Here is a 69632-nt window from a genome sequence, read left to right as displayed (position 1 = left end):
GCTTCTGGCAAGTGTTTGTGCGTTAGTTATTTAAAAAACGAGGATGTGAATATTTGTGTTTGTCTATGGTGCCCACTCCCTATATTGTTTTATGCATTCTTTCATGTAATGTGAAAAATCATAATAATTATATATAAAAAAAAATCACAATAATTGATTTACATATCAACTATTATAATTTTAATAATAAAATTTTGAAATATAAAATAGGAAATAATCATCTTAATTACTGATAATTTGTTTATTAATATATGACCTAGACTTTATGAGAGATCATCCCTATCCCTTATACTTTTTATTTTCTATTTTTGTCGGTTACAAACGCAAAGTACCTCCCTCCTGCTTAAAGCTTACATTTAAAAAGTCAAACAAGAAAATTTGACACTGCCACATGAAGTTTGACACCTCATTCTCAATCATTGTGAAGCACATGAACTTTATGGTTTCACGAGCCAACTAAAATGAAGTAGTCGAGCATATAGTATTTCGATTATTCCTAATTTTTTTGGAAATATAAGTATGAAACTTTTTATGAGCGAAGACCTATTATAATTCGAGCAAATTAGTGTCTTAAAAACGAGTGAAAACCAACATAACCATCCAAAAATGATGAATTACTAGCTTTTAGAGGTTATTTCTCTTCAAAACTAAAACTCGAGCTTAAGTGGGGTCAAACATTGACTAAGTTATCAATATCATGGCCGCGCCTATACATGTTGATTTCAATTATCACGAGAAAAATTTAAAAGGAGCGCCACCTAGTGTGTTTTGATTATCAAATTAGGTAGATTTTGAATTTTTAATGTCCATTTGCAAGGCTTTCCACCAAACATGATGTGGACTTGAAAAGCACGAAGAAGCCAATTAAGAGAACAGCGTGTACCAAGAGTGTTGTTTGGCCTATTTCATTGTACCCTGCGATGGCGTTCAAATTCGAAAAAGACAACTCAATGTGCCACATGCATATTTTTATTTTGCTTTCGAAGTACTTCAGTTCAATCTCAATTTACCCTTTGACAAATTCAATTATTTTGCGGAGAAAGCAATAAAGGGAAACTAATTGCTGGGATATTAAAGTGTGTTAAATCTCACGTTACTTAGTAACAAGTTAAGTCAAGTGTACATAATGCCTTAACATTTTGGGTTATGATATGGTGTAAGATTCACTTGGTGTGGTTGGTCTAATTCAGTCAATTGGTGGTAATCTCTCGCCACATGCTCCTCCTGGACCCGCGATCTACATGCCTAATAGTAACAAGTGGATTCGATACCATGTCTCAACCTAAGGCCTTAATGTCTCAACCCAAAATCTTAGCATTGGGTTGAGTCGGGTTGGGCTTAGACTAGTCAGATGTTTGGCAAGGAACCGGGTTGAGTACTTTGATCTTGGGTACTTGGGTTATTCAATTGGGATGAGTCCCACATTTGTTGAAATGAGCTAAGTGAAGTAGATATAAGTGGATAGATCAATGAACCCAACACCTTAAGGTCTTGGGTTGAGATATGGTGTAGGACCCACTTGTTACAGTTGGTGTAGCTTAGCTCATTGGTTGTGGTCCCCCGCTACGGGCTCCTCATGAACCCGCCTGACAGTGGGTATCGGAGTCAGGTTGGGCTCGAACTAGCCATGTGTTTGGGTAAAGGGTGGGTTGAGTACTTCGAGCCTGGGTACTCGGTTGAGGGAAAACATATCAATGTAAGATTTCACACTTGAGGGGAAGATTGTTGGGTTATTCAAGTGTAATAAGTCCTACATTGATTGGTAATTAGCTAAGTGAAGTAGATATAAGTGGATGGATCCATAAACTCAATGCTTTAAGATTTTGGGTTGTGACATAGTGTCGACTCACTTGGTATGGTTGGTATAGCTTAGCTCATTGGTGGTGATCCCCCGCCATGGGCTCCCCGACGACATTGTTAGCTCTTACTGAAAGCATTCTTTTATCCTTTCAATTTTATGTTTTATCTTTATATATGAGTTTTATAAATATAATGTTGCATGACCCAAGAAAACATACACAACAAAAAGGAGAGAGAAAGTGGAAATACGAAATAATGAAAGAAAAAAAAATATATGGATCACACATCTTTGATGTATGTGTAGGAAATTTTTTTTGAATCATTCTAACATTGTAACGTTAAACCCTTATCATATAGGAAGAAACATATTTTACCTTACATTAAGGGTACTTACTAATGAATTATACAAAAAAATGTTATATCATTAAGAGTTGTCGAATTGGGTTTGCGAGTCCGATTGTACATATGCCGGAGCTCGTATAGGTTACGGCGACAAAAAGTCTATAACACCAAATGACTCATAATTATAAAGGCATGTATGGGTGAAAAGCCCAACGAGTTAGGGTTAACTCGCTGGTCATGATTTTATAAATAATTAGAATTTTTATGAAGAAAATTTTTTAGCCCATGGATAAGCCTCAACCTTATGCGCTACCATAAAATATGTTTAGTGGATTAGGATCAAATGTAAAGTTTTTAAGCTTACCCGTGGCCTACAACCCATTTTAGCATCTTTGTTTATATTGTTGAAATGTCATAAGCTCAAAATATCATGGTTATCCATTAAACTCTTTTGTGGCCCGTGGCCTATAGTCCATTTTAACATCTCTAACGTAAAACAAGTGAAAATTTTAATATTAGAAGATAAGAGGATCGCGGATTCGCGATCAACCACACAAATGAATTTCGTTCATTACCTTTTACATTGTATTTGATTTGTATATGGTATGTGTTTTTTTTCTCTTCATTGTTTTAATTATGTATGATGATATTTTAATGGGCAATACTTCTCTCATTTAATATGAGATAAGTTTTTTTAACGCTAACAAAAAATGTGAAACCCACGAGTTAAAGAAAAATAAAAAAGAAAAGAAAATGCAGACACATATTTTATGTTAATGTAACATATGATTATTATCTCCTACAGCTGGAGAAAACAATTTTCCTATTTTAATATAGGTTCGTCGGATGTTCTGTTGCAAGATATCCTGTAATCATTTTTAACTATGTACTAATTAAGGGTAATACATGATTATAATATTATAGTTACTTTTTCTCTCTTCTCCACATCAGTAACTTTAATATTTTAACTATGTACTACTCTTAGTACATAGTTAAAAAACAGTTGCATTTGTTTTAACTTTATAATTGTTTATCTAATACAATTTTAAAATTTGTATTATCTCTGTTGTTAATTAAAATAAATTAAAAAAAAAAAATATTTTCGACGGACCACAAATTCTTTGAAAATACCAACACAAATGTTGTTTTAGACAATTGATCACTATTTTCGTCGAAACTTATGACAATAGTTTTGATGAAATTTTATTGGAAATTTCGTCAAAAACTATGCATCAGTTTTCACATAATATGTTTCGAATGTAGTGTATTCCGTTGAAAATTTTGATAAGAATTTTCTATTATTATTATTATCTTCTTGGTAGTAAGCATAATTTTTATTTTTATTTTGTAATATCCGAGGTTGAAATTGCATTCCTCGATTGAGAGAAAGTGTCCTGTCTTTTTTTTATATATAACAAAAGAGGGCTAAGCCTAAAATAAAGGAAACCAAACAGCCAAATAAAAACAAGACCGAGACGAAACCATCTCAAAATAAAATCCTTATGCCTGGAGACTCTTAGTGCATCAGCCTGCAGGAGCAAGCCAAGTGTCGTAGGCGGTCTCAGGAAGTGCCAAACGCCATCCAACTCCGAGTGGTCCAAGAGGTAATTAGCCAACCAGTCCGCACAACAGTTCGCTTCCTGGAATACATGCACCAAACGAAGGTGTCAGTTGTAACACCTCGTATATATCCGGTTTGTTATCATATCATCGTATTAAACGACTCTTAATTTAAAATGCGGAATATCTTTTTCTTTTCAATTATGACGTCATTATTCATTACCAACTTGATTACTTAAATCATTTTCCAAAACATCGCTTGTATGTAAATTGCAAAAGGCAGCTAACTGAAATACCTCATAGAATAAATAACATAATTATGTCTCTAGTCACGGAACTACAACACGTAGACCGGACAACTCTGATAGTTTATACAACTCAAGCTAAAAGGTACTAACATCAAAGCGGCATGGACAAACCCCATGCTCACCAAACAAGGCAACAAGTCCAAAAAGAGTCTCAACTTAAATATCAATATAAAGACAGAAAACATAAACAGCATCCAATATCCAGTCATGTCAGCATACAACATATATAATCAGCTAAGCTCCGACCTCCTGCCGCCAGAGGCATCAGCCTCCAAATTACCTGAACCTGAAATAAGCGTCCCCAAGCGTGGGGTGAGATCTCTAAACAAGAAATCTCAGTAAGGCAAGGGGTCCTCAAGGATCTTCCACCGCAAGCTCACTTACATGTGCAATATAAGTTCCAAAAACAGTTCAATAGTACAAGTTACAAAATAGTGCAATGCAACAGATAATCATGTCATGTGTGTTATAGCTAATCTACTGGCCCGAGAGATGCAGGAATACATCTATTATCCACACTAATGCAATACGCCACTTGCACCCACCCACAGTGTCACCGTCTTGTATAACGCCACATACTCAGGCTAACCGTCTAAGTGGAACAACACATACATATTATAAGCAATTGCACATAAAGCTCAACAACATTTTCAATTATCAAAGCATGTAAACACAGCATGCGTATAAACCATTCCCCATGGGGTATGGTGGAACCACACAATGGCTAAACTGAGGACATGAAAGCTTACTTCTTAAGAAATCAATCCACGCCAAGTCCACACAAGCTCAAATGTCCAAATACAGCATAATCACAATCTGTTTCGGACCAATAACAATATCAATATTCATACTCAACAAGCATACGGTATAAAGACAACGCCTTTCCTTTGCGTTCCAAGTCTTAAGGCTTCTCACAAAGCCACAAGCCCTTAAATCCCTTGATTCTGACTTAGTTCAATTATTACAGAGGTTCAACTTAACCAATCTAGGGTCCACAAACCCCAAACATCATTCTGTATGAACAGTGCAGCTACTGTTCTTCGAAAATCCAGAATATCCGGATATTCGTCGGGGGCATATCCGGATATTAATATCTGGATATCTGACTGGCAATATCCGGATATCAATATCCGGATATTTAGAACCCCATATTCGGATATCAATATCCGGATATTCATATCCGGATATCAATATCCGAATATTCATATCCGGATATCAATATCCAGATATTTCTAACCCAGTATCCAGATATTTCGTGACAGTACTCAGATTTTGCATTTCGCGAGATATCAATCCAAAGGTTCCATTTTTACTAATTACATAAGCTTAAACATGCATTTCTAGGTGTGTTTAACCTTACCCAACCTTAAGTTATGATCTTTAGCTTGTTACATGCATCAAGGTTCCACTTTTTACTAAGAAAATTCAAGAATAAGAGTGATGATCATACCACAAGCTCAAACAGAGGTGGATGATGCTCTTGGAGCTCTCACAACAGCTCCACGGATCAGACCTCCAATGAACACGAAAATGGTGATCAAGGTTGGTCCTTTCACCACCAAGATGGCTCCTTCAAGCCCAAAATGCTAAGACCAAAGCTCCCTCCAAGAGAACCAAGAACTCAGCCAACACAACCCCTCAAACTCAGAACATAAACCCAGAAATGGAGTCTCCTAGTCACTCCCAAGGCAAGTCCTCACCCACTCAAGGTGTTTTGGAGAAGGGAAAGGTAGAAGAATGGCACCTTAGGCTCACAAAATGAAGAAGAATGCAATGGAACAGTGCACAAAGGCTGGTCAGCTACCTCAAGGTCACGTAGCAAAAGGAAATGCCTAGGGTTTTGTGCAAAAGTTGTATTTATAGCCGGTTAAGCTTAATCGCACTATATTAGCGCTAATTGCTACGCTTAGCATTTTAATCCCAAACTTAGGATTCTGAACCTACTCATTTTTCTAAGATTTATCATATTTTTATTTTATTTTTCGCAGCACCTTTCCGGTACGCGCTTTTCCATAGCCAATATTATTTCTGGCACCAATTCTCATTATTTTAACTTGAAACTTGTTTTACAAGTCCTATATATTATTCTAGTGACATATACACATTTTTTATAATTTTCCGGGATACTTCATCGGTACGCATTTATACCGAGTAGCAGAACTGGTATCTGCGCTTTTCGTCAGAAAAGCGACTTTCAGCATTATTAATTACTTACCATAATTATTAAAGCCTTATAATAATTATTAGGGTCAATTATGGAATTATTTCCTAATTTCACATAATTAATTAATTAACTTCTTTAATTAACGGTGCGAGTTCTTACATCAGTCATGATCCAACCATTCCCATATTCGAGTAAGCAAATGAGACTCACAAACATCATCACCAAGCTTGGTGAGCAAGTAAATAACCGTTACCGTATCACATTCAACAATTAGATTCCTCTGCCCCACATTCCAGGCATACTCCAACCCCTCCAAAGTTCTGTTAGTAGCGTTGAACATTGCCCTACCCTATAGGAAAATCCACGTAGCCAACTTCCTTACGAATCCTACAACAGACCACCACAAGCTGAAATCCCTGGATTACCTCTTGCGGCACCATTTGAGTTAAGTTTCACCACATCACCTTCTGGTGGTTGCCAACATATCACCCTATTCAAGACTTTTCCTCTTAAAATCCTTCTATTTACCACTTACAAGACATTATGAATCTCAATGGCCTTGTCTCCTACCGTCTGTGCAAAAATGCCAGGCAAAACTTGCCTATTGCCATGAACCCTTTCATTCGTCCACCCCCAGATCATCCAACAAGTTATCATAAATGTAAAATACCAAGGAATATCATTGCCAACCAGTCTCTGACATTGTAAGTTCGCAGCCAACCAATCTTTAGTAGAGGTGGAGAAGAAATCACCCCCAAGTATCGAGCCAAAGGTCTTTCTAGATTTGCTGACAGAGATAGCAGTCACGTAAAGCAATGTTGTTAAAATCGAAATCTTAAGTAAAATCGGAAGATGAATAAAAAATCGTAAAATGTAAAATCGTAACGTAAAAAAATCGTAATGTAAAAAAATCGTAAAAATTCATAAAAACGTAAAAGCGTTTGGAATATTAGTAAAATCGTTTTGATGAAAAAAAAAAATCGTAAAAACGTAAAATTGTAGTGATAAATCGAGTTTTTAACAACAATGATGTAAAGCATGCAACAATGTTTTGTTCTCCAATGCGCAAATAGGAAAAATAGGGTTGTCATGACCTCATTCCGTTGTTCTTGTCTTCGTCGGGATATGCTCATGCATCACCTTCCACATGAACAATTTAATTTTTTGCAGCCCCTTCCACTTCCAAATCAAATTCCAAACTTTCCCTTCCACCCTCGAAGCCACAACCTCCCTATCGGCTGTAAAAGAGAGATACAAAGCTTTAATTGAAACATGAGAACCACCCTCTAAAAGTTAGAATTTCCTATCCAGCCCATCTCCCGCCCTTGGAGGAAGAATACTTTGGAGGCGTTGGATAACCTCTTTAGGGAGAACATCTCTCAACAGGTTTAATTGCCAATTTCCATTACCATCCACAAACCTATCAAGTCTATCATCAAGAGTATCTACAGGAATCGAACATATAGAAAGCTGAATAAGAGGCGATAAATTGCCTATCCAACAGTCTAACCAAAAAGATATAGATCTCCCATCTCCTATTTTCCACACTAAATTGTCCTCCAACTTGCGCCACACCTTACATAAAGCTGCCCAAAATCGAGAATAACCCGTTTTTATAGGAAAAAGGTCAATATCGCTAATCAAGCCTCCGTACTTACCCATTAGCACTTGAGCCCAAAGGCTCTCTTTTTCATGATGTAGTCTCCGTGTTGCTTCTGCTAGGAAAGCAAAATTCATCTCTACCACTCTTTTGATACCCAGACCACCAACTTCCTTTGGAAAAGTCAATGTATCCCATCCAATTGTGTGCCATCTCCGCTGCCCTTCTTTGTTACCCCAAATAAACTTACGTTGAATCTGCTCAATTTCGGCACACATCGTAAGAGGGATCTGACCATGGTGCATGTGGAAGAATGGAATAGACGAAATAACAGATTGTGCAAGAGTAATTCGACCAGCTTGAGAGAGGCACTGCTCTTGCCAACCAGATAACTTATCTCAGACTCTATCAATGATGGCCACGTAAATAGAGAGAATATTATATTTATAATTTTTTTCGTTTACAACTTCTTACAATCAAATCTTAGCAGTTGATTTCTGTTAATTTGACGGTTATAATTTATTGAGTCACACTTATTAATTAATTACTGATTTTCAATAATTTATAACCGTCAAATTAACGAAAATCAACAGTTAAGATTTGATTGTAAGTAAAAAGAGATTATAAATATAGCCTTCCTCTATATAGTATATTAAAATTATCTCTTCAAAGATTTCTAAATCAAATGTTAGGTTTGTTTATGCGACTTTTTTTGAATTTTTTTTCCAATTATCTAATTTGTTAGATGGTAGTGTGGCTCTTTTTCGCGGAATGTTAGGTGTAATATCACATTATTTTAAGCTCGTTCAAGTCATCAAATATAAAGGGAGTAAATCGTTTTGTCCAAAGATTTTATGTTTATTTCTCTAAAAATTATTTTGGTGAGATTCTATAAAAAAAAGTATTAATATTTATGAAGAATGAAATAGATACAAAAATTTAACATCACAGGAAAAATTTCAAAGTACTCTATAATTATTACTTAACACGTATGGTTATGCAATCCAAACGTTATGATTTTATTGCACCAATAGCAGTACTTTCAAAATACATAAGAACTTCTCCAAGTGTGACAAAGTCTCCTTGAAATGAATTTAAAGTTTTACTGGAGAATGAATTTCTGGTATTCACTTAGTGATTTATATTTATATAAAAAAGAGGATGATAACATAACATCACAAGGGTGCATAATCATGGAAGGTTAATCGATAAAACAAAACCACAGGCCAAAAGCATTGCACAGCATGAAAAATATGAAAATAAATTTTAAAAATAGTTTCCTCAAAAAAAAAAAAAATTAGAGAAATGTTATATTGACAAACTTTTTTTTTTTTTTTACAAACTATACTATGTCTTATCTATAAGACTTCACTCAAGAATATCTTACCGGAAAGACATAATGTAGTTTGTAAACAAAAAATTTGTAAATATAACCTTAAAAAAAAAAATCTGTAAATTGAATATGTAAACTACCTATCACTATAAAAATAGTCGTAAGTTCTATTACAATAATTAACTACAAATATTATTATAAAGACGCTAAGTAATGTAAGTGCAACGAGTTTATAGAAAAGGCTTACCAAAAAAAAAACGAGTTTATAGAAAGGAATTATAGTTTGAGTGCTAACCTAAGCCAAAACCTTACAAAAACCAACCAATAAGCCAGGTGGAAGATTGAGAGGAATTTACAAGAAAAGGAAGCAAAATTCCTAATGGGTATCTTATTGGCGAGGGATCAGGGGTCGTACAAATTCTCAAATAAACATCAAATGTGGACAGATAAAAACCAGCTTTATATATATGGCAATATGCATGCAAAAGAAGACGATTAAAGGAGAAACTTTGATAGATTAACCTGTTTTCATGAAGGTGTCAATATCTCTTCAGGAAAATATGGACAAAAACTACACATTTTCGTCATTCTATTTCTAAAACTTCGTTCATGATGCGGTTGTTTTAGCTTTTTCATCCTCCGATAGCTTTTTTATTTTATTTTTTCATACAAAAGTGACACTGAAATTCAAACCTATGGTCTCATACAAATTACTCAAACCCCTTATTGATACTAGACCAATCCAAGTAGCTTATAGCTTTTATTAGTTCACAAGACAATAGCCACATAAACCTATTTGTTCTAGACCCGTAATTAGGACCCATCTTAGACCGGGTCATCACGACTTTCTTTGATCATCTAGTAGGGCTGCTCCTTAATGCCCATTTCAGGCCCAATACGTTGATCCATTCCCTACGGATTACATGTCCTCGTGAGCACATGGCATTTGATAGAGAATCATGGACTCCTAACGACTCAAGTAGAATCGTTACTCATAAGGATTTCTGAGAAGAAGGAACCATTTTTTCTTATCCTTTAGTTCCCTATATAAGTCACCTCGATCTTCAACAAGAGATCAAAGGATCTCCAATCTCCATACAACCTTGCTATCATTCTACCTTTCCATAACCACAAACACACACATTCCCCTCAGAATTCACTTATTTACTAGGTTTAAACACACTCAGATCTCATTGAAGTTCTAGTTTATTAATACCTTGATTCCATATTGAACCACTATTATATTGAAGTACGATTCCCCACGTGAGAACATATATTACCTACGCATCATACCCTCTTAATACCTTAACAGATCACTACTTGATTTTGTAAAATTGAGAAACTGACGGGAACCTATCCAATGCTCCAAAAGAACAAGCAGATTCCAAGAATTCATTAGGAACAAACACTCAGTCATCTCAATATCTTTCTGCAACTTACAAAATATAGATAAGTGAGAAGATGATAGCCAGGTTCCATTCTTATGGTCGAATAAATCTTTGGTGCATTTGTTGTACCTAGATTCAGTACATCCCACCAATGGGAGCATTACATATCAGAGGAGAGAGAGAGAAAATTTAACAGAAAAAAAAAAAAATTTAACTGACATGTAATGTTTTCATTGATAGGATGTATTGAATCTTTGGTGCAACAGTAGCACCAAAGATTTATTCCTTATGGTCAAAACAAATGAAGCTACTCAAAGATGGAACTGGTAAAACTCTTACAACACTAAGTGTTATTGGATCTTGAGCAGCATAAGATTTGAAAGTTTTTAATGGATATAAGAGTATTAGTTGAAAGAAAGGAGAGATAAGAAATCCTCCTAATAAGAAAATAGCAAGCCACCGTTGCTAAAAAATGCAACAAAACTCCTTTTATCTAAAAAAGAAGCAAGAAAGCTATCCAATCTTGTTGCACTTCAGTAATAAATTCCCTTGAGATGATAGTGAGTATAATACCAAAGAGAGGCCACAAACACAATCCTATCCCATACCAATTAGCAAACACAAGGTAATGAGACAACCTTGAAAATATGGACTATCCTCTCCAACCAGATACACCCTTGAAATCAACTCAAATACTCCACATCCATAAACGATACCCGATAGACAGCAGCATCTTCCTTAACTTCTTCAATAATCCGCTTGGAAATTGGAGTAAGAAAAATTCAATTTGAGGCCTTAAATGACTTATCATATTCACTAAAAGTAATATTACCATATAATGTTATGAGTACTGTTATCGTTAGCTCAAAAATATTGACTGTTTGTTAGTTTAAGCTTTAATGAATGCATGTTGGTGAAAGGTATGAGGTATCAGGTATGAGGTTAATCTCCCTTAATACAGAAATTCTCAAAAGCATACTGTTATAAGGTTATCGTTAGCTTGCTCTTTCTCTTTCTTCCATTCTCTTTGTATTTTAACTTTGTACCAGCTCTTTATAAATTAGGGCTAGTTAAAATTTCCGATTTACAACATTGATCGACTTAATGGCCTAACCATTGTTTAGCATCGCTGGACGTACACTAGAGGATTTAATTCGGCTAGTTTATGTTATGATTATTTAATGATCAAGCAATTGTTTTTTATTTTTTTTCTTCTTAGGGTGTAAAAAAGAATATTAACATCAATTTAAGACCGAATTACTAATATGTTATAAGTCTTTTTTATTAAGTTTATATTAAATGACTAAACCAATAAATTTCAACAATTAAAAATTAAAATCAATCCTCCGCTCAAATCCATTCAATTATGATTACATTTCTCTATTTGTAGACAGCTAAAATAAACGGTCAAATTAATTCCTATTTTATAACTTTTCTAACAAAAAATTTATTTATAAATCAAATCAATTTCTCAAAACATGCATGATTCCAAATCAATTCCTTCGCTTGCCTTCCATTTTTTCTAATTCCTACTCTCCCAAAGTTCCAGAAATTAATCTCATATGAAATTAATTCACATCCTTTTTTTATAAAAAAATATTTCCGTAAATCATCAAGTAATAACTTGATCTCACTCAAGATTTTCTGAATGAATCAAATTACTTCCAGCCTTCGGTTCAAACTAGATAAAAAAAAAAAAAAAAAAAATTATTATTCCAAATGAAAACATTACCCACTTCATATCAGTAAATGTGACTCATATATACATGATTACTGATTCTAAACATATCGATCATAAAACAACAAACACCAACAGCACAGACATAACTTGCAGGTTCTACAAGACTCATACGAAGGCTTGAATTCAAAAAGTCCAATACATATCACAAGGCAGTTTGTAATATATTGATGAAGGGTACATCAATGAACCCTTCTATATATGTAGAAGTACCATCTGCTTCAAAGACGAATGCATCCAGGGCCTATTTCATTGCTAGGTATTAAGTTGTTCACGTTATGGAACAATAACAAATCTTCTGGGGATGGCTCATTTGGTAGCCCGAGATTGTTCCACAAATCGAGAAATTGTTTTTGAATCCTTTCTATTCGTGAGATTTGCGGTGAACGTTTCTTTGAAGGAATTTTAGGGTTCCATATAACTGGATTTTTCTTGCCTAAGAAAAGCTACTAACTGTTAGAATTTAGAAATATAAGAAACAATAAGTGTAAATTTTTTTTTTTAAGAAAAAGATAAGTTATTACTACTAGTACCATTACCTGAATTTGGATCAGAGCTTGAAGGTTTGTCCTTAACATCGAGCTTTGGATCACGACACTTTGGAAGATAGTTGTCAAGGGTTCCCCGTTGCCTGTATCTTGATCCACATGCGTTGCACAAAACTGGCTTGTTTTTTGGTCCAATACGCCACTGTGGAGTAGCTGCTTGAACCATGTTAGTGTGACACATTACATCGTTGTCTGTTAATTTTGCTTATATAACTTTTTCTACAGACACAATGGTTTGTAAGCGCTATGTCTATTCAAATGAAAAAACATGAGTACATGATTGTTTAGGACAGTACTTATTAATTTTAAATAAATAGACATGTTTATACATATGGTTTTTAATGATTGTGTCTATACATTTAAAATGAACAAATATATGCATGTATGCAATAAAGACATGTGCCTACTAATATGTGTCTTTCCATATAGACACAAATTCTTGAGAAATATGTCTATTTTGTATCTTATCCTGTTTAATTCGGATTGAGATATGTTAGATTCATATTGGGACTTTCCCAACACAGTTTTTTTCATTTTAAATCTCGAAACCTTAAATTAAAGGTGACGAAATCCTTGTCCCTTTGGTAATATGTCTATTTATTTGAGAGATGTATTTCAAATGGGAGTGGATCCTCTCATGTGAAAAAGTGGTCATGTGGTCATGTTATTTGATCAAAATCACTCATTGGTGATGAGATAAGAGAGAGAAAAGTGTATAATTTTTAAATGAGTGGTTGTGATCAAATAACATGATCACATGACCACTATTTCACATGAGAGGATCTATTCCCATTTCAAATACACCTTATTCACATCACTTATTGTGAATCATAAATAGTAGTGGTGCAGAATTTGGGAAACCCAAAATTCCTGTCCTCCGTAACTATGATCAAACAGTTCTTTAACAGAGATCTATGAAAATTGCTGGTTATAGGTGATTACGGAAATTCTAAAGGTGTATTTGCAGTACTCGCTAGCAAGTAATTAAGGCAATTGCCTTAAAAGCACAATATTTGTGCACATTATAAATATTAAGGGTGTTTCAAAATGAATCAATCCAATAAAAAATAAAAAATAAAAATAAAAAATTAAAAACAAAATAATTAGAAAAAATGAAAAAACAATAATTAAAATAGTTTACTTTTAATTCATATTTAAAATTGATTCAATATATATATATGGGGAATGATCCGTTTACAAACTTTTTTTACAAATTTTTACAAATTACACTATCTTCTCCCGGGAGAACATAGTGAAACCTAGTGTTCTCCCGGGAGAAGATAGTGTAGTTTGTAAACAAAAAAGTTTGTAAATATAACATGCCCTTATATATATATATATATAATATTTTCTCCAGAACAATTCTAACACCTCTATTAAAGATAAATTTTTTAAATTTTATGTTCTTCTGCCTTATTATTTTTCTAGTAATAATCACATTCTAAGCATACAATTATTCAGATCCACTTTCTTCTACCCTACTATTTATTTAAGGAAAAAATGTGTATCATTTTAAAGGACGTAAAGTTGTGTCATTTTAAGTGAGAAAAAGAGATAGATCATGGAGGGAGAGAGTGGACAAAAAAAAAAGGTGTGGATCTCACTGTGAGAGTGAAATGACACAAGTTTGTGGTTTAAAAGAACAAATACTTTTTCCTTTATTTAATAGAAGAAATAGATACAAACTTGCGTGAAACTTCGAAATTCTTCGTAACTTCTTTTAAATTTTTAAGAAAAACTTATAATTGGTTGGAATTGGTGAGCATTCTTCGGAAATGGATTCTCTCTTGTGCAAAAAAAATGATATGGTCATGTGAAAAAATCACAAAGGTGAATTAACGGTTATGATTTTATAGTTATCTATTTCAATCTTTTTCTCTCTTTTTTTATTACCATTGATCCACCTTTAAATAATTATGATTCTCCACATGATCATGTTATATTTTTTTGAACACGAGAGAATCCAGATCCACATTCTTCGCAACATATCTAAATTATACATGAAAGATGAAAATTAAGATTTTATATTGAAAAAATTGCAAAATAACTTCAGTTAGAAAATAAAAATTGAGCGCTTTGTGTGAATTAATCATAAAATATTATATAAAGTAGGTTGATTGATCATTTTGCCTTTATGTTTTAAAAAAATTATCACTTTTATTCATTCTAATCTCATGGATGTCACTCCATTTTTTTAGTGAAACTAGAATTTAAGATGTCTTAATTAAAATTTATGTCATATAATTATCCAAACTTAAAAATTCATTAAATCAAACAATTAATATTGATTCAATTCACTTAGAAAGGGGAAGAAACACAAGGGCACGACGAAGAAAAAAAAATCAAACAAAAGTTCCAACCACAAGAAAGGGACTTACCATTAATTCCGCAATGCCAGCACGGACCGGTTCTCGTCATTTCCGTCAAATTCCTTTTCTCCGAGTTGCTGTTATAAATTTTAATTATTAGAAAACCAGCTTCAAGAAAACCTTGAAATGAAAATCACAACTTGCAGGGATAGTGGGATAAAAAAAAATTAAAAGGTCAGTCAAATAATTACATAAATGCAGAAAATTCCAAAATTTTATTGCCTTTCTGTTCTGCTTGTTTTCCTTGTGAGCCTTTCTCACTTTTGCAATTTGTTGAGTTCTTTTCTCTCTTCAAGTTTTGCTTGTGTGCATTTGATCCATGCCCATTTAAGTTATATAAATTCTTAATGTAGGTACAAAAAGTTTCTGCCGTTACCTTCTAGAACTTAATAAAATTTATTAGGAGATTAAAAAAAATTATAATATAAAGGAGAGAAGAACGAAGGTGGAGCAGAGGATAAAGAGAGTGATGTGTAAATCTCCTATAAGTTGTCAAACCATATAAACTCACTAATTTTATATTTTTTTATACAAGTGGGAATTGAACACATAACCTAATATAACCTACTAAAATTTCTCATCACTAGACCAATCTTTGTGGCTTAAACTCACACTAATTTTTTTTATCACCAATAAAAATGTTGTACCAATTGAGAGATTGCTCTTCATATTCAATTCTACGGTCAACCAAGACAATAAAAATTATTAATAACAATGACTAGTTCGGCTCTACATTTGGTATCTAATTAATTGTTTTCCTTTAGCCGTTACTCATTGAATACTTATGGTCTTCCCAGAACTGCAGTAATATATATGAGTAAAATAAGTTGTTTCTAGATTACCAAAAAAGAAGAAGAAGTTGTTTTTATGATATAATAATAATTATACATACTTTCTATTACAAAAAGAAATAAATAATTAATAATTAGTCAACGGGGTTAATTCAGTTCATATGGATTGAAATGGTTTCTCTTTGTAATGCTTAGGTTCAATTTCCATATACCAAACAGTCACACACCCACAAAAAACCAAATTTTTGATGCCACTAAAATTATTGTTTTTAATTTTTGGGTAAAAATTTATAGTTTTTCTTCCAACACATATTTGTAAATAGATGGCTATGATTTAAGACAAAACAAGATCATATCAAATTTTAACATCAGAGGTTCGTATTTCATCTCTTTCACAAAACATTAGAGCTCCAAATAACAAGTACTAATGTGAATTCATGAATGTGAACCAAGTGTCACGAGAAATGACAAGCGCAAAACCCAGCCCATTATGGCTGGTTACGATCAGTTTCCCTATTTCCTTATTTATATATATATATATATATATATATATATATATATATATATATATATATATATATATATATATATATATATAAATAAAGAGGGGCTAAGCCCCATTTCCTTATATATTTTGTATTACCAAGACCCAATTAATTGTATTACCAAGAACCATAGCATCAAGATCAGTAACTGAAATCCAGGAGAAACAATTCTTTCCTTAAAGGAAAGAACCACAAATTCAAGTTTAGGGTCCATTTGATATGTTATATAAGGCATGATGGAATAAATTAATACAATAGTTATGACTTTATTTGTTATTTATTGTGAACATTGTATTGTATTAACTTATCCATCAAAAGTTTACCAAAAAAAAAAAAAAAACTTATCCGTCAAACTCTTTTCTTACATTAAAATAATGAATTGAATAATTTAATCATGCCTTAGGGTCTAGGGATGAGATTAGACTTGACTAGATTTTGATATATAAGTGTATGTAAAGACTTTTTCATATGGTAGATGGATCTAGAAATAAGCTTTGAGGGAATTGTATTAAAAAAAAAAATATTTAAATATTTTTTATTTCAAAAATTAAATGTATTGTAATTTAATTTTATCAAGAGTAAGCATGATATTTTTTCATAGTATAATATTTATTACAAATTGAATTAGTGTCAAAGTTTTTAATGATATTCTGTTTTAAAATTAATCAAAATATACATATAAATAATAAAAAACACAAGAATAGAATTAAATTCTAGTACTTAAATGTAATACATAGATAGTAAAAAAAATGCGTGTTATGCAACTATTAGATCTGTTTCTATTTAGAATTTTATTATGTTTGGTTGCGGACCTGTTTTTTTTTTTTTTTAAATGAAAAATGCTATGACTATGAGTACATTTCTGTATTTGTAATAGTCAACTAAAATAAAACGTCAAATAAATTTTCATTTTATAACTTACCAAACAAAAATATATATTAATAAACCAAATCAATTTCTCAAAATGCGATTCCAATTCAATTCCTTCCCGGGCCTTTTATTTTCTCCTAATTCCTACTCTCCCAAATCCCAAACATTAACCTCATATGAATTTAGTTCACATCCATTTTAATATATATTTTTTCTCTAAATCATTAAATAATAACTTCATCACACTCAAGATTTTCTGAATGACTCAAATTACTTCCAGCCTTGGGTTCAAACTAGATAAAAAAACAATTATTATTTCAAATGAAATCACTACCCACTTCATATCAGTAACTCGATGATTCATACATGACTAATTATAATAATCTCATAAAACACAAAACACTACAGACATAATTAGCAGCTCCTACAAGACTCACACGAAGGCTTGAATTCAGAAAGTCCAATATATATCACAAGGCAGTTTGTAATATATTGATGAAGGGTAATGAACCCTTCTATGTAGAAGTACCATCTGGTTCAAGACGAATGCATCCATGGCCTATTTCATTGCTAGGTATGAAGTTATTCACGTTATGGAACGATAAATCATCTTCTGGGGATGACTCATTTTGTTTCCAGTGATATCTCCACAAATTGAGAAGTTGTTTTTGAAACATTTCCATTTGTGTCATCTGCTTGTACACCACCCGTGAACGTTTCTTAGTAGGGATTTTAAAGTTCCATAAACTTGGATTTTTCTTACCTAAGAAAAGCTACTAACTGTTAGAAATATAAGAAGCACACAGCACAATTTTTATTTTTTGATGAAAAAGTTAACTTACTATTAGTAGTAGTACCATTACCTGAATCTGGAACATAGCTTAAAGGTTTGTCCTTAATATCGAGATTGCTTCTACCCTTAAAATTTGTAAGGTTATTGTGGCACTTTGATTTAAAACACTTGGGGCGATAGTTCTCAAGGCTGCCCCATTTCTTATATCTTGATCCACTTGCATTGCACAAAACTGGTTTGTCTTTTGCTTCATTGCGCCAAATCTGACCGGTCATACATTCTATTAAAGTATGAACGGTCAAACATAATATAATTTGTAAATAAAAGTTTGTAAATATAACTTTTTTCTGATAAATATATCTATTTATTAATAGACATGTATTTTAAAAAAACAGTATTCACATAGTTGTAGTCCAGAAAGTTTTGGAAACCAAAAATTCCTCAATTTCGTAACCGTAAATCTATGAAAGCATAGTTCTTGATCAGAGATCTATGAAATGTATTGGTTATAGTTATTTGGAGCTTAGGAAATTCTTAGGGTGTATTTGTAGTACTCACTAATGAAGGCAAATGTAATGACGCTTGAAAGTTAGGGGGTAAGTGCTTGTTTGATATGTTGCTTTTCAATGCACGTTGATATGATACAAATAATTTTTTGGTAACAACTATAATTAATTACGAAAATGTGGGTGAGTGTAATATTGTGGGCTGACATACAATACAATATGAATTTTTCTGTATTATTTTTTTTCTTAACACAAACACAACATCAATTTCAATACGATTTAACCCAGACATGAAAATCTAGTGTTGTGTTCATATCAGTGTGAGTGGATCATGTAATAAATTATCAGCCCTATTGAAAACACAATATTTGTGCACAATATAAATATTAGGTGTTTCAAAATGAATCATTCCAATCAAAGTAAAAAAATTAAACTGAAAAATTAAAAATTAAAAATTTCCACATAAAGAAGAGGAAAAACCAAATAAATAAATTAAAATAATTGTCTTCTTATCTAAATTCAAAAAGTGTTCCAATCTAACTCAAACTAAATATATATTCAAATTTTTATTATTATATATTAAACCAAATTTAATTCATTCTCTTGAATTTTCATATATGTTGTTCAATTGATAAATAATTTAAAATTATATTTAAATTTGAACTTATTTTTTTATGTATTTTAATAAATAATTAACAAAACCAGTTTCGTACATCAAATTATTTTTCTTCGCATTTTCATGTATGTTGTTCAATAATCTAGCTTCTTCATACAACCAAAACAAAAATTGATCAAACATATAAGAGAAACAAATTAAATATTGATAGAGTGGTTAATTTATCTCTCTATTTCTTTTTTTGATTAGTGGGTATCTTCAATTTTTGAATTTTTGGAAGTCATATTCTTTTGTCATGGATGTCACTCCATTTTTTTTATGGAACTAGAATTCAAGATGCCTTAATTATATTATAGTTTGTCATATAATTATCCAAACATAAAAATATATTAAATCAAATAACTAATATTGAGCCAATTCAATTAGAAAGGCGAAGAAACTCAAGGGGTTGACGAAGGAAAAAAATCAAACAAAAATTCTAACCACAGGTAGAGGACTTACCATCAATTCTGCAATGGTGGCATGTACCCTCTTTTTCACCATATCCGTCAAATTTCTCTTCTCCTACTAGCTATTAGAAATTTTAGCTAGTAGAAAATCAGCTCCAAGAAAACATTGAAATGAAATCCACAACTAAAAGAAAAACTTAAAAATTATGTTACAGATCAAATTCAAGTGGCAGGGGTGCTTGTTGTAAAGAAAACAAAAGTTCAGTCAACTATAATCACCCAAATGCAGAAGATTCCAAAAATTTCTCACCTCTATGTTACGTAAGTTTTCCTTTGTGGGCCTTTCTCACTTGTGTAACTTACTTAGCTTCTTCTCTTTCTTTATTTTTTTTTTTCTTGATAGCTTATTTTCTTTCCACAGGTGATATTTCTTCTATTTTTCTTTAGTAGCTTTCTTTTCTATTCCAAGTTTTTCTTCTTTTCTTATTTTTTTATTTGATAAGGCTTAATTACTTGGAGGCTTTTCCATTTCATCAGAAAAAATGTGGTAAGTTGCTTACATGCACTGTATATGTCTATCTATCATCATATAGGTACAAAAAGCTGCTACAGTTACCTTCTAAAGCATATGTAATTTATTAAGAGATTCAAAAATATATATTATAATATAAAGGAAAATAGAACAAAGGGGGTAGAGCACTAGGGGTCAACAGATTTGAGAATATTTATTGTTTCCTGTGAATTAGAAGTCCATTTATTGGCAAAAACACAATTCATTAATAAATTATGAGTAGGTTATATTTACAAATTACATTATATATTTTCATGAATACATTTATAGCCGAATCTATTTCCTAAAATACACTACTAAAAAAATGCTATTTTTTTGAATTAAAATTTCGTCAAAAATAAAATTTTTGACTGAAATAAAGCCGTCAAATATTTCTTGGTGGGTAATACGTTTTCTGTCAAAAAAATTTACTTTTCTAGCAGGGATAGTTAAGTTTATAAATATAAAATTCGTAAATATAACCTTTCACATAAACTATATATAAAATAATATTTTAAGTGAGTTACTATTAATTTTGGTTTACAAAAAGTTATGGAAAGTTATTTCATTCCAAGTCAAGGCTATACATGTCAAAAAAGATCATTGCTGGCAGTGAAATCAAATTTAAGTGTAATAAGTAAAGTGTTTCCAATCTTTACTATTAAAACAACATTTTTTTCATCCAAAATCTAGATTCATATGATTTTTATTTTATTGTTGTTACAGTGAATACAAAAAAAAAAAAAAAAAAAAAAAAAAAACAATCAAAATACACAAACAGAAAAAAGCCCTACCCCATCACTATAAATGCCTCAGGAAAACTACATCTATTGCATTAAATAGCAAGGAGAAGGAGATCCAACTCAACACGTGAAGATTCAAACACAGTCCATACAGCTATTAATAAGAATATATAGTTATATAAGAGTTTATAAATTATAATATTATAAAGGATTTATTGTCTATGATGCACCGACACTAACACGGGACACAACACGCCGACACGTTAATTTTAAAAAAATATCATATTTTCACACGTTATTTGATATTAAATAATATTTTTAATATATATATAATATAATTTATATTTAATATATATAACAGCCCATAATAAGTCATATAACCAATAAAATATTCAAATTTCATAATATAAATATAAACAAAAATAATTTTTCATGTCAAATTTTAAAACAAAAAAATCGATTTATAAAATATTTTTCTATGTTTAATTAATAAAATAAAATTTAGAATTAAAAAAAACGTGTCGAAAGCATGTCGGAGGATTGACCGCGTGTCGAAAAAAGTTGATTGCGTATCGAAAAAAACGTGTCAGAATGTTGTCTGCGAGTTCTAAAATGTTGACCGCGTGTCGGAGCGTGTCAGACAACATATTTTCAAATTTTTTGCGTGTCGGTGTTGTGAAGTTTATTGTTGAGATAAAGTTATCTCCAACTAGGGGTACGGTGAAAGTGGGCTGGGCTGGGCCAAGCTTTGCCCCGAAAAGCCCAAGCCTACGTCAAAAAATTTTAATTTGGCCTAGCCCAAGCCTAGTATGAGTCTAACTATTAGCCTGGTTTGGCCCGTTTATAAATAAACAAATGGCCTGGCTTGGCCCGTTAACCTGTTAATTTTTAACTTCCAAGCAGAACCATAAATCAACTTTACAAAGTACTCAAATTATGTTGCTATACCAAAAATCATAATTTCAACGTCCAAACAGAATCATGAATCATAACAAAACTCATACAATATGCATTTAAGTCATTTTCAAAAGCAAAATGCTCAAACTAAATAACATATATTTCATCAGATCTAACAAACAAATTCATACTATGTAAATTAAAATAACTACATGAATCCAACAAACACATCATGATTCTTGTAGTAAGTACAACCTCATCCAAAAATCTTTTAATATATTCATATACACAATCTAACATGTTGAGATGTTGGTTCCTCCTATATAAGAAATAAAGTAAGATTTCTATTAAAATATAATCGAATATAATTAAGTTATAAATAATTGCAATTGATTAAATTTATATCTTTTGTTTTTTCTTCAAGGCATATTTACTCTATTTTATTTAAAATAAATAGTACAATATAGGCCGGCTTGTAGACTTATAGACCCGGTCTTTTGAAAGTCGGCCTACGGCCTTTTTATTAAATAGGCTTTTTTAAAGTCCAAGCCGGCCTACTATGCAAAATATACTAAGTCAGGTTTGACATGTAGGCCGAGCCGTAGGCTCTGTAGGCCGGCCCGGCCCAGTTTCACATAATAGCTGGTTTATAGGAAAAAGTTACGTCATTTTGTGTAAAATATTATAATTTATGTGTGTTGGAAGAATTAATGAATGTTGGTTTTGTAAAATTCATATAATAAAAAAATTCCTAAATATTCTTCATTAATTCTTTCAATCCCCAAAATATATAGTTTTTAGAGATAATTTTTTCTTATGTGGTAGAAGAAATATTTTTTCCTGTTATAAATTATAGGAAAAAATTTAAAAATTCTCTTATAATTTTGCTTTGAATCGCTTGCACCCTTATATAATTTTTTAATAACTTATCCCCTATAATTTTTTCATCCAAACTCATTCTTTTTTTTTTTGGTAAAATCCAAACTCATTCTTAACACCATTAGAAACTAAATTAATCTGCCTATTTTTTCTTTCTTAGAAAATAAAAATAAACTGAGGACAAAAAATAAAAGTAAAAGAAGAAATAAGAAAAAATATGTTGAAAACTTATCACATTTATAAAAAGGATAAAACTAAAAAAAATAAAAAAAAAAGGAAAAAAAAAGATCAAATATGGTTAAATAAAAAAGAAGCAAATAGACAAAGGACAAAAAAATGAAGAAAAAATAAGACAAATATGCTGAAAACTTATAATATAGTAGAAAAGAATAAAAGAAAAAAAAATAGTGTAAATAAAAAAATAAAATAAAGACAAAAGAGAAATAGAAGAAAAATAAGATAAACTATGTTAAAAATTTACAATTTTTTATTTTTTATTTCTTTTTTATCTTATTTTTTTTAATTTTTAACAGTGATAAAAAAGATTAAAAGTGAAAAAATAAAAATAAAAGAAAAAAGACCAAATATATCTAAATCAAAAAGAAAAATTAAACTGAGGATAAAAAGGAAAAAATAGAAAAAAATTAAAATCAAATATATTGAAAACTTACAACAGTGGTTTCTTTTTCTTATATTTCTTTTTTATTGTATTTTTTATCTTATTTTTTCTTCTATTTCTTTTTTTATCTTCATTTTTCATTTTTCTTTTGTTTTTTTATTTTTTATCTTTTCTGTCACTATTGTAAGTTTTTAGCATATTTAATTTTATTTTTTTCCTTAATCTTTTTCCCTTTTTATATTAAAATATATTTGGTATTTTTTCTTCTTCTATTATTATTATTACTATTTTATTCTTAGTATTTTCTATAGGTGCTGTAAGTTTCCGGTTAACATATTTAGTCTTTTTTTTATCAAAAAAAAAGTTTGTAATGGTGTTAAGAATGAGTTTGGAGGAAAAAAATCACATGGGAACAAGTGATTAAAAAAATTAAAAAATATAAAAACGTAAGTGATTCAAAAAAAAATCATAAGGAGATTTTTGAATTTAATTTTTTCCTAAAATATAATACAAGCTTAAGTGATTTTATTTAAATTTTCTTCTTATAATAGTTGCTTTTACTATTTGGTTTTAATTATTGGTGATATGGAATACTTACACATAGACATATAAATAATATAAAGGAATCAAGTTTATAATCTTTTTCGTTGTTAATAACACAACAAATATATTTAGTTTTCTAGATTTCTAGAGCAATGTTATTAAAACCGACCCGGTCAATCCCGGTCGAGGTACCGAGTCACTGGTTCAACCGCATTACCCGGTAATTATATGAAATTTTATAATTTATATTAAAAAATTATAAATATACTCAAATATATAAAAAAATGATAAATGTAACACCCCGTATATATCCGGTAATGTTATCACAATATCGTATTAAGCTGCGCTTAATTAAAATGCGGAATTACTTTTTCTTTTCAATTATGATGTCATTAACATTATCAACTTGCTTAATAATCAATTAATAAAACATCGCCTGTATGTAATTGCAATAAAACAGCTAACTGAAATACCTCATAACATAGATGATATAAGTGTGGCTCTAGTCACGGAACTACAACAATGCAGACCGGACCATCTAACAGTTATACAACTCCAAACTAAAAGTACTAACAGAAAGTGTCATGGACAATCCCCATACTCACTCAAATAAGGCAACATGTCCAAAATCAGTCTCAACAACAACATATCATAAATAGCGGAAAACATAAACAGCATCCCAAATCCAGTCATGCTAATATAAAGCAGTAAAACATAATCAGCTAAGCTCCGGCCTCCTGCCGCCTGAGACATCAGTACCCATACTACCTGATCCTGAAATAAGCATTCCCCAAACGTGGGGTAAGATCTCTAATCTAGAAATCTCAGTAAGTCAGTGAGTCCTCAAGGATCTTCCACCCCAAGCTCACTTACATGTGCAATATAAGTTCAAAAACAGTTTATCATTTATCATTTCTAAAACAATGCAATGCAGCAGATAATCATGCCATGTGTGTCAATACTAATCTACTGGCCAGAGACAGTGCAGGTATACGTCTATCACCTACACACCGTGCAAGTACCACTTGCATTCACCCCGGTACACCGTCTTGTATGGCGCTACATACTCAGGCTTCCCGTCAAGATGAAACAACACATGCATATTAAAAGCCATTACATGTAAAGTTCAATCAACATATCAAATATCAAAAAGCATGTACACAGCATGCATAAACCATACCCCCATGGGACATGGTGGAACCACAACATGGCTAAACCGAGGACACGAAAGCTTACCTTGCAAGCTAACTCCAAAAGCCAAGAGTCCACAGCTCAAAGTACAAACACAGCAGATTCACAATCTGTTATGGACCAACAATACATCAACAACATGCACCACAAGCATACAATATTAAGACAACGCCTTTTCATTACGTTTTCAAGTCTTAAAGCTTCTAACAAAGCCACAAGCCCTTAATCCCATGATTCTGGCTTAATCCATTAAATACAGAAGTTCAACTTCATCAAACTAGGGTCCATAAACCCTCAATAGCCTACTGTACACACAGCACAGCTGCTGTTCTGCGAAATCCCAGAATATCCGGATATTCCTCGGGACCATATCCGGATATGCAATATCCGGATATCTCACTGGACGTATCCGGATATGCAATATCCGGATATCCAGAATCCCATATCCGGATACCTAGTATCCGGATACTCAAAACCCATATCCGGATATCACATATCCGGATATTCATCGGGCACATATCCGGATATTTCACGACAGAATGCAGAAAATGCATTTCGTGAAGATATCCTTCCAAGGTTGGGTTTTTAACGATTTAAAGCACCTAAACATGCATTTACAGGTGTGTTCAACATTACCCCACAACAAGTTATCATCTTTAAGCCTTAACATGCATTAAGCTTTCATTTTTAAGCCTTAGAACTCAAGTTAAAGGTTGGTACAACATACCAAGGCTCAAAACTCAGAAGTAAAGGCTCTTGGAGCTCCACACTCTGCCTCTCCAAGTCTGACTTGAAGGGTACACGAAAATGCTACCAAAGCTTGGCCCTTTCCACACAAAGGAAGCTCCTTGGAGCTTCACAAGCCAAGAGCAAGACTCTCACCACCTCAACTCAAGAGGACATCCCTCCAACACTCACAAACAGCAACCCCAACACATAACAGGGTCAACAACACAGCCCCAAAGCTACTCTCACCCCACACCAAGTGTTTAGGAGAAGGATTTGAGAAGGAAGTTGCCTCAAAGCTCAAGAAATGGAAGAGGAACACAATGGAACAGTACTCAGCAGTTGGCCAGCCCCAAGACTCACGTAGAGAATGTGTTATGGCCTAGGGTTTTGTGCTAACAAGCCTATATATAACCACTTAACATAAAACACACAGTATTAACTTTAATTGCTACGCTTAGCATTTTAATCCCAAACTTTGGATTATGAAACTACATAATTTTCTAAGATTTATCATATTTTTCTTATAATTTTCTGAGCACTTTTCCGGTACGCGCTTTTCCAAGCCAGTACCGGTTTCCAGCACCAGTTCTCATTATCTGGACTTGAAACTCGTTTTACAAGTCCTACATATTATTCTAGTAATTATCATGCACTTACATTAATTTTCCGAGATACTTTTTCGGCACGCATTTATACCGACTAACAGAACCGGTATCTGCACTTTTCTTCCGAAAAGCGACTTTCAGCATTCTTAATCACTTATTACGATTATTAAGCCTCATAAATAATTATTAGGGTCAATTATGGAATCATTTCCTAATTTTGCATAATTAATTAATTAAATATCTTAATTAACGGTGCGGGTTCTTACAATAAAAATTTCAAATATTTTAATACAAAAAATAATAAATCACATAATATTATCAAATAAAAAATTAAACAAAAATATAATGATCGTGATACGAGACTTTAGGTTCAGAAAACGACATCTCTAACTATAAATTAATTCAAAATTTTATGCATAGTACATAATTGAGATAATATTAGTGTTGTAGGTACATAACTTATGTAAGTCAATAAGCAAAAAAATATTCAAATATGGCTATTATGATTTTTTTTTGAAAAAAACAAAAATTTGGAATATTTTTTTTTTGGGACTTGGCCAAGTCAACGGTTAACCGACTGGGTTACCGGTTTTTATGAAAACCGACCGGGTCGCACCAGTTCTGATGCATGGCCGGTCCGTTGCTTCAACCGGATCAGTTATATGACCGGTTTACCGGTTCCCGGATCAACCCGACCGGTCGGTCCAATTTTAATAACTATGTTCTAGAGTATACTGATCTAATATATGAGAAAGTAATTTCTCAAGATACATTAGATGTGGATTTTCTCATAATAATATGGGAAAAGTGTTTATTCTTTTAAATGACACAACTTATATTTTTTCACTCTCACAAAGAGATGGGACCCACACTTTTATTTTTTTATCAACTCTCTTTCCTCCTTTATCTATCTCTTTCTCTCTCTTAAATGATACAACTTTACATCCTTTAAAATGACACACACTTTATCCTAATAATATTTTCTTTTTACACATCGAATGTCGAGATCAAAACTACATATTTAAAGAACTCAAATCCTTGTCATTAGACCTATACAGGTTGGTGTATTCATTAATAGAGATAATGAATGATCTAGGTTCCAATTTAAGACTTCGATGGGTAAATCTCAAATAATTAATGTGTGTTCAAACTATAACCTCACACTAATTTTTTTTATCACAAAAAAATTGTTGCATCATAGAATGCTTTTAATATCCAGATCTCGGGTCTACCAGGACAATAAAAATGATTAATATTATAATAATTATAAGGATAATGACTTGTTTGACATTTTTTTAACTGACCCTAATTATCTCTTTAAGATGAGTGGGCCCCTCGGGTATCTCAAAAACTTTAGCTCTTTGTTAGATTTGACATTTGGGAGGGATGAACCACTTACCAGTTACCACCACTAAAGCATACCACATTTATAACCAACTTGATCATCGTTGGATCATAATTAAATCCAATGACTCACGATTAATCTTTATAATCCTAATTTTTTTACCCTTTCATTCTCTCTCACGTGGTCTCATCCTCTGACAACTCTCTCTCCGTCCTCTCTCTGGTTCTTCCAAATTTCACATGAAAAAATTCAAAAAAAGTCGCATAAACAAACCTAACATTTGATTTAGAAATCTTTGAACATCTCTTTTTACTTATAACATTTGTTGCGAAATCGGCAAGTATACCGTTCGTTTCAAGTAATAAAGTGATAAGTAAGATATCGTTCCCTCGAGGATTAATGCACCAAGTATTAATTTAACTATTCCCCTTAAGTTGGAAAAGAAAATTGGTTTGATTGTGAAAGTGGTTGATTGTTGTAATTTTAAAAACAGAATTTTAAAAACAATAGTATTTAAAGCATGCAAGAGTAACAAGAATGACAAGAAAATATGAGATTGAGTAAAAATTGTAAAAAAACTGTAGCCAGGATGCACTTCACCTCCGATCCTCCCTTATATTCTTATATTGTATTTTATAATTAACTAATTGGTTTGCTTAGACAATTCATTATTTCTCTTTAAAATAGTTGAATCCTAATGTCTTAGTGATTTCAACCCTTTAATCCAATCAGAATTCTAATGTCTTAGTAATCCCTCTTGAATTAAGCATTAAGCAAATGAATTATAAGTTTACAATCTATGTAAGCCTATGTCTAGGTCATGCACAAATTGTTATTCTACCCTTGTCCAGACTAAAATCCCAATATGTCTATTGTGAGTCCTAACCCTCAAACCCCTATAATTTAGAGGGATCAGTTCTAAACAGGATATCGAAAAATTAACGCAGGTAGAATAAAACAAACAAACTAATTAAATTATAAAATAGCAATACAGGAAATATAAAGGATTCACATCGAGTCCGTGATCTCAACTACAAAAAAAATTAGTCAGACATAGCTGGCTTAAACAAATTAAAGAAATAAAAAGTATTCATGAAAACAATAAAGAAAAAGAAGAAGAAGAAGATGAAGAATCAACGGTTTTCGTTCTTCAACTCCGTCGGAATCCTGATCTCCAACGTGAGTCTCCAAGAATTCTCTCAAGCCAAAGATTTTTTGTCTCTGAGGTCTGAGTCTCTATTTATAGAGTGTATGCCTTGCTTAGAAATCTTGATCGAATCTTCATTGTGTATCTTGGTCCAATCTTTCTCCGATTCAGCCTGGGATTTGTTTAAAAATTTCTCACGTAACTCCCGCGACGCTACTAGCGCCAGTTCCACGCTAATAGCGTGAGAGTTTTATTCAGTCTACTGCAGCTTCGCGCTACTAGCGTGGTTCCCACGCTGCAAGCGTGGTTGGCTTGAAAGGCTGGTGCTATTAGCGTCAGTTCCACGCTAGTAGCCTGGAGGTTCTGCCTTGAAAAGTTCTTATGGCGCTACTAGCACCACACTCGCGCTAATAGCGTGGGACTTCAGATTTGTGCTTCCAATTTAGGCTTCTTTTTGTCCTGATTTCCTACAAAATTAGAAGAAAATTAGTAACAAGATATCTGATTGAGATTTATCAATTTAATAACAATTATAGCCGTTTTATCCAAGATTGATCAAGATTCTTTCTCTTTTTGGCTTTAAATCATATATATGCTGGAGGCATATCAACATCTTAAAATCAAATCTTAACCGTTAATTTCAGTTAATCTGACGGTTATAAATTATTAGAAATTAATAATAAATTAATAAAGACCAAGGAAAATGATCACTTTAGCAGGTTTTTGCGATGTTTCCCGATTTCCTAATTTTTTTGTATTATTAATAAATTGAATTACCAAGAAGCACAGTTGTGTAAAATTTAACAGTCGGAATTAAAGAAGTAGAACAAGATTAGAAACATAAGATTTTACTTGGTTTGACTAATTTCCTATATTTAAGGATCAAAAGGGATTAAAACCCCTGACGAAAAAAAATTCAGTAGAATACAGTACACACAAATTGACATAGTATCAAACTTTCTAACGGTATTTTTTTAAAAATTAATCAAAAGTATACATTAAACAATTAATAGAAAACTATACTTGGTTCATTTGGTTGCTAATATGTGTGCATAAGACTCACATTTTTCTGATAATTGACTTAAAGGGTAAGCTCTGCGTTGGTAGTTTTACTCTGTTTTTTCTTGGCTACAAGAGACCATTTCCTCGTTTCAAGTTAATACAAAACAGTGCATTCCAAGGGACATTGGTCGTAACATGAACCTGGTTATATTCACCTCCAGCTCCAAGGATCTGAAGTTCATCTCAAGTCCTTTCTCTATTCCATTATTACTAAGAAAGTTAAGGTACGGAATGAATGATGTGTACATCTATGAGAATAACGAATATTGAGAACTTTGTAAATTGTACAAGACAATGAAGTGGTAAAAGGACAAGTAAAAAAAATTCAGAATATCTATTTCATTTGTTTCTTGTGGAGTACATGATTTTGATGAGCAATCTTCGAGAGACAGTTGATTTGAAAAGACTTACAAACCAACATAAATTGGCATTTTGGATCAACGTTTACAATGCTTGTATCATGCATGTATAGTAGAAAATTCCTTTTTCAATTCCCGTGTGATATTTGCGTCCAGGATCATATCAAGTAGTTTTAGAATTTGATTTATGACCATTACGATGAATGAGAATTCTAAGACACGGATCAGGACTGTAATTAACTTATTGTTTGTTTCAGGGATTTTATATAAAATGGAGTGCCATCCACCCCAAAATAGTTAATTGCACTGATGAACAAGGTACACTAAAAATCTTGATGTAGATGTTACTTGTCCTATTTGGAGCATGGTAGACTCCACCCTTGTCTGGTGACAAGTGCCAAAATTGAAAAAGAAGGGGAAATAGATGGGGTTGAGATTATAGAAATTTAATTTCAATTGAATTTTTTCTGAGTAGGCAACCTTCAACATAGGAGGCTACATAATAAATGCCCAAGCAATGGAGCATTTCATTTCAAGGAAACGAGATACTTCTAATATGAGATAGACAAGAAACCCTCAACTTAAATGCTCACTTCAACAGCCTTATTTTACTTGAAGATTAGGATTGAAATGATAGATAAAGCCTTATTTTCATTTTGCCGTTTTTGGTGGATGTCTACTCTAGTTGGATAATTCTTGTAAGCTGAATTGAATTTGATTTACAAAATCTCTTCCACTTTGATTTCTCCTTAATCTTTTAAGTAAAATACTTCAACCACAGTAGTTGTGCTGCTGCCTTTATTAGCTTTGCTGGAAAATATGCTTATAAAGTGGCATAAATTGATTACATGTGATCCATGGGAAACCTCAGTTTTGCATGGATGCTCCCGCATAGATTTTGTGCATCTGAGTAATTAAATAACATTAGTTGTTATCTAACTTGCTAGGGTTGTAATAGATACAAAAGAAAATTTTATACAGTACATTTATTAAATTAAGGTGCAGTTATATTGTAACTATCCCATCCAATGAGAAATAATTTCATTCCTATATTTAATTTAATTTGTATTTATTTGTGTGCCCCATACCATCTGAAAAATTTGGGACGTTTTTCTAATTTTCTCCATAGAAGACCCAAAGCAGTAAATACCCATAATGGAATTCAGCCGAAATTGTGGACTGGAGATACTGGTAGTAGATGTCCAAGTCTTGAGTAGTAATACAAGAGTAGGTATTTGTTCATCAAAAATAAAATAAAAATTAAGACTCCTATAACATTAATTTTGAAGGAATTGATATATTAAGTACAATTAATTGAATTGTTTTTATTTTCAATTTTAATAACTGTTATACTAAGTCTTGATTGAGTAGTAGGGCCGGGGTGGGGGTACCGAAGAAATTCTCACTTATAGGATATTAGAAAAGGGGTGTGGGGTAGATGGCCCGTGTTGGTGGGTTGGAACTGTTAGGAATTGGGTTAGGCATATTCCTCAAACTTTCATGGCATGCCAATAAAGATTCAACAAGCTATAAGTCAATATCCACTGCTTGACATTTAGTGTATAGTGGAGTTTTAACTTTTTTAACCACTATCATGACATTTTATATCATAAAGCATAGTAGAAGTTACAAAGAACTGTATCCAAAAAAAAAAAGTTACAAAACACGTACATCCAGAACCATTACGTGTTGAAATGTGAAGACGACTTGCAGATTTTCTGCCCCTTTATGAGGGCCTGATTTTAGGCATAATAATTATGCTGAAAAACATAATGACTCGGGCCAGACCCATGTGTCTTGGTCAATGTGCCTTGAAAAGTTGTACACTCCGGAATATGGTATTTACTATTAACCAACTACCCATTAAGAGTGGAGGCCTACGACACTCCTCAATTATAAAACCAGATACTTCATTCCAAATACAATTACCACCAAATCATTCTCTTTCACCACAGTTCTTCTCTATCTGTGCTAGTACGTGTAGTGAAACTAAAAGATGGCTATGGGAAGAGGCAGTGCAATGGTTCTACTGTTCTGCTTTTTAGTGCTTGCCTCTGATTTGGCTCATGCTGCCACCTACAAGGTTGGAGATGCTGGCGGTTGGACCTTTAACACTGTTGGCTGGCCTAAAGGAAAGCGCATTCGGGCTGGTGACACACTTGGTCAGTATTTTCCTATCATTAAAGGTTTTTATTAAACATCCACTAAATCTTAATTCCCTCTCTTCTTCTTAGTTTAAGAAATAAATAAGGATTTTATTTTTCTTACGTTCCGTAAAATAAATGTTTTTTTTCTATTCTCACAACAAATGATAAGACCTACTTTATTTTTAAAAAAAAAGAAAAGAGAAAAAATCAGAACACAGAAATCGAAGTAAGAGTAGGAGATAAAATTTTTCTTATGTGACATAAAAAAAATAAAATCAAATAAATAAAGGTATTAACATTTAACAAAATTAACAATATGAGAAGAAAATAAAATTTTCAAAATATCCTTCTTCTTTTTTTAATTTCAAATTAATGCTGGAGAAGAAACACTTTTTCATCAATTATGTTATAACATATAGTAATTTTTTTTTTATAATTGTAATTCTATGTAACTTTCTTAAGTATTTATTTGATTTTTGTATATGTGCAGCCTTCAACTATAGCCCTGGGGCTCACAATGTGGTGGCGGTGAACAAGGCTGGGTATGATACCTGCAAGACTCCAAGAGGAGCCAAAGTGTATCGATCAGGAAAGGATCAGATAAGGCTTGCCAGGGGACAGAATTACTTCATCTGCAATTATGTGGGTCACTGCGAGTCTGGGATGAAAATTGCCATCAATGCTGCCTGATTTTTATAGTTTAATTTTGTTAACTTAAATATCAGTGTGCTTTCCTATAATACTCATGTGAGATGTATTAGCAAAATATAGCCTGTTCTTTTTTATACTTCCGGAATAATGGTTTTAGTAGAAGTCATTTCCTGCTTTCAATAAATAGATAGGTGGGTGTGAAGAAAAAGGTGTGTCATGTATGCTTCTGTATGTTACTCATGGATCCAGTAACAATAAATATCGGTAATAGGTCTTCTGGCTTTCTCTCTCTCTACATACACACACATATATATATATATAAATCATGTATGTTTTTGTTACACTTTCACATCCTTTTATTATAAATAGATATATATATGAGAAAAATATTTCTCAATTATCTTCGGCCACCCTAAAATTACGTCGTTTTATTTATTTATTTTCTTATATTAATTGATTTATTTTTGAATGGTTATGATTCCCTTTTTCTCTCTCTTCCTTTATCATCATTGATCCATCTTTGTACGGTTATGATTTAGTAGCCGGAGATAAAATTATCTCAAACAACTTGAGAAATGATAAGTCCTATATATATATATATATATATATATAAAAGGATGTGAAACTGTAACAAAAAACATACATGATTTATTTAAGTTTACATAGATAGACAAAACTGTTTGTATGAGCGAAAATTGTGAGAGTATTTATTTATTTATTTATGTTTATAAGCGATAAAAGAAGAATAAGCAAGATTCATGGAATTTAATTTTTTATTAAGTCATTGAACTTTTGGCCCGAAGATATTATTTAAAAAATAAATATTAGTGCATTTTTAGATTAATTTATTCGATCATAAAAAAATTATAACTAAAATTATATTAAAACATTTTGTATAAAACAAGGTGTTGGATCATCACTTACTCCCGAGCTTTGGGGAGAAGTGGCAGAGCCGGGATTAAATTTTAGCCAGATTTAAAAATTTTGATATATTAAATTATTAAAATTTTTATCGTAATTACATAAATTTATTAGGAAAAAATTTACTATGAATTCTAGCATACTTATCTAAATTATTTACTAAATAATGTCACTTAACATTGAAAATTAAAATGAACAATTGCAAACGAATATACATCAAAGCAAATATATAAAAAGGCACTAACCTTTTCGGTAAACATTTCAAAATAAGAGTTGCACTTTCCTCCCACGACATAATAAGTAATGAACTAAGCATTGTCCTGAGGATATGAATATACACAAATATAATAACTTAACTATATGTATAATAACATTTAATAAATAATTTAAAATATAATCAAAGAATTGTATACCTAAAATTGTATACGGCGCTATTTTAAATTGACGAAATCTTCAAGGATAGAATTTGTAGTAAAATTTTTAGCAATCTCTCTTTCAATATACACAACCAAATTATTTGCAAGAAAGTCATCCTCCATTTTGTTTCGAAGCCTTGTTTTCACAATTTTCATTGCTGAGAATGCATGTTCACTACTTGCTGTTGAAACTGATAGTGTTAAGATAAGACGAATTAGCCTATCAACCAAATGATAGGAATTTGACTTTCTTGTCTTGGCTAATCCTTGACACAACTCAGAAATTGAAGATAAATTTTGAAGTTCTGAATTTTTTGGGATGTCCTTGTGGAAATGCTTCAATTGACAATTCAAACTAATTCTCTCTTGCTCAGAAAAATCAAGAGGATAGTATTTCTCTACAAGGTTACAAATATCATCAACATTAAATGCTTTATAACCATTCTTCAGATCTAATGAAGAGCTAAGTGATAAAAGCTCCATTGTTTGCTCAATAAACCTTCTATCTAACTCTTGTAATTGAAAGTCAATTGTTGACTTAAGGATATCAAAATGACAGTGATGCTCAACAGTTATTTGATCATGCTGTCGTCGGCCACGACCTTCAATATATTGAGCATCAAGATCTGGAATATCTATTTCATGAAGCTTGGAGAAATTAACAACACTTTCAAGTATTCTTTTCCTACCATCATCTCGCAATTCTGGAATAAGTTCCTTTGTACTTGAAACTAATTGTATAGCATTCAAAATATCTTGAGATTTTTGTTGTAATGCTTGACAAAGAATTTCAGTAATGCCCATGATCTCCTTCATCAAAAGTAAATTAAAGATAAATTCAAAAGAAGTGATCATCTTATAAGCTGCAGTGGCATCTCTTCTTTGAGAGTAATTTGAGTCTTCACTACGAATTTTTTCAAGTACTGAACACGATTCATTATACCCTCGTTGAAGACTGTATATAGAATAAAAATGAGAACCTCATCTAGTATCACTTGCCCTCTTTAATGTACCTATTTGGTTCGAACCTGTACCAGTTTTAAGCTCACAAATAGCCTGCACCATGAAAGGAAACCATGGCCCATGAAAGCGTATATTAGTTTAGAAAGGAAACCAAAAGAACAATAATAAAATAAGCTAAAACATAAATAAAAAAAAAAAGGAAATTGGCTTAAGCATTTTTATTTTTATTTTGGTTTTTCCCATTGCATAATAAATAGGTGAAGTAGTCTGTACGTCTATTTTCTAGCCTTATTAATGTATGCAATGAAACTTCTTTTCACAAATTAGAATTCCTTTGATATTTTTTATTTTTATTTTATTTATCATTATATTATCCCTTCCAAGCAAGATAACTTAAAATAATAAATAAAAGAAAAGGTGAATAAACGAGACAAAAAGAAATGATATCTATCCTTATCCACCATGTAAACTTAATATGTCATAATGGATATAAATAAAATCTAATATGGTTGCAACTTCCAAGCCTTGGGTTCGAGTAGGTTACCGCAAAATGGAGAGGTGTGGTGCCTTTGGTTTATAATATGGAGAGTCAGAAAGAAAGGTTGAGTTCAAGTCACTCGCTAGTTAGAGGCGTGCAGTGCACGGTAGGCGAAGTCCAGGTGGTGGCGAACGGTGTCAGAGGTCTTCAGCGATGGCGAACGACGCGAAGGGAGCAATAATTTGGTGCAGTGGTTGGTGTTTTCTGGCAACCCTACGCAGGGATGGAGAGGAGAATTCCGTTGATGATGGTGTTTAACTGACTTGGTTATACATTTGCTCTCTTCTTGAGTATTTTTTAGAGAATGATGTTGATGATAGAAGATTTTTGGGTCATTGGGGGTGCCTCTCAGAGTGTAGAGATGTTATTTTGACTATCCATTTTGTTGTATGCCTCTGAAGTTCTTTTCTCCCTATACCATTTTGATTGTCCATTTTGGTGATTACTAGATCCATGTACAAAGACCTATCTTTGTTTCACTTTCCTCTTCCCTCTACACTGCTTTCTACTCTCTATATCTTCCTTTTTCTTATATTTTTTTTTTTATTATTGAATAAAAACAAAACTTGTTGCATAAAATTGGTGTTCAGAAAGGGTACTGTGAGGATGGATGTAGTTCATCTCGTCTGAGACAAGAAAATAGTTTCATTTAGAGCACTTAGATAAGGCTTAATTGCAACTTTAGTCTGGATCAAATCAAAATTAATTATATAATTATATATAATAAATAAATTTTTTCAAAATTAGTGAAAGCCCATACCCCACCTAACTGTAACGTGGCTATGCCACTGTTAAGGGGCACTCATTGGTTTAGAGCTAGCTAGAGTCTTGGCCACAAGAGGGTTTGCGTAGAGGGAGACTCTAAGGTGGCGGTTGAGTTCATCAACAATGTGTGCCCTGAGAGGCATCCAGTCATTTTAACAATTTGTAATGAAATTTTTAGTCACAAATAAATTTTTTTCTAGTAGTATATGTATTAGCTAGGCTGTCTTTCATTTTTTTGTCTGCTGCGTTTTAATTTCCTTTGTTTTCCAAAGAAAAAAAAAATCAAAATTTAAGCCAAATCAAATATGGATTCAATTGCCATAATCATTATGTCTTAAAAAGAGCGCTTTTTTCTTGTGCCATTGATTTGAAGGAACTATACATTTCTTTTAAACTACTTACAGTTACCACTATTATTATTTTTTATTTTCAAAAAATAATGCGGCAGAGTAATGTTATTAAGTAAATAATAATTTTTCATCACCCAATTTTCGTTATCATCCAACTTTATTTTATTTAAAAGCTTCTTTTAGTCGCTAAGTTCCGTACTCAATTTTGTACACGCGCGATTGTAATTGGGTTCAGATTCGCTTAATTACTGATGGGTGTCAAGAACACTTGGTTAGCCAAGTAGAGTCGGTTATTTGAAAAACTAAAACAAAGTCACTATCTGATAGGAATTCACTAATTGATGGCTTAACCTGGTTTAGCTATAATAATAATAATAACAATAATAATAATAATAATAGCTAGTGCTCGTAAGAGTCTTTGTTTAAGCAGCACTAACTAAATTAGTTGGGAATCAATCTCAATCAAGCCTGTTTTGCTAATATTTTGTCTTGTCATTCTCGTTCCCACTTTAGATCTTTCCATTAAAATAAAACAAAAGAAATAGCTAGTAGAAATTATCCACTGACATTTTATCGAATTGATGGCAATCTTAATATAGAATAATTTTGTTAACATTCCAGGGAAAAGTTAGAAGGTAGAATTTTAAATTTTAAGTATATTACTCAGAGGAGTACAAAATAGATATATACGTACAGTGATAAATACCTAAAAGGGGCACAATGAAAATTTGAGTTTTAGCCTCTCCTCCTTTTCTAAAAATTGTAACTCTAAAAAGATCGAAGGTAGATCAAATTTCAGGATTTAATTAAGTGACCCACCAGATGAAGTTACTCTCTTTAAATTAAAAACATTATGACTCTAGCCCAACCCGTGCCTTTGAGTCATCATTTTATGAGGTAGTTGGGCCCCAACACTCTTCAACCACCCCATTACAATTGCCAACATCTTTGGCTATAAAATCATATATCCATTACTAATCTTATTACCAAACCAAAAGTATATCTCTTCCCACCATACTCAATATCTTTTGCTATTGCAACTAAAAGATAAAAGATGACCATGGGAAGAGGCATTGCAATGGTTGCACTGGCCCTATCATTATGCTTGCTTCTTCACTGTGAGATGGCTCATGCAGCCACCTACACGGTTGGGGATGCAAATGGTTGGACCTTTAACACTCTGAGTTGGCCTAAAGGGAAGCGCTTCAGGGCCGGTGATACACTTGGTTAGTATCTTTGTTTACTTTTTTATTTTATTTTTTCCCATTTAAGAAAGGAAACTTAAGATCTTATAATCTGAGAAACAAGAACGTGACAGGCTCAAGTTGAGACAAAGTTATATTGAGTTTGATTCTAGCTAGAATGAAGTAATTCCCTAATAGACATGTGTTACTCTTGAGTTAAGGTTCTTGGGCTTGTTTGTATTCTAGTTTCAATGATGGGTAGTTCCGCTTGGTAGATATGTTACGTTTAACTAATTTTTATTTTTAAATTTTAAATAATTATTTTGTTGACATCGTATCAACAATTAATTATAGCTGTTAAAATCATGACCGAAAAATTACCATGAAATTGTTTATTACAGTTCATTCTTGTTGTCTTTATTAGATAGTTAAATGAATTTTCAACATTATTATAAAGTCTATGGCTGATAATTCATCTAATAAGGACTCTTCATATTATAAATTTCTCATGCAGTTTTCAACTACAGCCCTGGAACTCACAATGTGGTGGCTGTGGATAAAGCTGGGTACAACACATGCAACACCCCAAAAGGTGCCAGAGTGTATAATTCAGGAAGTGATCAAATCAAGCTTGTCAAGGGACAAAACTACTTCATCTGCAATTTTGCTGGTCACTGCGAGTCTGGCACCAAAATTGCCATCAATGCTGTCTGATTTAGTGGTTTAATTGGCTTTCAGATATCTATAATTAAGCTTATCTTGTCAATAAGTTCAATATAATGATCATTAGTGCTGTTTGATGAAACTATTTCCCTCTCATAGATCTACTCGAAACTATTTTTAATAAGAATTGAATTTTCAAGATAAAATATCAATTTTTCAACTAATTTTCGCCGAGGGACAAAATGTGATCATTTCTTAATATCCACATTCCAACCCTCATCATTTCATTTGAACGAAATTTTGGAGTTATGAATTAGGCACTCGTAAAAATTGGTATATGAATTTTGATTTATCTAGCCCGAAGTTGTATATGAGAATTACGGTGCTACTGGCTTTAAATTCTAATAATTACGGTGATACTGATTTTAAATAATCAACCCTAACAAGTGGGTCCGACATCATGTATCAACCCAAAACCTTAAGGCATTGAGTTTGTGCGCGTTTAGCATGGTTAATGTTTATTTAAGAGAATTGGGTAAATGGGATAGGAGGCCTAACAGGGGCATATGACCCAGCCTATATCAAATCAGATTTGACCTATTACATAAATAGAACAGGTTCATGCTTTTCTAAAAAGTATATTTAGAAAGCAGATCATAGACTCTTTTTTTTACATGCCGAACCTATAAGTCTATAGGTCAACCTATATTATATTATATTATTTTAAATAAAGTAAATAAAATCATTATTTAATAATTATAAATAATAAAGTAATATTACTTTAATTGTTTTTTAATTATTAAAAGCATAATTGGCTTAAAGCAGACCTAGGCCAAAGTTTTTTTATTAATTATTTCAAGAAACTTATATTACCTAAGCTTTTTATTTTTGGGTTTCATTAATTACCTAAGCTTTTCGTAAAATTAAATGTTAACCAACCAATTTTATTAATTGAAATAAAAATTTGATTAGATCGTTGAACATGAGTAACATTCTTGATAAATAGGATGGCTTAAATTAACAAGTTCTGCCAAGCTATGATTGTATTATGGTTTGCTCAGGAAGGATAAATTCTTTCCAATTAATGTTAAGCTCTAATTTATATTAATATAATATATAAAACTGTGGCAGTTATATTTACTATTATTTTAGTCTTGCTATTTTTATTACTTGATGGGTTACCGTTAGATCAATTTAAAATTAATGGTAGTTAATTTTTTTATCATTTTCAACCTTTGATTTTAAATTAATTTAACAATAACTAATCAGGAATAACTAATAAGTGTTGTAAGATTAAATAGTAATTAAGTATAACATTCCTCTATAAAACTAATATAATCATATCGTATCGATTTTATATATCTTGGAGATAGAATTGCTTCACATTATTAGCACCCATGTAATTTCTTTCATTTTTATTGGTGAAGGTTATAAAGTATTGTTTTAGTTAAACAACTACATAAATGAGTATTATTTGAACTTGGTTTTCAACCAACCCTAACTTGAAAGGAATTTTGGGATTTATGAATATGAACAGCAAAAACATCAACTCATAGCATGTGGTCATAAGAGACTTTAAAAATTATCCTTAGGGGCGTTTGGTTGATGAATTTTTTTTGGAATAGTAGGGAAATGTAATAGATAGAAAAATGATTGGAAAGATAGATAAAGTGAGATAGGTAGAAATATGTAAAAAAAAGTTGTTTGGTGGGGAAAAACTTTACTGAGAAAATTAGGTAACTTTATGAAATCAACAGTGCATTAAAAGTCAGATAACCGGTTTTCTGAAAAATCCCACCTTCAAATTGGGTTTCTAAACATTGCGGATATCTATGTTTCTCATAAATCCAGACAAATTGGATAGATGGGTTTTGGTGAAAATACGTTGAAACAAACATGGTGTTTCTAAAAGCCATAGTTCAAAAACATAGATATCCGCTGAAAAGCTTCCAACCAAACACCACCTTACGGAAAAGCATTTAAGGATTAATTGGGTGATGGACGGAAGAGGATTACTGCTTTGTTACCCATTTAGGCTGCTAATTAATGTAAGCGAGTGCAGTAGCTGATTAATTAGAAAAAATAATTACCTTTTTTTAAAAGGAATATAATATAAACCATTATCATTTTTATAAAAATCTCTGAGAAAGATGTATAAAAAATAAACTAATCCAATCTGACCAAACATATATTAAAATGTGTAAGGATCGATGAGGCAACAAAACCTAATCTAAAAGGATGATATATGATATATCACTTTCTTTGTGTAATTATCATCGAGGAGTCCAAGTGTCCTACCCATCATGGACAACCCGAACACAAGATTTATTATAGAATAATCCACAATTGTTTTAAGTATTACAACAAGTGGCGGACCCAGAAAATATTATTTATGTCCGCACATTTAGTGACGTTGGCTTGAGGGTTCGAGGGCAGTGCCCCCGAAAAAAAAAAATTAAAGAAAATTTCAAATGCATTGACGGATAGGATATTGTAATAAACAAGTAGTGTTACTACCAATCAATTTCACCGTTAGACCGGTTATGCTGATCCAACAGTAATATTTATTTCCATCTTTGTATGGTTATGATTTTCCATATTTAATACTTTATATTTATTTCCATCTTTGTATGATTATGATTTCCTATATTTAATGCTTTCACTTTAAATATGGGGGATCATAACCATACAAAGATGAAAATAAATATAACCGTCGGATCCACATAATCAATACAACGGTAAAATTGATTGGTATTAATATTGATAGTAACACTACTTGATTGTTACAATATCCTATGCCATGTAGAGATTAAAAAACAAAAAATTATAAATAAGAAAAAAAAACTTCACCTTAACATAAAATATTATTCCCAACACTTTTTTTTAATCAAGCTGATTTGTTGTATGGCATCATAAAATATACAATAAAACATACGACATCTCATTTCATCCTACCTTATTCCATTCATTTTCATTTCATCCCTCATTGTATAACAAAACTTAATCTAACCAACATCATACTATACTACCAATGTTGTCAAAAACTAGTGTAAAAACGTAAAAACTTGTGTTTTTACGTTTTTACTAGAGTGGGCGTGTTAAAACGCAAGTAAAAACTGTCCTTGGTAAAAACTAGTAAAAACGCCGTGTAAAAACGTAAAAACGGTAAAAACCTACGTTTTGACCGTTTTTACTTAAAACGATTTTTTAAAAAAAAAAAATATTTACAAAAAAAAAATTAAAAAAAACCCAATTTTTGTTTCCCCAAATCATATGCACCAGCACAATATCTTAATATATTTTTGTTTGGATATATGTCTTTTATAATTATGTGATATAAAACTGCAATTTTATTATAAGTTATGCTATGAGAATCGTTTTGTATTTTTTGATCATTGTGTGCATTGAAAGAAGTGGAATTATATCCTGATGACTGATGATCCAAAATCTGCAGAGTGTATGAAACAGTTAGAGCAGATTTGTTATCCATTACTTGTTACATCACTGTTTATAATTTTGATACTTGGTTATAAAAAAAAATTCTTTTTAGATAGACAAGTGACTCAACACACATGTTCATTATGTGATATTTTTTTTACATGCATATATATATATATATATATATATATATATATATATATATATATATATAATTTTGTATCTTGACCTTAAGTAGTAGAAAGTAAAAACTTTATGTTTCGTGTCGTTTCTACGTTTTACATTTCTACCACCCTTTCCGTTTCTATGTGGAAACTCGAGTTTGACAACATTATATACTACTATACTTAAAAAAAAAAAAATTAGAAGTTCCTGTCCGCAAGTGCGGACAGAAGTGACCATCTAGGTCCGCAATTGATTACAACTAGGGATGTAAATGGGTCAGACTAGCCTGGCCTGACCTACAACCCAGCCCAATGGCGGACCCATTTGGGTGTCATTGTCTGCACTTGCAGGCATAAAAAAATTGGGGAAAAAGTGTTCACATAGGATGTATGATTCAGGCCAAGTAAAAAAAATAAAAATAGGAAGATTGAAAGTAAAAATGTAAAGAGTATAGAGGAGAATCACACATGATTTTTCACGATTTTTGTGAAACAAAAGTGGTCAACTTTGGATCAAATAGATATATGGGTTTCGATCTATTAACCCTACAATTATACTATATTTTACAAATACCTTTTTGTGGTGTTATTTATTTTTTAATTATCATTATCGATTATTTCCTTAAAACTTTGGTTGATTCACCAAAGCTTTACTTTTGAAGTGGAAGCAAAAATTGAATCATGATTTTTTTTTTTAAAAAAAAAATCAAGGGCGGGGGGCGACGCCCTCGAACCTCCGCCCTAAGTGTGCAGACATAAAAATATTTTTCTGGATCTGCCAGTGACCCGGCCTATATATGACCCAGTAATTGTATTTCTTTCTTATTTTTCTCATTTCTTTGACTCTAATTCCTCTCTGATATACATTCTAGAGCTGGGGTATTATGTTGACTCTTTCTTGTTTGTCATTTTTTATTTCTTACGAGAAAAATTAGTGCATGCATGAATGGAACTTTCTTTGCTCTATACAACTATTTTCTTTGCTCAGTATCTGCAGTGGGAGGCCTACAAGGTCTGTAGGTCATATCAGACTTTCTAATTTTTAAAAATAAGTCAAGCCTGACCTATAAATAAAGCATTTGATAGGTCAGATAGGCTGAATATTTTTTTACGTAGGCTTAGACCAGGAAGGCCAAAGCCCGGGCTAGCCTGACCCATTTACACCCCTAATTACAACCTATACAATATAGATAACATAATAACCCAATAAATTTATTTATATCCTTAAATAATCCTAATATGTATAAGCTTTAAAGGTTTGTTTTAATCTGCAAAGAATTCATCGGGAACTAACTTAAAAAAGATATTGACATCTTAATTGTTTTAAACCATGCTATATATATATATATATATATATATATCACCTTATAGGTATTTTACCTTCTAATTACAGTCTGACATTATTTTTTTTTAACTGCCAATATATATCGATAAAAAAAAAGTTCAATTATTTCTTTCTATTAAAAAGAAGAAGAAAAAAAGTAATGTCATCTTACTAATTCTAGCTACACATTGTCATCAATACTATTTTTCCACTAAGAAATATTCATGAGTACTTAAGTTGAGTTTAATTAGAATACGTTTACCAAAAAAAAAAAAGTTGAGTTTAGAATATTTGTGTACCTAACCTACTAATGAAAATAGTTGGGTTAAAATTATTTTTACTCCAAGTCCAAACCAACCCAACCACACTACAGACGGTTGGCATGAGCTGCAGAACTGGTTAGATCAGCATGTATGAATATGATGACGTAAATCAAAGTCTTTCATCCAAACCTATAGAGCTGGCAAAACGGGCTCGGCTCGGCGGGTCAACTCGCACAACCCGCCAAACGGGGCGGGGCGGGTTGAGTTTTTCAACCCATGTCAAAAGCGGGGCGGGGCGGACTCATTTTTTGGTGGGTTGACGGCGGGCATTGGCGGGCCGAGGCGGGTCAGTGTAAAATAGGCTCGGACTGGCGGGCCAACCCGCCAAACGGAGCGGGGCGGGCTGAGTTTTTCAGCCCACTTTCAAAAGCGGAGCGGGGCTGGCTGACTCATTTTTTAGCGGGTTGATGGCGGGGTGGGGCGGGCCGGGCCGGACCGCCCACTTTGCCACCCCTACAAACGTACATATACCCTAACAAAGACAATAACCATAACATAAGTAATTGAGTTATAAAAATAAAGTAAGGGGAAAAAGTATCTAATATTATTTTAGATAATTTTATCTAATATTTACCGAAACGACGTCATTTTAGGGTTGAAAAATTAAAAAATTAGAATAATAAAGAAATACACCATAATTTTCATCCCAAAACAATATCCTTTCTATGAACATTAGACAAAATTATCTAAAAAAAAATGAACCCATAAACTAATATAAAATTTGTAACTTACAAATAACTCGAATTTGTATGAGTCTATAATGGGAGAAGTTAACTTCTCTTATCATAAGAGAAGTTTTAAACCCATATATATATATATATATATATATATATATATATATATATATAAAGTTTATAAACAACTATTTCATTCTAAAAACTTAAGTTGCTAGCGGCTATTATATTAATGCTTTTATATTTTTCTAACACAACCATTTGTCTATTTTAGCTGAGGATTAATGAAATTAAATTAATCAAAAACAAAATCCATGACCCTAAGATCAATTGAACCGAGACTTGACTTGAGAGGAAATTAATTTGCTACATAAAAATAAAAATCGTGAACCTAACCAAGTGGGGACCAAATATAGAATATCTTTTAGAACAAATTGGCAATTGCATAATCAAGTAATCATTCTAAACTTTAACACTAGGAACTTCCTGTCATTAATTTCTTTCAGGCCTGACCCCAGTGTCTTAACAAAATGAAAGCTAAAGTTGGTCCCGCCAAAACAAATTAAAGTATCAAAAATCAAGTCATAGGAACAAAGATCTAGGAAATGTTTGTAAACTTGAAATCATTATGTTAGTTGAATCACATTAATTATAGCTATACTGGGAAATTAAAACTGTTTATTTCTGCTTTGAAAGCCTGAAGACTTATCCTTTGTTGCATCAAATCATATGCTGACTCATGATATGTGTCAGCTCCAAAGGGCACTAATAGATTCCTCTCCCATTTACAAATTGATGGAGCTGACATCAATTGACTTTTTGTTGGTGGTGGTGGGTTGTGCTGCAGGCTTAGCATGAGTGGATTATATATGTGGGTAAGTTCTGGGGTCATCATTCGAAACACTACAACTAATAATGGTGGTCTCAAATAGCATTTCTAAGTCTAAATAGGAATCCAATGCTGCAAACGCAGCCCTGGGTCTCAAAATGTTTCTTGTAGCCAATGGACTTCAAACAAGTGGAGACACATGCAATTATCCATATTGCTTTAAAGTCTAAACTTGTAAAAAGGAGAAACTTCACCATCAAAGCCAAGACAGATTAAAGTTTAGGACATTAACAAAAGTGGGAGGAAATTAAATTAAATAAATGTTTACTTGTTCATGTTCAAGTTCACGTTTGGTGGTTGACCTTACACCAAAATATCAAAGAAAATCAAAAAATAAAATGAGGTACAATCAGTAAGTTAATGAGAAATATTGACTTCCACCAATTAAAGATACCTCTTTACTATAGGGAAAAAAAAAAATTACCTTCCAAGCATAAATTTACTTAGTATTTTCATCAAGTATTCTTGCTTCCTTCAATCAAGTATATTTTTCATCAATGAAAGTGGACATAAGATTAGTATAAGAACCTGCAAAAGGACAGAATGAAAACCCATTAGATTCAGATATATAAGAAGTTTCCTACTGAGACAAAAAGGAGGCATATATATATTGTAGATTATAAATTGCTGAGTGGCATGACAAGGAAGAAGTAATTATTCATAAGAAATGTGAAAGAGAATTGAGCCCTAAAGGGGTTTCTCAGAGACAGATTCACAGAGCCCGTTTGGCCTACTGGCCACCTCCAATTGTCACCATTTGGTGTGATTCTAAACAACCCATTAACGGAGGTGGACAGAATGCCAAAATGGCTATGGAACAAGGCCTCTGAGAAACCCTAGAGAGCAAATAAAACGTAGAGCGAAATGGAAATTCTTGCTGAAGTTTGAAGAAGAGATCATAGGTTGTGAATTGTGATAAAGAAATGAGAGGAAGAAACAAGTTTTCTATAATGGGTTTGGAATAAGTCTAGCTTTTTGTAGAAAGAAGTCATAAGCGTGCATGGAGTTGTACGGTCTATTGGGATATGTTCGGCGCTTCTATACTGTTACAAAGACTTTCAACCCCTCCATTTTTTTCTGAATCGAAGTTTGGAATGAATTTATCATGTGACATGAGGTGAGGTGAGAGATATAAATTAACGGTGATCCTTTTTTCACCATTTATCTTAATATATGTATTTTTTCATCACTATTGATTTGTGTTTGAACAATCTTTGTGATCTCGTGTCACTACTTAAGAGGATGTATATTTATGACAAAATTCCGCTTCTCTTTTGCAATAAAGACTCCGGTATCCTTCAGGTGCAACAATTTGCTACTGATTATCTTGCACATATATGGTTGCAGATATTGGGGTTTTCTTGGACCATGGTTGTTAATTTGTTATGTGCCTTGTGAGTTCACTATGCTTTTTGACTTGGCAAAAAAAGGAGGATGCAAAATGGGCTGGCCATGTCTCCCACTCACTTTCTAATTACTTTGTCAACTCACTGTTTATAAGTTCAAACTTTGACATTTATTGTTCTCCATTTTCTTAAAAGACAACTTTGGACATCATTAATTACAATTATTAAATATTGGCTTATTTGGATGATGTTTGGAACTTGAATGCCTAGATTCTAGACTTAATATTGAGCATGTCTTAAAAGAACATACACATTTTCAAAAGATTATTGTTTAAAGTTCCATGATTTAATTTAAAAGAATATTCCATAATTTAGTTTAGTACGTAGTTTTTCTTTTCTTTTAAAATAATCATTTTCTGCTACATAATCATCACACACTTTTGTGGAGTGTAAAACATCCTCATTCAAATGAATGATCATATGCCTTTGTGTCTAATCTTATTCATTTAACGGCAAACGATACCTTCACATATGAGCCCACAAGCACAAATGATCTAGCACAACTCCTTGTGGAGAAGCTCGCAAGGAAGATTCGGGTGCTATAAATTGGGGTTTTCGGTTTTAACGAGATTTTCACTAGACTATGATTGTAACAGGGACATGTAGGGTCGCCATATTTTTGTGAATGATTCAGCTCATCACCAGAGGTGGTGGTAGGTTTATTTTGGGTTATCTTTGGTTTTAATCGTGGGTATTTGTTAAATAAATAAATAATTTATTCTGCAAGTTTAGGTTTAGATTATTTTGATTTTCTGACGACATGAAGTTTGAGAATTGAAGATATTACTATTTTTTGATAATTTTTTAGGGAAATTGTTGGAGATATGGTGTTATCCATGTAGATACTCTAGGCTGTTTGTTAAGTAGTTCTGATACTGTAGATATGATGTTGTAGATATGTATCTAAGAGTTTGTTAGTTGTTGCATAACAGTAGCGTTAGCTTTTCCATATCAGTAGGGTTAGTTATTTGGTTGTTTATCTATTGGTTATCTGATGTAGAACCTTCTGCCTATAAAAGGGCATCGTTGAGATTAATGAAAGTAACTCGTTGATACAAGATTTCTTCTTGGTATCAGAGCGAACCTATGATCAAACATTTCCGCAGCATAAGAGTGTGAAAGTTAGCCTACCAAATGGCAAAGGAGGGTAGCAGCATGCTGAAGCCATCAGACCCTGGGTCGCCATTTTACCTGGCAAGTTCAGATAGCCCAGGGATCATGTTGACAACAGTAATGTTGCAAGAAGAAGCCAACTACGAAAACTGGGCGAAGCTCATGCAAAACGCACTCAAAGCAAAGAACAAAATCGGATTCGTAACAGGATCCGTGGAGAAACCAGAAAAGAAGAATGCAGCAGAATGGCGTGCATGGGAGATGTGTAACTCAAAGATCAATGGGTGGATACATAATACCATTGATCCAAGTTTGCAACCGTTTATAAAGTGCTTCGACGAAGTGAAAGACCTCTGGGACGATTTGAAGGAGAGGTACGCGGTGCAGAATTTTTCGCGAAAATATCAACTCAAAGCAAGTCTGGCAAGCATGAGACAACAAGGTAGTAGCATTGGAGCGTACTACACAAAGCTAAGAGCAATCTGGGATGAATTGGAAGGAAGCAAGTCTCGCAAAACCTGCGCATGTGGTGACAATTGTGCATATGCAAAGGAAATTGAAGAAGAGAGGGAACATGATCGTGTGTATCAATTTCTTATGGGGTTAGATGAATCCACTTTTGGTAATCTGCGCTCTCAGATTCTAAACAACTCACCACTCCCATCTGTCAACAAAGTCTATGCTGCTGTGACACAAGAAGAGACCCACCGAAACATTGCTCGCAACCAGGAGGAGCGTGGGAGTGTAGTTGGATATGCAGCTCAAGCAGCAACCAACGTGGGGAAGGAGAACACGATGCAGCGTATGGTACCTGATAAGCAGATTGAAAGAATACTTTGTCCTCATTGTGGGAAAACCAATCATGACCCTTCAAGGTGCTGGAAGATAATTGGGTACCCACCCACTCGAGGAGCATTCCGAGGTCGTGGCAGAGGAAGAACCGGAGGAAGATATACATATGAGCAGGCTCACGCTATGCAGACTCCAGAAAACTCACAAGATGTAGGAGCCTTCTCGGTTTTGACCCCTGAGGTGGTGAACAAACTTTTGACGTTGGTGGATCAGCCTCAAACTAGTGACAAGTTGTCCGGTAAGAATATTCATTCACAATGGCTTATTGATAGTGGAGCCTCACAACACATGACGGGGAGAATAGATATACTAACTAACGTTGTGAACATTAAGCCTCTGACCGGTGGGTTTACCTAATGGATCCGTAACCCATGCAGAAAAAAGAGGGACAATAATCCTCAACAGAAATTTCAAATTGCATAATGTGTTGTTTGTCCCTCATTTGCAATACAACCTTGTCTCTGTATCCCAATTATTACAAGATAGTAACAACAAAGTGATGTTTACTGATGAAAAATGTATTTTGCAGGACCAAACATCGACGAAGGAGACTGGTCTGGGTAATCTTCAAGCAGGCGTTTATGTGTTTCAATCGAAGTGTGCCTCAGTTTCTGTTGTTCGAGTTCAAGAGTCTGTTGATTTGTGGCACAAACGGTTGGGCCATCCGTCATATGAAGTCACGTCTTTGCTTCCAATAATTTCAAACTCTGCAGCCAAATTTATTTCCAATAAAGCCTGTGATGTATGTTGTCGGGCAAAGCAAACTAGGAATACGTTTCATCTATCAAATACTCGTAGTAAAAGTTGTTTTGATTTGATCCATTATGACACTTGGGGACCTTATCGTTCCTCTTCTTCTTCCGGAGCACATTACTTCTTAACTATTGTTGATGATTTTAGTAGGTTTGTGTGGGTGTACATGTTATCTGAAAAGAAAGAAACCAATGATCGAATCCATAAATTTTTTGTTATGATCAGAAACCAATTTGGCAAAATGGTAAAACTAATAAGGTCTGATAATGGAAGCGAATTCAAATCACAAAATTTGATGAATTTATACCATAACAATGGAATAATACACCAAACAACTTGTGTTTACACGCTGAACAAAATGGTCGCGTGGAGAGAAAACATAGACACATCCTGAACGTGTCTAGAGCACTGCTCTTTCAGGCAGGATTACCAGTTGATTTCTGGGAAGAGAGTGTTCTTGCAGGAGTCCATTTGATCAATAGAACCCCATCAAAGGTCCTTGGTGGTTGCACTCCATATGAAGCATTGTATGAAAAAGCACCAACCTACGATCATTTGAGAATATTTGGGTGTTTATGCTTTGATAATATCAGACCTAAACCTAATGATAAGTTTGCTCCTAGGTCCCGTAAGTGCATTCTCATGGGCTATCCAGTGACTCAAAAGGGTTGGAAGTTATATGACCTGGAAACCAAGGAATATTTCATATGCAGAGACGTACAGTTCCATGAAGACTCCTTTCCTTTTGTTACGACACCAATCAATGACTCAAGACATGCATCTCTGCCCTCCTTACCCGCAACAATAGAAGCTGTTGATCCTACAGTTATGACCGCAACGTTTCCAGAGGAAGTGCCATCTCCAGCACCGGCACAGGACCACCTCGTAGAGATAGAGGAAGGAATGGAGGCACCACCTAGAGAAGATAATGATGACAGGGGGAGTCGTAACGTACCAAGCGCAGCTGTGCATGATGTTGGACGCCAACGTCGTCCTCGTAGGGCACCTACATATCTCAATGACTATGAGTGCAACAAGGTTGAAACACATGAACTCTCTGCACCAGCTAGTCCTCCCTCTGATGATAGGTCAGGTATCAAATACCCTCTACAAAATTATGTTAGTTTATCTAAATTCTCTCCCAATCATCATGCCTTTGTAGCTGCAATTGATGCAGGTCATGAACCGAGACACCTCAAAGAGGCTATGAGAGACTCACAATGGGTTGAAGCTATGCGTAAAGAGATTACAGCTTTAGAAGACAACGGGACATGGACAATCACCAACTTACCTACAGGCAAGTGAGCCCTACCTAGCAAGTGGGTATTCAAAATAAAATATCATTCCAATGGGACCATCGAACGATACAAGGCTCGACTGTTTATTGCTGGAAACCGTCAAATAGCCGGGGAAGACTTTGGGGAAACATATGCTCCTGTAGCGAAAATGACCAGTGTTAGAACCTTGTTAGCAGTAGCAGCAGCAAAGCAATGGGAACTACATCAACTTGATGTCCATAATGCCTTTCTTAACGGGGACCTCAGTGAAGAAGTATATATGAGGTTTCCTCTAGGCTTCAACAATGGATCACATCACCAAGTCTGCCGTTTGAAAAAGTCCCTGTATGGCCTGAGACAGTCACCTAGAAATTGGTTTTCAAAGCTAAGCTCCTCCCTTATAGCCTACGGTTTCCAACAATCACGAGCTGACTACACTCTTTTCACAATGCAAAAGAATGACATTTTCCTTACTCTTCTAATTTATGTGGACGACATAGTCCTAGCAAGAAATAATTCTCAAGCATGTAAGGCGGTGAAGGATTATTTAAACAATTGTTTCAAGATCAAGGACTTAGGAAGCTTAAAATACTTCCTTGGAATCGAAGTAGCTCGAAGCAGAGAAGGAATATTCATGTGCCAACGCAAATACACTCTTGATCTACTACAGGAATCGGGTCTCGGCGGCAGCAAACCTGCCAATTGAGCACAACCATCGACTTGGACTTGCAGAAGGACCAGACTTTGATAATCCTGAACGGTATAGACGCATAATTGGGAAATTAATCTATCTCAACCTCACACGGCCAGACTTAAGTTATGCTGTCCATGTCCTCTCACAGTTTATGCAACAGCCAAAACAGGCTCACTATGATGCACCTATGCGAGTCCTTAGACACCTCAAACGGAATCCAGGACAAGGGATCCTCTTGAAGTCCGAATGTGATTTAAAAATTCATGCATATTGCGACTCTGACTGGGCTACCTGCCCTCTCACACGCAGGTCTGTTACAGGTTACTTCATCATGTTAGGAGAGTCACCAGTATCATGGAGAACGAAGAAACAGGTGACCGTAGCTCGATCTTCAGCAGAAGCCGAGTATAGAGCCATGGCAGCTGCCACAGCAGAGCTTGTTTGGCTAAAAGGGTTCCTTGCTTCCCTTGGCGTGGCTCATACCAACCCAATGGAGCTATTTTGTGACAACAAAGCGGCTTTACACATAGCTGCGAATCCAGTCTTCCACGAGCGTACCAAACACATAGAGCTCGACTGCCATTTCGTCCGGGAGCATAGTCAAGCCAACACCATTGCAACTTCATTCGTTCGTTCGCAGTCCCAGCTTGCTGACACTTTCACTAAGGCTTTAGGATAGTCTGTGTTCCTTGCCTTTCTTCCCAAGTTGGGCATTTCATCCTTACACGCTCCAACTTGAAGGGGAGTGTTGGAGATATGGTGTTATCCATGTAGATACTCTAGGCTGTTTGTTAAGTAGTTCTGATACTGTAGATATGTATCTAAGAGTTTGTTAGTTGTTGCATAACAGTAGCGTTAGCTTTTCCATATCAGTAGGGTTAGTTATTTGGTTGTTTATCTATTGGTTATCTGATGTAGAACCTTCTGCCTATAAAAAGGCATCGTTGAGATTAATGAAAGTAACTCATTGATACAAGATTTCTTCTGAAATAATAATCTTATGTTACATAAGATTGTTATCTTATGCATAAGACACAAAGTAAACGTGGAACCCATTTTAAATTTTTTTTCTCTTTCTTATTCTCTCTCCTCTCTCTTCTCTATGTGTGTGTGTAGGAGATAGCTCTTCTCCTATGCAACATGAGAAAAGACAATCCCAATTTTTTATACTGATTAATATCATATAATGCTTTACGGGTATAGAAATGTTACTAAAAAGTAAAAAAAAGTGTAGTTTGCTGAAATACAAATGGGCTTGTCGTTAGCCTGTTATTGGAATTGTAGTGTGCGTAAGTGCAATTAATTATGGACATTCCATGCTTAGGGTTATGGAAAAAAATTTGTTGCTTATGGATATTAGGGAAGTGTTTGTGGAAATTGTATAACGATGTATGAAGAGTAATGATCAATTGATAATCATTTACTCTCTTTTTGAAAAAATAAAAAATAAAAAATTGTGAGCTAATTTGAGGTGGAAGGCTGTTTAATTAAAAGGCGTAAATGAACCAAATTGATTGAATAACATTTGCTTTAACCAACTGATTTGATTTTAATTGACATTTTCTTTCAAATCTGAATGAAATTTGATTGTGGGAACCTTTCTTGGAATTTCATTTTGAGATTAGTGTTTATCATGTTATAGAAGATAATTTTATCTCCTACGTATACAAACACAAAAATATGTAAGACTCATATTTTTTTTCTTCTCTTTCTTCTCTTCACATAGCTTCACATAGGATCCACACATTTTTATGTGCGGAGAAGATCTCCTACAACATAAGAAATGATTAATCTCTTCTATTTTTGCTATAATGATTATAAGAGACAAAATCTCTTTTTCTTCTAGGAAAATAGAATGTCATTCTTCTCGCTTAATTTATTTTTTGTTTTACACCAAAAAAAATAATTTTTTGTTAATACAAAATTACAGTTTCTTAATTTATTCCTCATGTGGTTAATATTTGTAACATGATCTTAGATAAACAATGAAAATATAAAATTTAATATTAATAAATTAAGGAATTTAACTTAGAATTCATAGAGAGAGGGTTAATCTTTTGAAGAATAATAAATAGCAAGATATGTATTTCTTTTTTTTTCTTTTTCTCTTTCTGGTAGACTCAAACATGTATTTCAATTGTTATAAAAATTTAAACCAAAAAACTAAATTATGATAAGAGTTTAGATTCTGTCTTCCTCTTATAGAATGCTTGCAGGTGATCACTGATTCACCGTGAAAAGATTGCCGGACCGTGCTAAATGGAGAAGAATCGTTGCTTAATTTCAGAATCCCCCCCATACCCGTCATTTTTGTTGCGAACATTTATTTATTATCCTTACACATGCGTGAGTATTTATAAGTATCTGTGGATATTTAAAAATAAAATAAAATAAACTTTAACATTACATATTATAAATTTGTTTAATAATTTATATTTTTTACAAGAATAAAAAGAATCTCAAATAACATTTCAAGCTTAATTATATTTTTCGTAATAATCAAAGTACAGAAACAATTATTATATGAATAATATATATTGTTCAATAATTATGATTTTATTTTATTTTTTAAATATTATTATAAAGTAATAATAAAATATAAATTTTTACCTCATCTCAAAATAAAAATAAAAATAATCATAGATATAATATATTAAAAAAAATACGTTTACAAATTTACGGATATTCATAAGATAAATAGTGTGGTACTAGCTGTGATCCTCTACATTAATCGCGGTGAAAAGAATTTGAAATACAGAAATAATACTCTCATGCTACAAGAAATTAAAACTTTTTCCTACACAAATTCATTTTCCGTGCCAATTAATTTTTCTTTTCTTTTTTAATATAAAATATGGGACTCACATTTAACTTGTCTCTACTTTTTTTCTCTCCTACTATCTTACAACATAAAAAACCTTGAACCCTTTGAAAAAAAATAGGTTCTACGCATATACCCATCCATCTATATTATTTTTTATTCTTTTCAACAAATTACTGATTAATTAGCTTGTATAATACAAAAGAACCGGGCAAAAAGTTAAATAAAGAGTACACAATTTACTGTACCGAAAAAAAAAGAGTACACAATTTACTAAATATTCAAATGTTGATTTGAAGTTGTTTGAATTTTAAGTATATTGGAAGGGTTGTCAATGATAAACTATATAATGATTAATGAGTAGCAATGTGGATTTGATTTAGATAAAAATTAGCAAGAAATTTACTTTTACCAGAATAAGCTCCACAAATTTATACTTCCATGCTTTTTATGTTTCACAGAAAGAGTATAATTTTTCAATGATATAGATTTCAAATTTTTCCTTAATTATTTTGAGAGGGAATATCCAATTTGATATCTAAAATAAATATGTTACTTATGGTGCTTTGATTTTTGAAAGTTTAGTCTCCAAAGTCATGAACTTATTAGTAACATGACAGCATCAGGAAGGTGAACTTGTTAACAGTTTTGGAGACTAATTTATGTAGATGATAACTTTCAATGATTAAAACAACACAAGTTACCTCTTTATGGACCAGATTCTATATTTACTCTATTTAGGTAATCTTCTGCGTAATTGCATGATGTTTTAGACATTTGACACTTTGTAAAATAAAAAAAAATAAAAAAAATCTAATAGAATAGATATTATTAAATGAATTTATAGGAAGTACGTTTAAAAAGATAAACAATGGATGTAAAGAAGGAAATTACAATTGTACTCATTTTATTTCGAAAATATCAGTAATTGATATAGTTGTCTAACAATTATTAGTTGTTAGTTAAATTTAATTTAATTTCAAACATTTATAGTCTCAAATTACCCACAGGATAAATATTTAATGGGAAATGGTTTTCTCATTTTACATGAGAAAATTTTCTCATGCTACACTCACAATACATGAGTGGGTCCTGTTTTGATTTTTTTTGTTTTCTCACCTTTTTGTGGACTGCATTCATGTATATTCATGTATCGTGATTGTAGTATGAGAAAAAAAAATTCTCAGTGAAATGATAAAATTAATTCCCATATTTAATATCTTAGGACAACCTCAACCATAAGAATACATAGCAACTCCATGTAAAGAATGAATTTGCACAAAATACAAGAGAATATATCATGCTGTATAAGACGATTTCACTGACACAAAAGAATTGAATTCTTGCAGGTGAAGCGAATGAGATGAGGGCTAAGCAGCTAATTCTCGGTTCAATTGAACTGTACGTTACATACATTGTGTGTTTCTTTCAAAAAATCTTGAGAGGGGGAGTAAGAAAACACTCACTTCACCAGCGGCAGAAGCAAAATTTGAACAGTGAATATGTTTACATCAGAAAAATCTAAGCCGATCCTGCAGCAACCTTCTTCCGAACAATCCTTCTTCTCCGAGCTTTAGGAGCTGAAGATTCTGCTCCAGCGACAGTGTCTATCCTCCTTTGTTTAACACCCAGAATCTCAAGCCAAGAAACAACTGCATTCTTTGAAATAGACCAGTTTGAGGATGGTTTCTCTACATTCTTAGAAGGCCTGATGTAAACTTTGTTATCTGACTGAGCCAGCGGATCTGCCTCAACTCCCAGCCAAGCACGCCTGGAGGCCTCTCCTAATTGAACATTCAAGACCCTGTATACAATCCATGATAAATGCAGAGACAATAGCACATCAAAAGTCCACAATAATTTCTTCGGAAACTATCTAAAACCAATGGCAAAAGCTGCTACAATGGAGTGGTAAAAAGGATTCAGTTCTGGCGTTGGAAAAGGTCAGAAATAGTGCTAAACCATCAGAAGAAAATTTTTCTTCTACAAGTAGTTTTTCCTTTCAACAAAGACGAAAGAATATATAATTAAGAAAATATTGCCTTTGTCTTAAATTGCTAAAAATGTCAGATATGTGTGCCTCCATAATGCCAAGCCAATACTTGAAACAGGAGAATGATAGAACTGGATCAAACTTTAGGAAGTTTATGGAGAAAACAGATGAAATTTATTTTGTTACTGATAAGGAGAATAAAATGAATACAGTAACTGATATCCATGATTTTGAGAGCCAGGTCTCTCCCCACAACTCCATTCTAATCTCATTCTGCCTCCCTCTCTGCCTGCTGTTTCCTTTTATCCTACTGCCCACCTAGAGAAGTATCCTTGCAAATCTTGAAATAATGTCCCCTAAAATCGAGTAACTCTATCTAACCATATCAATTAATAACAAGTAACCCTATCAACTATATCTAAAAATATCAATTAATATTATGTAACACTAATATATCTAGCAGTATAAATTAATATCGGGTAACTATATCTAATATATCTAACAATATCAATTAACTCTAATTACTACTAGCAACAGAGCCTATCCAACTAAATCATTGGCCCAACCTACTTTCCTTAATAAGAACAAAGAACGTAGGAAAAGTCATAAGATAAGCGTCACTCGAACTCAAAATCTTAAGGTTTACATCTGCATGAATTAGTGTAAAAAAGTAAAACTAAATAACTCGATATACATAGGGTTGCGTGAGCTTGATGAACTATTCATTTAGTAGGGAAAGAAGCATACCTGGAGTAAGTGCTGAAGAACAACGCAACTCCAATTACATCAAAACGGTTAATCATTACTCTATCAAATCCACATAACAGTTGATATCTCAGGTGTGCATAAATTCCAAGGAAAGCACCATAACCAAGGGCATTACTGCTTACACTTGGAACAGTCACAGATAACCTGCTGACAAGTCAGGCAAGATACACGGTAAGGTAAAATAAAGTATTAGCTCGGACAATTCATTCAAACACGTTTAAAACTAAAACTAGCGGTGAAGACGGGAAGAGTGAACATTTTGCCAGGCAAAAAAATGTACCAGACTGCCACGCCACGCTAACAGTAAATTTTACCAAAATGCCACGCTGCACCTTTAGCCGTCGTTGAAGAAGTATGAAAATATAACTAATTCGCATTATCTTATCTTAACTCTTAATTATTTTCAGACTTCTTCAACGACGACTAAGGATGCAGCGTGGCATTTTGGAAAAATTTACTGTTGGCGTGGCAGTCTGGTAAATTTTTTTGCCAAGTGTGACAAAATGGTCACTCTTCCGTGAAAATGAGGTGGGCCTATCACGGAGCCTACGATCTAACCTATTCTAAGCTTGATTTAATCTATTATACTTTTTAAATAGAGCAAGTTTAGGTTTTGAGAAAAGTCCATTTAAAAATTAAGCCACAGGCTACTTTAAAAAGCCTGCAAGTTATCTTTTAATTTTTTTAATAATATAATATATTTATGATATATATTATTCAGTTGAAGACATATTCTGAAATCATGACTTGTAACATTAGTTCTCAAAGTAATATGATTGATGTTATTTCAACAAATAATAAATATTTTTTAAAAATTTAAAATATAATATTAAATTAAATTAGTAAATAGAGTGCAAATTATATGTGATCTTTATCAACATTTTTACATGTGTTGTTAATAAAAATATTATTTCATATAATCTTTGAGAATAAGAAATTTTATATTTTAGATTTCAGTTTGGAGCCTATAAACTTTAGTTTGCAACTTAGTAGGCTTTACAAGCCGCGTTAGGTTTTTTAAATTTTTATAACAGGTCAAGTCAGACCTATAAATCAAGCCTTTGATAGGCTAATAGTAGGGATATGCAAAATAACCAAAATACTAAACTGAACCATGAACCGAACCGCACTTAAAAGAATCGATTTTTGAAAACCAGTTCATGCACCGAACCAGTTTTTACAGAACCAGATCATGAACCGAACTGATTTTTAAAACTAGTTCAAGAACCAAACCATTTTCGAATCGAATCGAACCGAATTACTTTCGAAATAAACCGAATCGCTTTTTATTACTTATTTCTTTAATTTTTTTATTTTCTTTTCTTTTCAAAAGAGGATCGACCCGAACTGGTTTCGAACCTAACCAAACCAAACTGGTTTTGAACTAAACCAATCCATTTTCGAACCGAATCTTTTAAACCAATTCGGTTCAATTTTTCAAAAAACTTAGTTCAATTCGACCCATGCGCACTCCTAACTAATAGGCCAACATAGGCTCTAAATATTTTATATAGCATTAGGCTATCAAAGCCAAAGTATGGCCTAACTTGGCCCATTTACACCCTTATCTAAAACTATGTTCTAACAATCAAATGGACTTAATGTTATCAAACAAAAGGTGGATTTTGTTAGAGATTAATATAAATCATTAGTAAAGTCATCACCCAACACCTTAAAATTTTGGATTGAATTGGTTCTTAGTACGGTATCAGAGCTTCAGTGATCATAAGGTCACAAGTTCGATCCTCACTGCCTCCCACTTTCAAGTAGAATTAAATAAGCACAATGTAAAAAAAAAAATGGGCATAAGCAATATCTACCCTTCAAGCCCAAAAAAGCTATTGCGCGAGGGTATGTGTTAGAAAATAATATAAACCATTAATAAAGTCATCACCTAACACTTTAAGATTTTGGGTTGAATTGGTTCTTAATAGCTTTTTAACCCACATACCTTCCCTCCTTTTTCCTAGCCAAAGTGTTTGATAATGCACCTTGCCCGGCACCAGCACTTAATCCAACAATGCACAACTCAACAGCCTTGAATAAAAAGCACTGAATTCTCTTTTGTAAGTCAAATTCCCTAAGTGGATAGCTGTTTTCTAATATGTTGTTCGGAAGCTTCTGCAATGTATTTTGTATTTCAAAACGAAATGTGTTCCCATACGAACGACAAGAAGCAAGTGACCAAACAACTACTGCATTGCATGCTGCAACTGTGAGCACGTTGATAAGCGCAAGATCCCACTCCTGCTTCATCCTATATTAAGATTAAACTAACAATTATTTATCAAACGAGACCACACAAACCTTCAAATCATTAGGAAACAAACACCACACCTCTCCTTTCGATTATTAAACTCCCACCACACTGAGAAACCTATTGAAGCAGCCTCCTCTAGAAGAAGCCTATACACGAATGCAGGATCTGCAAGCAATCTGCGCAGTACAAAATTAATTAGGGACAATATATATATAGCCATAACCAACAAACAGAGAGATCAAGAGTTAAGAAAAACAGATTAACTTTAATTCTAGAAAATTGCAACACATTGAAGATATATTAAATTGCTGTGTCTTATCAGACATGGGAGGACACCTATTCCAAGTTCATTTGTAGTTGTGTTTAAGGCACCTAACTTTGAAAATTATACGTCCAACAACATATCATATGCCATTAGCCCATTATCCATGAGCATAAAATGTAGCCTTCTTATACTCTCAGGGAAGTTGAAAACAAAATAAATAAATGAATATATAGGTTTATATTTCTCTTGGTTGATTAGCACCCTAAATGGGACTATAACTGAAATTTCAATGGAAACAGACATGGGTGGTAGCCCTGGTTCATGTTATGGTCATTTATTGGCAAGATGTGCCCCTACTAAAAAGTTAAGGACTTATGGTCATTTATGGACAAGATGTGTTGTTTCCAATCCTAGATAGGATCTCGATTGATGTCAATTATTACAAAATTAAAATTACCTGCCAATGAAAGCCCTTGAAATTCCATAAGGAAGTGCACGGCAAATAAACCTACTGGTGGTTGGCCTGGCATTGAATGCTAGGAATCTTACCATTTGAGCTGAGCTAACCAACCCCTAAAGACAAGATTTCGATCAGTGTAAGGCTTATGTGCTTGACAGCCTGAAGGTGGCTTGAAAAATACTATACCATTTCATAAGCTTGTCGAAGCCCAAGAGGCAAATCCATCATTGTCCTGTACCACTCACTTAACACTGCATCTACAAATTTACGGTCAAAAAGCTGCAACAAGGACAAAATAAATGTCATTCATTTAGAAAATGTCAAAGGAAAGCAATAAAAGATGGGTATATTCAGGTTGTTACAATATTTTACCAGCCAAAATCTAAAATTAGTACAAATTAGATTTCTAACCTCTTCAAGAAGTATCCTTCTTCTAAACAAGCCACCCTCACCATCCTCATCGCCATCATCAAAGTCATCAAAGTAATCATCATCATCATCACCATCATCTCCTCCATCACCACCACCATGATTGATTTCCTTTCCAATACCCCCACTGCCTCCTCCAATGTCTATCTGCAATATTTAAGACATTGTTCACTTTCCAGTAACACAAGAATATATGCAGTGGCCCAATTCAACTACTGGTTCCAGAACCCCTATTGCTAGACTATTGTTGGTGTAATCACAAAAAAGCTAGTGCTTCAAGAATTTTAGCATAAGATCAACTTTTATTTTCAGCTAGCCTAGCAGGGTAGCGCCAATTCTTCTGACATGTATCTTGTTTGAGGTATCACTGATCTTATTGATATACCACATTGTTCTCTCAACATCAAGTTAAACTTGAAGACTTGAAGACACTAGGACCAAATGTTTTACGCTTTTGAACTGAAATAAAATAAGACATAATTCATATGAGTTTTCTCTTTTTGATTCAACAAATCAAGTACTGCATCAACCGTATTCATTCAAATTCTTTTAATCATTCCAGACTCGAAACCAGTAGCTCAAATCATTGATCCGCACTCTTTTATCAGAAGGATATAACACAATACTAAACATTACGTAAATCAAGCACCAAATACATAAAAAAGGCAAACACTAAACAGTTAAAAAGTTGTAATAATATAAATTTATTTTTTCATCCAAGCCAACAAAATTCACAATTCAGCAGCAATTAGGTGAACCAAATTCCGTTTCCAGTTTTATATTAACATATTATCTTTATTCATCATCACTAGCTTCGATAACTCAACCTTCTCAATCTAAATCCCTCGCCAAAGAAAGAAAAAAAAAAATAGAGGGAGAAAAAGAAAACAAAACCTCAGGGCTAGACACGACGGTTTGCTTTTGCGACATATCAGGCTTAGACTTCTCCAACGTCACCGCACCTAACGAACCGTATTGCTCCTTCATCACAGGACCCCAAAACGACGACGAAGACAGAGACACAGAGTCATTGCCCTCCTCTGTGGCGCCAGAACGCGTTTCTTCCGCCGAAACTCGAAGTCGGAGTTTTATCGCAGTGGCGGTAGGCCTTGCAACCAGCCGGAGAGAGCTCAGCCTCGAAATTGACAATGACCGCTTCCCGAATGAGGTATCGGTGAACACGGGAGAGTTCACTGCTGTGTGGAACACTACCGCGAGAGACATTATTGTGCTGTGAGAGTGGAGAATTTCGCTGTTTGGATGGAGAGAAAATGGAGGAGGATTTTATCAGAGAAGTTTCCCGAAAGCGAGGGAAAATTGGTTCTCTCTTTTAAAAGTAACAGACGAGGGGTTTTAGAGAGAGAGAAACAACAGAATGACGATTTAGAACGAGTTGACTCGGTTCAGCCTCAATGAGTTAATGTTTTACAAACGTTAAATTTTTTTTAGTAGTTATTCTTACGCGAGTATAAATAATAATAAGTCTTACCCTCAATCTTAATTATTCGTATACTTATATTTAACAAATCACATATTAATAAATCAAAGACGTTAGATGTAAATAGAATGAATGGTCAAAATACGATCTTGACCCTTTTTTTGTTCATTTATTTATTATTATCAATATTTTACAATTAATTATTTTAAAATATTATTTAATATAATGGTGATATTTTCTTGTACAAGTAAATTATCCCTTTTTTGGTATGAATTAATTATTTTTATTACTACTTTCTTATAATTAGTTGATATGTTTATAATAAACAATTCACGTATCAATAAATCAGAGTCGTTAGATATAAATAAAATGAATGATCAAAATTGATAATATAATTTACACTAGAGTAAAATGATCCTCACACCTTTTTTGTTCTTTTATTTATTATTTTCAATATTTTATAATTAATTTTTAAAAGATTGTTTATTATAATGGTCATACTTTCTTATACAAGTAAATTATCTCTTTTTGAAGGAATTAATTATTTTTATTATTACTTTCTGCAGTTACTGCAGATAAATTATCTGAGGTAAGCCAATACAACGTTGTTTTGGGGTGAAAATTATGGTGTTTTTGTAATTTTAATTTATTTCAGGGTTATAATAGTCTTTATATATATAATTTTTTTTTATTTTTTTGATAACAATATATATAATTTTTTAAGATTTCAAAACCAATACGACGTTGGAATAAATGCAGATAACTTATTTGCATTAACTGCAGAAATATTTTCCCCTTAATCGATATGCATTTATTTAACAACTCATATCAAAAAATTAGAACAATTAGATATAAATAGAATGAATGGTCCAAATTAAGAATATAATTTACACCGAATAAAATAATCCTGACCCCTTTTTGTTCACTTATATTATTATCAATATTTTATAATTAATTGTTTTTTTTGGTAAAATAATTAATTATTTTATAAGATTCTTTATTGTAATGGTGATACTTTCTTATAGAAATAATTTATCTCTTTTTTTGGTACGAATTAATTATTTTCATTACTACTTTAATATAATTAATTGATATGCTTATATTTTACAACTTATATATCAATAAATCAGAGCTGTTAGATATAAATAATATAAATGGCCAAAATTGAGAATATATTTTACACTACTATAAAATGATCATGGCCCTTGTTTTGTTCATTCATTTGTTATTATCAATATTTTATAATAAATTGTTTTAAAAGATTCTTTAGTATAGTGGTGATACTTTCTTATACAAGTAAATTATCTCTTTTCTGGTACGGATTAATTATTTTTATTACTGCTTTCTTATAATTAATTAATATGCTTATATTAACAACTCACATATTAATATATTAGAGCCGTTAGATATAAATAGAATAAATGGCCAAAATTGAGAATATAATTTACACTGTAGTAAAATGATCCTAACCCCTTTTTTGTTCATTTATATATTATTATTATCAGTATTTTGTAATTAATTGTTTTAAAAGATTCTTTATTATAATGGTGATACTTTCTTATACAAGTATATTATCTCTTTTTTGGTACAAATTAATTATTTTTATTATTAATTTCTTATAATTAACTGATATGCTTATATTTAACAACTCACATATCAATAAATTAGAACTGTTAAATATAAATAGAATGGCCAAAATTGAGAATATACTTTATACCAGTAGAAAATGATCTTGACCCATTTTTTTGTTCATTTATTTATTATATCAATATTTTATAATTAATTGTTTTAAAAGATCCTTTATTATAATGGTGATGCTTTCTTTTCTATTTTTTTTTTGGATAAAACATATGAATCCTCCAGGTGAGTCAATTCTTTATTATAACGGTGATACTTTCTTATACAAGTAAATTATCTATTTTTTAAAATGAATGATGCCTCGCCGAGGCCCGTTTTTGTGAAGGAAAACCTAATCCGAAATCTTACAAAGAATGCGGAAGAGGCTGCAAATAAATGTGCAAATATGAATTCTAACATTAGAATCACTGTAGCGGACATATCTTGGCAGTTTTCCAATTTGGGTGTTGTCAAGGTTAATACGGAAGGGGCTACACGTGGTAACCCTGGTCCAGCTGCTTGTGAGGGTGTCATTCGTGATGAGTTCAGTAAGTGGCTTGGTGGCTTTGCTTATAAATTAGGGAAATGTTCTTCATTCAAAGCAAAATTATGGGGTGTTCTTAGGGGGTTGGAGATGGCTTTGAATGCTGATACTGTAACATCATTATTAAAAGTGATTCAACAAGTGTGATCACTGTGCTCACTAGAGATGGTGCAGCAGTCAGTGAGAATCATTTAATTTCTAGCATATGGGCAATATTGATCGATAAAAACTAATCTGTGACTTTCAGGCATACTTTGAGGGAGGGTAACTCGTGTGCAGACTGATTGACGAATTTCATATTAGACTATCTTGTTTGACAGAAACCTCCTCTTGGCATCTAGTTAATGTTGCTTGTTACAGCTGTTGAGAGACCTTGTGCTTTGAGTCACAATAGTTAGGTTTCTTTTTGTGTTTTTTCGACTTAGGCCTTTTGTTTACCATAAAATACAAATTATCTCTATTTTGGTATGAATTAATTATTTATATTACAATTTTCTCATAATTAATTGATATGCTTATATTTAACAACTCACATATCAATAAATCAGAACCATTATATATGAATAGAGTGAATGGTCAAAATTGTAAATATGATTAGCACTAATATAAAATGATCATGACCCTTTTTTTGTTCATTTATTTATTATTATCAATATTTTACAATTAATTGTTTTAAAAGATTCTTTATTATAATGGTGATACTTTCTTATACAAGTAAATTATCTCTTTTTTGGTATGAATTAATTATTTTTATTACTACTTTCTATTAATTATTTGATATGCTAATATTTAACAACTCACATATCAATAAACCGGAGCCGTTAGATATAAATAGAATGATTGTTCAAAATTATGATCCTGGCCTCTTTTTTGTTCATTTATTTATTATTATCAATATTTTACAATTAATTGTTTTAAAAGATTCTTTATTATAATGGTGATGTTTTCTCATACAAGTAAATTATCTCTTTTTTGGTATGAATTAATTATTTTTATTACTACTTTCTTATAATTAATTGATATGCTTATATTTAAGAACTCACATATCAATAAATCAGAGTAGTTAGATATAAAAAAAATGAATAGTCAAAATTGAGAATATAATTTATACTAGTGTAAAATAATCCTGATCTCTTTTTTTGTTCATTCATTTATTATTATCGATACTTTATAATTAATTATTTTAAAAGATTCTTTATTAAAGTGGTGAAACTTTCTTATACAAGGAAATTATCTCTTTTTTGGTTTGAATTAATTATTTTTATTACTTCTTTTTTATTATTAATTGATATGCTTATATTTAACAACTCACATATCAATAAATCAGAACCGTTATATATAAATAGAGTGAATGGTCAAAATTGTTAATATGATTTGCACTAATATAAAATGATCATGACCCTTTTTTTATTCATTTATTTATTATTATCAATATTTTACAATTAATTGTTTTAAAAGATTCTTTATTATAATGTTGATACTTTCTTATACAAGTAAATTATCTCTTTTTTGGTATGAATTAATTATTTTTATTACTACTTTCTATTAATTATTTGATATGCTAATATTTAACAACTCACATATCAATAAACCAGAGCCGTTAGATATAAATAGAATGATTGGTCAAAATTGAGAATATAATTTACACGGGTATAAAATGATCCTGACCTCTTTTTTGTTCATTTATTTATAATTATCAATATTTTACAATTAATTGTTTTAAAAGATTCTTTATTATAATGGTGATACTTTCTCATACAAGTAAATTATCTCTTTTTTGGTTTGAATTAATTATTTTTATTACTTCTTTTTTATAATTAATTGATATGCTTATATTTAACAACCCACATATCAATAAATCAGAACCGTTATATATAAATAGAGTGAATGGTCAAAATTGTAAATATGATTTGCACTAATATAAAATGATCATGACCCTATTTTGTTCATTTATTTATTATTATCAGTATTTTATAACTAATTGGTTTAAAAGATTCTTTATTATAATGGTGATACTTTCTTAAACAAGTAAATGATCTCTTTTTTGGTACAAATTAATTATTTCTATTACTAGTTTACTACTGTTATATATTTTCAAACTCCTCGTTATTAATAATATTAATCATTCATAGGCTTTAAATATAAAATACCTATTTTAATATTTTTAAACTTTTTGACTATCCCAATTATTCTAACTATCCTAATGTCACGTTTTGTATGGAGAACGATCATTCTGTTTAATAGAAGTGGAATGAAATATTGGCTTGAATGGAATGACAATTCCAAATATCTAGTTTTGTAGTTTTTAAAATAGTACTGAAGTCACTATTTGTTTGGTACATTGAATCAAAGCTTAATGTAATCAAATTAAACCTATGTAGTTTATCCAAAAAAAAAAAAAAACCTAAGTAGCTTATAGCAATTATAAGAAACTTTTATTTTTTCTAGAGTTAGCCAAGAAACTTTTATTTATCCACATTGTTAGATAACAAACTAATATGAATATCGTATATTTGTAAACAAAAATAATTTTGTAGAAAGTATCAATTATTATCTTGTCTTATGTTATATAGTACATCACCAAACAGAAAATAGTATTATAATAATATTTAATCTAATTTTTTTTAAGAGTCGCAACATTTATAAAGAGTGAAAAGATTAAATTCAAAATTGAATTAGTTGAATTCGTTATAGTTTCAAATAGCGATTGATATTAAAAAAAAAATGATATTAATTAATATTGTATCTTATACAATGTCACATCAAATATTATGTAATAAAATATTTTTATCGGGATTTATATTAGCAAATCATATAGAATTAAAATTTATTTTATCATGCATAACAAATGATTTTTTATTTTTATTTATTATTATTTATTATTTATTTTATTTTATTTTTGTGTAGATGATTCTTTTATCTTGCATCCAAACAAGAAGATAGATGATTCTTTATTTTTGCAGGTTTCAAAGATTTGTGTATTTTCAGGTACCAACTGTCCAACATTTTTTAGTCGAGATCCAAACATCAAGCTTTTTTAAGGACCAATTTTCATATACCTAAGTGTTGAAATTAACACTAATTTCTTCGTTTACGGTGTAACATCTCGGACGATGACGAGTGCGGGGAGTGATCGTCAGTGCGAAATGGCATGAATAGGGGTAAAAGTGGGTTGGGCTGAGCCAAGTTTTGTCCCGAAAAGCCCAAGCCTACGTCAAAAAAATTCAATTTGGCCTGGCCCAAGCCTAGTATGAGTCTAACTGTTAGCCTGGCTTGGCCCTTTTATAAAAAAGTAAATGGCCTGGCTTGGCCCGTTAGCCTGTTAATTTTTAACTTCCATGCAGAACCATGAATCAACTTTACAAAGTACTCAAATTCTGTTGCTACACCAAAAATCATAATTTCAACGTCCAAACAGAATCATGAATCGTAACAAAACTTATACAATATGCATTTAATTCATTTTCAAAAATAAAATGCTCAAACTAAATAATATATATTTCATCAGATCCAACAAACAAATCCATACTATGTAAATTAAAATAACTACATGAATTCAACAAACACATCATGATGCTTGTAGTAAGTATAACATTTTCCAAAAATATTTTAATATATTCATATACACAATCAAACATGTTGAGATGTTGATTCCTCCTATATAAGAAATAAAGTAAGATTTCTATTAAAATATAATCGAATATAATTAAGTTATAAATAATTGCAATTGGTTAAATTTGTATCTTTTGTGTTGTCTTCAAGGCATACTTATTCTATTTTATTTTATTTAAAATAAGTAGTACAATATTGACCGGCCTCTAGGCTTATAGGCCCGACCTTTTGAAAGTGGGCCTACGACCTTTTTATTAAACAGGCTTTTCTATGGCCCAAGCCCGGCCTATTATACAAATTATACTAGGTCAAGTATGGCCTGATATAGGCCGAGCCGTGGGCCCCTGTAGGCTGGCCCGGCCCAGTTTCACCCCTAGGCATGGACAAGGAGAGACTACTGACAAGCTTCCAGCGGATGGTTACATAAATGAATCGAATCGACACCCGAAAGAGAGGAATTCCAAAGACTGTGCAGGACTGCACAGTTTGGGATAACTTATAAGAATTAATTGGTACTACCTATGCTAACTGAAAAGTCTCGTGTTAGTATGTGGGGATAGTCATTCTTGAAGCGGCCGGGCTTTACAAGTGGTATCAGAGTAGGCCTCTCTCTCTCTCGGTACGATGTGGTTCAAGGACGAACCAAGCGGAAACTGGTGGACATGTAACATCCTGAGCGCTGACGAGGGCGAGAAATGATTACCGGTACAAAGAGGCACAGACAAGGAGATGGCTCCTGACAGACTTCTAGCGGAGGTTACATAAATAAATCGAATCGACACCCGAAAGAGAGATTCCAAAAACTGTGCGGGTATGATTGAAAAAGTTTATAAGAATTAATTAATACTACCTATACTAATAAAATACATCTACTTTTTAATAGCCCGAAGAAACATAGCTTATCCTTAAAAGCCGGGCGTTACATATGATAAGTTAAACTCTTGAGACAAACTATTTTTATACAACTGCAGATGAATTTCACCCAAATAAAAATAGGGAGTTACTAATCTCATGCAGCTTGAGATAGTTCTCTCATGTATGTGAAATAAATATGTGGGGTCAACACTTTAAATCAAAAGGAAAAAGAAATGAAAAACCCTAGCACAAAATTCGATAAGTGTATAACATGAGAGAACTGTCGAGAAAAGTATTTCACATAAAAATATTGCTATTGCTGGGCACGCGTCATTCCCGAAATGTTTTCTGCCTTTCTTTCACCAAATTTCTACGAATTTTTTACTGGGAACCAACATAGTGATTGATGCCTATTTGACTACTTAACTGCGTGACAGAACATTCCTTTCCCATCAAAATCAAAGTCATCATCACTACATAAAATACTTTGAAATAAATTGCTGAAAAACGGGAAGAGTTGATTCCACAAGACATGAAAAGGGTAGAGATTCTAGAGATGTAGGGGACGAAGGAGGGGTGAAACTTCTTTGTAAATAGTCTTGACGTTCGTGACTTTAAGATGTACTTTGTCACAAGGTCAAGAAACAATAACTATTATTTATTATTACTTTCAAAA

The 69632-nt window shown here is 32.4% G+C and overlaps 7 protein-coding genes across 7 annotated transcripts; 3 read left to right on the top strand and 4 right to left on the bottom strand.

Annotated features, from left to right (window-relative positions):
- Positions 1-12454: 12454 nt before the first annotated feature.
- LOC133309049 (GATA transcription factor 27-like) lies at positions 12455-12947 on the bottom strand. The gene is made up of 2 exons (XM_061509787.1): positions 12773-12947; positions 12455-12669 (listed from the first exon to the last, which is right to left on the bottom strand). The coding sequence occupies exons 1-2, from the start codon at positions 12945-12947 to the stop codon at positions 12455-12457; spliced, it is 390 nt and encodes a 129-aa protein (XP_061365771.1).
- A 4924-nt stretch (positions 12948-17871) lies between these two features.
- LOC133309048 (uncharacterized) lies at positions 17872-18424 on the bottom strand. The gene is made up of 2 exons (XM_061509786.1): positions 18220-18424; positions 17872-18119 (listed from the first exon to the last, which is right to left on the bottom strand). The coding sequence occupies exons 1-2, from the start codon at positions 18422-18424 to the stop codon at positions 17872-17874; spliced, it is 453 nt and encodes a 150-aa protein (XP_061365770.1).
- A 13905-nt stretch (positions 18425-32329) lies between these two features.
- On the top strand, positions 32330-33462 carry LOC133309029 (basic blue protein-like). The gene is made up of 2 exons (XM_061509770.1): positions 32330-32551; positions 33027-33462. The coding sequence occupies exons 1-2, from the start codon at positions 32386-32388 to the stop codon at positions 33224-33226; spliced, it is 366 nt and encodes a 121-aa protein (XP_061365754.1). The 5' UTR covers positions 32330-32385; the 3' UTR covers positions 33227-33462.
- A 1077-nt stretch (positions 33463-34539) lies between these two features.
- On the bottom strand, positions 34540-35328 carry LOC133309045 (uncharacterized). The gene has a single exon (XM_061509785.1). It carries the CDS (start codon positions 35326-35328, stop codon positions 34540-34542), a length of 789 nt encoding a protein of 262 aa, XP_061365769.1.
- Positions 35329-38147: 2819 nt separating this feature from the next.
- Positions 38148-39038, top strand: LOC133309082 (basic blue protein-like). The gene is made up of 2 exons (XM_061509824.1): positions 38148-38366; positions 38839-39038. Exons 1-2 carry the CDS (start codon positions 38195-38197, stop codon positions 39036-39038), a joined length of 372 nt encoding a protein of 123 aa, XP_061365808.1. The 5' UTR covers positions 38148-38194.
- A 9301-nt stretch (positions 39039-48339) lies between these two features.
- On the top strand, positions 48340-51228 carry LOC133309044 (uncharacterized). Its single transcript, XM_061509784.1, has 3 exons — positions 48340-49488; positions 49700-49912; positions 50344-51228. Exons 1-3 carry the CDS (start codon positions 48340-48342, stop codon positions 51226-51228), a joined length of 2247 nt encoding a protein of 748 aa, XP_061365768.1.
- Positions 51229-56236: 5008 nt separating this feature from the next.
- LOC133309043 (protein RETICULATA-RELATED 1, chloroplastic-like) lies at positions 56237-62114 on the bottom strand. Its single transcript, XM_061509783.1, has 8 exons — positions 61785-62114; positions 60873-61037; positions 60648-60740; positions 60459-60574; positions 59814-59912; positions 59428-59733; positions 57456-57620; positions 56237-56519 (listed from the first exon to the last, which is right to left on the bottom strand). Exons 1-8 carry the CDS (start codon positions 62112-62114, stop codon positions 56237-56239), a joined length of 1557 nt encoding a protein of 518 aa, XP_061365767.1.
- Positions 62115-69632: the final 7518 nt, after the last annotated feature.

The sequence above is a fragment of the Gastrolobium bilobum genome, unplaced genomic scaffold (assembly GCF_033153095.1).
Source record: "Gastrolobium bilobum isolate Gb01-03AN ecotype WA unplaced genomic scaffold, APGP_CSIRO_Gbil_v1 utg8041, whole genome shotgun sequence".
Classification (NCBI taxonomy): Eukaryota; Viridiplantae; Streptophyta; class Magnoliopsida; order Fabales; family Fabaceae; genus Gastrolobium; species Gastrolobium bilobum.
This window is presented reverse-complemented; position numbering and strand designations above follow the sequence as displayed.

Coding starts and splice junctions, on each gene's coding strand:
- LOC133309049 (XM_061509787.1), bottom strand. CDS start 12,947: ATGGTTCAAGCAGCTACTCCACAGTGGCGTATTGGACCAAAAAACAAG. Junction 12,670..12,772: donor AAGCTCTGATCCAAATTCAG/GTAATGGTACTA, acceptor AGCTTTTCTTAG/GCAAGAAAAATCCAGTTATA.
- LOC133309048 (XM_061509786.1), bottom strand. CDS start 18,424: ATGACCGGTCAGATTTGGCGCAATGAAGCAAAAGACAAACCAGTTTTG. Junction 18,120..18,219: donor AAGCTATGTTCCAGATTCAG/GTAATGGTACTA, acceptor AGCTTTTCTTAG/GTAAGAAAAATCCAAGTTTA.
- LOC133309029 (XM_061509770.1), top strand. CDS start 32,386: ATGGCTATGGGAAGAGGCAGTGCAATGGTTCTACTGTTCTGCTTTTTA. Junction 32,552..33,026: donor TCGGGCTGGTGACACACTTG/GTCAGTATTTTC, acceptor GTATATGTGCAG/CCTTCAACTATAGCCCTGGG.
- LOC133309045 (XM_061509785.1), bottom strand. CDS start 35,328: ATGGGCATTACTGAAATTCTTTGTCAAGCATTACAACAAAAATCTCAA.
- LOC133309082 (XM_061509824.1), top strand. CDS start 38,195: ATGACCATGGGAAGAGGCATTGCAATGGTTGCACTGGCCCTATCATTA. Junction 38,367..38,838: donor CAGGGCCGGTGATACACTTG/GTTAGTATCTTT, acceptor TTTCTCATGCAG/TTTTCAACTACAGCCCTGGA.
- LOC133309044 (XM_061509784.1), top strand. CDS start 48,340: ATGGCAAAGGAGGGTAGCAGCATGCTGAAGCCATCAGACCCTGGGTCG. Junction 49,489..49,699: donor GAATAGATATACTAACTAAC/GTTGTGAACATT, acceptor TGTATTTTGCAG/GACCAAACATCGACGAAGGA. Junction 49,913..50,343: donor TTTCCAATAAAGCCTGTGAT/GTATGTTGTCGG, acceptor CTGCTCTTTCAG/GCAGGATTACCAGTTGATTT.
- LOC133309043 (XM_061509783.1), bottom strand. CDS start 62,114: ATGTCTCTCGCGGTAGTGTTCCACACAGCAGTGAACTCTCCCGTGTTC. Junction 61,038..61,784: donor CCGTCGTGTCTAGCCCTGAG/GTTTTGTTTTCT, acceptor TAAATATTGCAG/ATAGACATTGGAGGAGGCAG. Junction 56,520..57,455: donor TTCTTCAGCACTTACTCCAG/GTATGCTTCTTT, acceptor GATTGTATACAG/GGTCTTGAATGTTCAATTAG.